This window comes from Bos taurus, chromosome 9 (genome assembly GCF_002263795.3).
Source record: "Bos taurus isolate L1 Dominette 01449 registration number 42190680 breed Hereford chromosome 9, ARS-UCD2.0, whole genome shotgun sequence".
NCBI classification, from domain to species: Eukaryota; Metazoa; Chordata; class Mammalia; order Artiodactyla; family Bovidae; genus Bos; species Bos taurus.
This window is the reverse complement of record NC_037336.1, coordinates 2,438,252-2,510,340: the sequence shown is the minus strand read 5'-3', so window position 1 is coordinate 2,510,340 and position 72,089 is coordinate 2,438,252. Positions and strand designations below refer to the sequence as shown.

Genomic DNA, 72,089 nt, shown 5'->3' with positions numbered 1-72,089 from the left:
TTGTCACCCCTATTATGCAACACACCTTTGGAAGTCCTAGCCACAGCAGTCACAGAAGAAAAAGAAATAAAAGGAATCCAGATTGGAAAAAGAAGCAGTAAAACTCTCACTGTTTGCAGATAACATGATCTTCTACAGAGAAAACCCTAAAGATGCCACCAAAAAATTTACTAGAGCTAATCAGTGAATATAATAATGTTCAGCATTTGAAATTAATACACAGAAATACACTGCATTCCTATACACTAACAATGAAAATAAGAGAGATTAAGGAAACAGTCTCATTCACCATTGCAATGAAAAAAATAAAATAAAATACTTAGGAATAAATCTATTTAAACAAAACACCTGTGTACAGAAAACTATTAAACACTGATAAAAGAAATCAAAAATGACACAAATAGATGGAGAAATATACCATGTTCATGGATTGAAAGAATCAATATAGTGAAAATTAATACACTATCCAAAGCAATTTATAGATTCACTCAATCCCTATCCAATTACCAGTGGTATCTTTCATAGAACTAGGACAAATTATTTCACAATTTTTTATGGAAATACAAAAGAACTTAAATAGCCAAGACAATCTTGAGAAAGAAGAATGGAACTGGAGAAGTTAACTGATTTTTTTTTTTTTTCCTTGTAGTTAGCTCTCTGTGGCTGTGCCACACTGAATTCTAACCCAGTGGGCCTACCAATCTTATTTCCCCACACAAGCTTCTCAAGGGCCAGGGTCACTGATCACTCATCTTTGAATCTATAGCGTCTCTTACACCACTGGATAAATAAACCTTCAATAACTATGTGCTGAAGCGATTAATTGTAAAAAGGAGAAAAATTCATTTCTTAATTAGTCAGCAGTCAATACAAAAGCTGTGTTCTGAAATTCAGTACATATGGAGATTTTTCTCAGAAATAATGGTTTTATGACTTTAGAATAATTCCGTAGTTACTGATTTATCCTTGAAACTCTTTTATTTGATCCTATGAACAAAGTATAGCATCTCATAAATTATCTAGGTCTGAGTTTTTTTTTTTGTTTTTACAATGAGAACTCTTCGTGTCTGTAAAGGTCTATAATATTTCAAGACCTATTCTGGCTCTAAATTAAGGGTATCAAAACCTCAGTAGAGACTTCTCTTGTGTTGTTGGAAGAGGGTGTTTGCTATGACCAGTACATTCTCTTGTCAAAACTCTATTAGCTGTTGCCCTGCTTCATTCCATATTACAAGGCCAAATTTGACTGTTACTCCAGGTGTTTCTTGTCTTCCTACTTTTGCATTCCAGTCCCCTATGATTAAAAATGTATCTTTGGGGGGCATTAGTTCTAAAAGGTCGTGTAGGTCTTCATAGAACCGTTCAACCTCAGCTTCTTCAGCATTACTGGTTGGGGCATAGGCTTGGATTACTGTGATATTGAATAGTTTGCCTTGGAAATGAACAGAGATCATTCTGTAGTTTTCGAGATTGCATCCAAGTACTGCATTTTGGACTCTTTTGTTGACCATGATGACTACTCCATTTCTTCTAAGGGATTCCTGCCCACAGTAGTAGATATAATGATCATCTGAGTCAAATTCACCCATTCCAGTCCACTTTAGATCGCTGATTCCTAAAATGTCGACGTTCACTCTTGCCATCTCCTGTTTGACCACTTCCAATTTGCCTTGATTCATGGACCTAACATTCCAGGTTCCTATGCAATATTGCTCTTTAGAGCATTGGACGTTGCTTTTGTCACCAGTCACATCCACAAATGGGTATTGTTATTGCTTTGGCTCCATCACTTCATTTTTTTCTGGAGTTATTTCTCCACTAATCTCCTGTAGTATATTGGGCACCAACGAACATGGGGAGTTCCTCTTTCAATATCCTATCATTTTGCCTTTTCATACTGTGCATGGGGTTCTCAAGGCAAAAATACTGAAATGGTTTTCCCTTCCCTTCTCCAGTGAGCCGCATTCTGGACATCACCAGATGATCAACACCAAAATCACACTATGTTCTTTGAAGCCAAAGATGGAGAAGCTCTCTACAGTCAGCAAAAACAAGACCGGGAGCTTACTGTGGCTCAGTTCATGAACTCCTTACTGCAAATTCATATAAAATTGAAGAAACTAGGGAAAACTACTAGACCATTCAGTTCAGTTCAGTTCAGTCACTCAGTCGTATTAGACTCTGTGCGACCCCATGAATTGCAGCATGCCATGCCTCCCTGTCCAGCACCAACTCCCGGAGTTCACTCAAACTCACGTCCATTGAGTCAGTGATGCCATCCAGCCATCTCATCCTCTGTCGTCCCCTTTTCTTCCTGCCCCCAATCCCTCCCAGCATCAGAGTCCTTTCCAATGAATCAACTTTTCGCATGAGGTGGCCGAAGTACTGGAGTTTCAGCTTTAGCATTATTCCTTCCAAAGAACACCCAGGGCTGATCTCCTTCAGAATGGACTGGTTGGATCTCCTTGCAGTCCAAGGAAATCTCAAGAGTCTTCTCCAACACCACAGTTCAAACGCACCAGTTCTTCAGCGCTCAGCTTTCTTCTCAGTCTAACTCTCACATCCATACATGACCACTGGAAAAACCATAGCCTTGACTAGATGGACCTTTGTTGGCAAAGTCATGTCTCTGCTTTTGAATATGCTATCTAGGTTGGTTAAAACTTTCCTTCCAAGGAGTAAGCATCTTTTAATTTAATGTCTGCAATCACCATATGCAATGATTTTGGAGCCCCAAAAATAAAGTCTGACACTGTTTCCATTATTTCCAGTTCTATTTCCCATGAAGTGATGGGATCAGATGCCATGATCTTCGTTTTCTGAATGTTGAGCTTTAAGCCAACTTTTTCACTCTCCTCTTTCAGGATAGTAGTTCTTAATAATTAAAGCATTGATCAGCCATGAAGTTAAAAGACACTTACTCCTTGGAAGGAAAGTTATGACCAACCTAGATTGCATATTCAAAAGCAGAAACATTACTTTGCAAACAAAGGTCCGTCTAGTCAAGGCTATGGTTTTTCCAGTGGTCATGTATGGATGTGAGAGTTGGACTATGAAGAAAGCTTAACACCAAAGAATTGATGCTTTTGAACTGTGGTATTGGAGAAGACTCTTGAGAGTCCCTTGGACTGCACAGAGATCCAACCAGTCCATTCTAAAGGACATCAGCCCTGGGTGTTCTTTTGAAGGAATGATGCTAAAGCTGAGACTCCAGTACTTTGGCTACCTCATGTGAAGAGTTGACTCTTTGGAAAAGACTGTGATGCTGGGATGGATTGGGGGCAGGAGGAGAAGGGGACGACAGAGGTTGAGATGGCTGGATGGCATTACTGAGTCGATGGTCGTGAGTTTGAGTGAACTCTGGAAGTTGGTGATGGACAGGGAGGCCTGGCGTGCTGCAATTCACGGCGTCACAAAGAGTTGGGCACGAATGAGTCCCTGAACCGAACTGAACTGCATAAAAACAATTATGTTATTTACCATTAGGCATGTTTTTATGTGAATTCAGCTACTTATTACTGAAAAATGAATTTAATATTTTTTCATTGATAATGCACCATAAATTATAGCATATAAAGAAATAATTGTTATATTTTTTGTGGCACTATGGAGACTTATCTTGAGGATAAAGTCTAATTGAAAATATGATCATTCTTAACATGCATTCTGAGGTATTTATGAAACAACTGTATATTCTGTTTGTGATCTAGCTTTAACTTGGCTCCTCTGAAATTTTTTTTTTCTGCACTATTTTTAATGCCTTGAGGGAGTAGAGTGGGATTTAAACTAATACTTCTCCATAATCATTGCACATTATTGTAGCATGTTAAAATAATAATAAAACTTAGCTCTGCTGTATTTTATGTGGAGGGAAAGAATAAGCCTAAAGTGTATTTTCTGCTATTTCCTATTTCCAGAGTGGAAAGCCTGTTTGTAAATTTTTTTTTCTTCATTTTAACAATGGAAGCAAAAGCTATAATTTATTTTAATTGTCACTATACATGATGTTTTGCTTAATGTTACATTTTACCACCTGGCCATATGGTTTGGTAGTGCTCCAAGAACTGTGGCTCTTAACTGGTGACATCTCAAGGAATGGCAGAGTATTGCTGACTTCATCTTATATGGACAATAATTTGCTGTGATCCAAGAATTGTAGCTTCAGGGGATTTTCAAAATTTTAATACATGTTTATTAATTAGTCTAGGTACTGGTATGCCTTTGAAAATTTCCTTTATTATTCAAGGGACTTAAATAATATTAAACATTTTAAATATGCTTTAAAATTTAGAATTTAAAAATACATTTAAAATATTAAAATATGCTTAAACATATTTGCATTTCTTAACAAAAGGAATCCTTCATTTTTATTATATATATATATATTCATATATATATGAATATATATATATTAATGACAACTATTTTGCTCAACCTGTTGATCTTGGCCTTGGTCCTCATGGATAATTTATTTTTCTTTATCCTTAGCATATCCTATTTACTCCATCATTGGTGTAACTGAGAAAACAAAACCTGTCAACAACTGATCTTTGGTTTTTCTCCTCCCTTTGAACTTATAGATAGAAGCTTACAGGTTCCATGCCCTGATTTGGTTGCCTCTGGAAACATGGAAAACCTCTCAGCTGAAAGCAATGCCCATCTTTAAGCTCCTTCTAAGTAGTTTGTTTCACATCTTTGCTTACTTTGCTTCAGTCTCCTAAATTGGGTGGTGTTTTTTATTGTTTTTTTTTTTTTTTTTCCTGGTAGTGCACATGCAAATGCATGCTCAGTCATGTCTGGCTCTTTGCAGTCCCACAGACTGTAGCCCACCAGACTACTCTGTCCATGGAGTTTTCCAGGCAGGAATACTGGAATGAGTTGTCATTTCCAACTTCAGGGTATCTTCTGGACCCAGGGATCAAATCTATGTCTTTGTCTCCTTCATGGGAAGGCAGATCCCTTAGCGCTGGCACCACCTGGAAAGTCTCTGGTGGGGCATCTACCTCAATTGTGGAAGATATACCACTTTTATTCTTACTTCTATTCTTTTTTAATGATAAGATCTTGAGATTCTACAAGGAAAAATGCATTCCCTTGACCAAGAAACGAAACTTATCAAGCCTCATCTCACACCTATTCAATCAGAAACTCCATAGTGAGGCCCAAAACCACTTCACAACCTTCTACAAAATTCTAATCTCAATGAAGTTTGAAAAGAATAGCCTTAAAGCTTCTGTGTCATCTAGGGTTTTTAAGTTCTTCAAATGACACTGGATTTGGTCTTGATTTTTTACCTTTTTGTATGTCCTGATTCAAACTTGCTTTCCTGCTTCTGTGTTGTACTCTCACCTGGGACACCAAAGTAGGGGAAGTCTGTATTTTTTGCTACCAAATATTATCCATAATGATCTTCTCTTAATTGTTCCATATGATTTAAATTAAGTGCTTTCCTAGGGCCTTCTATTAACTCTAATCAGATAGATTCATCTCAGTTTTTTCCAGGCCAAGCACAGAGAAACATCCCTTATTTATGAACTCTCCTTTAAATTCTTAGCCCCAGAAAACAAAAATAGTAAAAAAAAAAAAAAAAAAGTATATTTTCCAGTTAGTTTTACGCTGCTGCTGTTCCTGCTGCTAGGTCGCTTCAGTCATGTCTGACTTTGTGAGATGCTAATTGTGATTTCTCATTTTTTCCATGGGAAATAGTCATCTAACTTTCCCTAAACCATCCTGCCAAGCTTAACACTATTTGAGCACTTGTAATATTAATAATATACTAATATAGTTTTATTTGCATAATTGGGGACATTTATTTTCATCTAATTTTAATTTCACATTGACTGTTTTATAAAATTATTGAAACATAGTTGTGGCAGAATCATATCTCTCTTTTGCTAAAAATATAATTTTGCATTATAAAACAGACTAATACTATAAATGTATGCATCATTCCAATTTGAGCATGCATCATTTTATATTCAACACATACGTATTTTTAAATTCCTAGCAAGAAATTTCCACCCAAAGCAGCTGTGAAATAAAATTGAATATGACAAATTTGACAGACTTTTTTCACCATCACCTGCATTTGAGCAATAATCATTCGTGTTCTTAGTTCTTTTCCTTTTAATTTAAAAATGCAAGTTTTTCACAATAATTATTTTTTTTATAATTTTATTTTATTTTTTAACTTTACAATATTGTATTGGTTTTGTCATATATTGAAATGAATCCACCACAGGTATAAAATATAATAGTCAAGCAGTATTTTGACTTTAAATAATTTACTGAAAAAATGTTACTCAATGTATTTTTTTTTTTAATTAATTTATTTATTTTAATTAAAGACAAATTACAATATTGTGATGGTTTTTGTCATTCATTGATATGACTCAGCCATGGGTATACTTAATACTTAAAATATAGCTTAAAATGCTTTATCAAATACATTTTTAAAGATTATCAGTTCAGTTCAGTTCAGTTCAGATGCTCAGTCATGTCTGACTCTTTGTGACCCCATGAATTGCAGCATGCCAGGATTCCCTGTCCATCACCAACTCCTGGAGTTCACCCAAACCCACGTCCATCGAGTCAGTGATGCCATCCAGCCATCTCATCCTTGTTGTCCCCTTTTCCTCCTGCCCCCAATCTCTCCCAGCATCAGAGTGTTTTCCAATGAGTCAACTCTTCGCATGAGGTGGCCAAAGTACTGGAGTTTCAGCTTTAGCATCAGTCCTTCCAAAGAACACCCAGGATTGATCTCCTTTAGAATGGACTGGTTAGATCTCCTTGCAGTCCATGGGACTCACAAAAGTCTTCTCCAACACCACAGTTCAAAAGCAGCAATTCTTCGGCACTCAGCTTCCTTCACAGTCTAACTCTCACATCCATACATGACCACTAGAAAAACCATAGCCTTAACTAGACGGATCTTTGTTGGCAAAGTCATGTCTCTGCTTTTGAACATGCTATCTAGGTTGGTTAAATTTTCCTTCCAAGGACTAAGAGTCTTTTAATTTCATGGCTGAAATCACCATCTGCAGTGATTTTGAAGCCCCCCAAAATAAAGTCAGCCACTGTTTCCACTGTTTCCCCATCTTTTTCCCATAAAGGGATGAGACCAGATGCTATGATCTTAGTTTTCTGAATGTTGAGCTTTAAGTCAACTTTTTCACTCTCCTCTTTCACTTTCATCAAGAGGCTTTTTAAAGCTTATAATAATATATAAATATCCTCCAAATTGTAATACTATATAAAGTTCCAATTAAGTGGTATTTATTTAACATAAAATCTATTGTCAGTATAAGTATTTCTGAATGATTATGCTTTACTAAACAAAGGAAAATGTATGAAGTAGGAAAATCATAAAAAAGAGATGGGTAAGAGCTTACAGAAGAAAAAGAAATGTACTGTGAGACCCTCTGATCCAAATGCCCGTTTATTTATATGCTATTTTTTTTTTTTTGGTAGTTAATGACCATTTTTAACATTCAGTTCTTCTTCAGGGGCTTATTATTTTATTTTATTTTTTTCTAATTTTATTTTATTTTTAAACTTTACAGAATTGTATTAGTTTTGCCAAATATCAAAATGAATCCTCCACAGGTATACATGTGTTCCCCATCCTGAACCCTCCTCCCTCCTCTTATTATTTTTTAAAAGACACGTTTATGGTAAGTGATATATATGGAGAAGTTTGGATTTCAATAGAGAAAGAAAAAACATCTTAAAACAAACGTTATAGAAACATACAATTTCCAACAATCCAGACATTTTCCTCTTGTGAAATGCTTCTTAAGGTATTTCATAGAGGAGGTGAATTGTTGGTGAATTGAGGTGAATTGTTGCTTTGAGTCTTGAATTCAGTTCAATTCAGTTCAGTTCAGTAGCTCAGTCGTGTTCGACTCTTTGCGACCCCATGAATTGCAGCACGCCAGGCTTCCCTGTCCATCACCAACTCCTGGAGTTCACTCAGACTCACGTCCATCGAGTCAGTGATGCCATCCAGCCATCTCATCCTCTGTTGTCCCCTTCTTCTCCTGCCCCCAATCCCTCCCAGCATCAGAGTCTTTTCCAATGAGTCAACTCTTTGCATGAGGTGGCCAAAGTACTGAAGTTTCAGCTTTAACATCATTCCTTCCAAAAATCCCAGGGCTGATTTCCTTCAGAATGCACTGGTTGGATCTCCTTGCAGTTCAAGGGACTCTCAAGAGTATTCTCCAACACCACAGTTCAAAAGCAGCAATTCTTCGGCGCTCAGCCTTCTTCACAGTCCAACTCTCACATCCATACATGACCACAGGAAAAACCATAGCCTTGACTAGACGGACCTTTGTTGGCAAAGTCATGTCTCTGCTTTTGAATATGCTATCTAGGTTGGTTAAAACTTTCTTTCCATGTAAAATATCATGTATGAAATGAGTTGCCAGTCCAGGTTCGATGCACGATACTGGATGCTTGGGGCTAGTGCACTGGGACGACCCAGAGGGATGGTATGGGGAGGGAGGAGGGAGGAGGGTTCAGGATGGGGAACACATGTATACCTGTGGCGAATCCATTTTGATATTTGGCAAAACTAATACAATTATGTAAAGTTAAAAAAAAAAAAAAAAAACTTTCTTTCCAAGGAGTAAGCGTTTTTTAATTTCATGGCTGCAATCACCTTCTGCAGTGATTTTGGAGCCCAAAAACATAAAGTCAGGCACTGTTTCCAGTGTTTACCCATCTATTTCCCATGAAGTAATGGGACCGGATGCCATGATCTTTGTTTTCTGAATGTTGAGCTTTAAGCCAACTTTTTCACTTTCCACTTTTACTTTCATCAAGAAGCTTTTCAGTTCCTCTTCATTTTCTGCCATAAGGGTGGTGTCATCTGCATATCTGAGGTTATTGATATTTCTCCTGTCAATCTTGATTCCAGCTTATGTTTCTTCCAGTCCAGCATTTCTCATGATGTACTCTGCACATAAGTTAAATAAGCAGGGTGACAATATACAGCCTTGGCGTACTCCTTTTCCTATTTGGAACTGTTATTTATAATCATATACTCTTTTACAAGGAAAATGAATTTCGTATGCAAACTAAAACAGATTGGTAATGTTGGAAACAAAATTTTAATTATAATGTCTATTTTATTAAACAACAATGATACATTTTTAAATTGTCTTGAAAATTATTAGATAGACAATAATAAATAGCAAAAGGAGTACATCAAGTCTGTATATTGTCACCCTGCTTATTTACCATATATGCAGAGTACATCATGAGAAACACTGAAGTGGAAGAAGCACAAGCTGGAATCAAGATTCCTGGGAGAAATATCAATAACCTCATACATACAAATGACACCACCCTTAAGGCAGAAAGTGAAAAGGAACTAAAAAGCCTCTTGATGAAAGTGAAAGAGGAGAGTGAAAAGGTTGGTTTAAAGCTCAACATTCAGAAAACAAAGATCATGGCATCTGATCCCATCACTTCATGGGAAATAGATGGGGAAACAGTGGAAACAGTGAAAGACTTTATTTTTGGGGGGCTCCAAAATCATTGCATATTGTGATTGCAGCCATAAAATTAACAGACGCTTACTCCTTGGAAGGAAAGTTATGACCAACCTAGATAGCATATTCAAAAACAGAGACATGACTTTGCCAACAAAGGTCCATCTTGTCAAGGTTATGGTTTTTCCAGTGGTCATGTATGGATGTGAGAGTTGGACTGTGAAGAAAGCTGAGCACAGAAGAATTGATGCTTTTGAACTGTGGTGTTGGAGAAGATTCTTGAGAGTTCCTTGGAGATCCAACCAGTCCATTCTAAAGGAAATTAGTCCTGGGTGTTCATTGGAAGGACTGATGCTGAAACTGAAACTCCAATACTTTGGCCACCTCATGGGAAGAATTGACTCATTGGAAAAGACTCTGATGCTGGGAGGGATTGGGGACAGGAGGAAAAGGGGACGACAGAGGATGAGAAAACTGGATGGCATCACCGACTCAATGGACATGAGTTTGAGTGAACTCTGGGAGTTGGTTATGGACAGGGGGGCCTCACATGCTATGATTCATGGGGTTGCAAAGACTCAGACACGACTGAGTGACTGAGCTGAGCTGAGCTGAGACAATAATAGGATAAACAGAGAAATAGTAACAAAATGTGTGCAGTTCCCAGCTCAATGTCAAAAGTAATTTTTAGAGAAGTAAAAAGATTTAGGGACTTGATATATTTTACTAAATGTGTATGAAAGACATCATTGATTCTATTTTTATTCCTTGGGATAGTATGCTTTAAAGGAAGTTTAACAATTACTCTTACAAAAATTTCTCTTACAAAAATGGACTAAGAGCCTTTAAAATTATTATTTTTTAAAATTTTTAGTATAGTTGATTTACAATCATATGTTAGGTTCTGCTTTACAAAAAAAAAAAAAGGCAAGTCATTTATACATATACATATATCCACAGTTTTAAAAGATTCTTTTCCCACATAGGTCATTACAGACTGTTGAGTATAGTTCTCTGTGCTATACAGTAGTTAGTTAAATAATAAGGAACTACTGTACTGTATCGCACAGAGAACTGCACTCAGCACTCTTTAATGACCTATGTGGGAAAAGAGTCTTTCAAAAACTGTGGGTATATGTATATGTATAAATGACTTATTTATTTTCTTTTTTGTAAACCAGAACCTAACACATTGTAAATCAACTATAGTCAAAACATGGAAAATAAATGCAAAAATGTAAAATGGTTGCCTGGGGAGTCCTTACAAATAGCTGTGAAAAGAAGAAAAGTGAAAAGCAAAGGAGAAAAGGAAAGATATAAGCATCTGAATGCAGAGTTCCAAAGAATAGCAAGGAGAGATGAGAATGCCTCTTCAGCAATCAATGCAAAGAAATAGCAGAAAACAACAGAATGGGAAAGACTAGAGATCTCTTCAAGAAAATTAGAGATACCAAAGGAATATTTTATGGAAAGATGTTCTCGGTAAAGGACAGAAATGTTATGGACCTAACAGAAGCAGAAGATATTAAGAAGAGGTGGCAAGAATACACAGAAGAACTGTACAGAAAAGATTTCTATGACCAAGACAATCACGATGATGTGATCAGTCACCTAGAGCCAGACATCCTGGAATGTGAAGTCAAGTGGGCCTTAGAAAGCATCACTACGAACAAAGCTGATGGGGGGTGATGGAATTCCAGTTGAGCTATTTCAAATCCTGAAAGATGATGTTGTGAAAGTGTTGCACTCAATATGCCAGCAAATTTGGAAAACTCAGCAGTGGCCACAGGACTGGAAAAGGTCAGTTTTCATTCCAATCCCAAAGAAGGGGAATGCCAAAGAATGCTCAAACTACTGCACAATTGCACTCATCTCACATGCTAGTAAAGTAATGCTCAAAATTCTCTAAGCCAGGCTTCAGCAATATGTGAACTGTGAAATTCTAAATATTCAAGCTGGCTTTAGAAAAGGCAGAGGAACCAGAGATCAAATTGCCAACATCCACTGGATCATCAAAAAAGCAAGAGAGTTCCAGAAAAACATCTATTTCTGCTTTATTGACTATGCCAAAGCCTTTAACTGTGTGGATCACAGAAACTGGAAAATTCTGAAAGAGATGGGAACACCAGACCACCTTACCTGCCTCTTGAGAAAGCTATATTCAGGTCAGGAAGCAACAGTTAGAACTGGATATGGAACAACAGACTGGTTCCAAATAGGGAAAGGAGTACTTCAAGGCTGTATCTTGTCACCCTGCTTATTTTACTTATATGCAGAGTGCAGCCTGAGAAATGCTTGGATGGAAGAAGCACAAGATGGAATCAAGATTGCCAAGAGAAATATCAATAACCTCAGATATGCAGATGACACCACCCTTATGGCAGAAAGTGAAGAGGAACTAAAAAGCCTCTTGATGAAAACGAAAGAGGAGAGTGAAAAAATTTGGCTTTAAGCTCAACATTCAGAAAACTAAGATCATGGCATCTGGTCCCATTACTTCATGGGAAATAGATGGGGAAACAGTGGCTGATTTTATTTTGGGGCTCCAAAATCACTGCAGATGGTGATTGCAGCCATGAAATTAAAAGCTGCTTACTACTCCTTGGAAGGAAAGTTATGACCAACCTAGGTAGCATATTCAAAAACAGAGACATGACTTTGGCAACAAAGGTCCATCTAGTAAATGCTATGGCTTTTCCTGTGGTCATGTATGGATGTGAGAGTTGGACTGTGAAGCAAGTTGAGCGCCGATGAATTGTTGCTTTTGAACTGTGGTGTTGGAGAAGACTCTTGAGAGTCCCTTGGACTGCAAGGAGATCCAACCAGTCCATTCTAAAGTAGATCGGTCCTGGGTGTTCTTTAGACACAATGATGCTAAAGTTGAACCTCCAGTACTTTTACCACCTCTTGTGAAGAGTTGACTCATTGGCAAAGACTGATGCTGGGAGGGATTGGGGGCAGGAAGAGAAGGGGAGGGCAGAGGTTGAGATGTCTTGATGTCATCACCGACTCTATGCACATGATTTTGTGTAAACTCAGGGAGTTGGTTATGGTTAGGGAGGCCTGGTGTGCTGTGATTCATGGGGTAGCAAAGAGTCCGACACGACTGAGAGACTGAACTGATATATATGTATATATATACATATATGGAATATGGTACAAATGAACAAATTTTCAAACAGAAATAGGGTCACAGATGTAGAAAATAAACTTATAGTTACTAGGATAGAAAGGGGAAGAGGGATAAATTGGGAGATTGGGATTGATTTCACACATTGGTGTTCAGTCACTCAGTCCTGTCTGATTTGCAAGTCCATGGACTGTAGCATGCCAGGCTTGACTGGCTTGACTATCTCCTGGAGTTTGCTCAAAGTCTGGTCCATTGAGGTGATGATGCCATCCAACCATCTCATCCTCTATTGCCCCCTTCTCCTACTGCCCTCAATGTTTCCCAGCATCAGGGTCTTTTCCAATGAGCCTTATTTTTTGCATCAGGTAGACAAAGTACTGCAGCTTCAGCTTCAGAATCACTATTTCTAATGAATATTCAGGGTTGATTTCCTTTAGCATGGACTGGTTTGATCTCTTTGCTGTCCAAGGAACTTTCAAGAGTCTTCACCAGCACCACAGTTCAAAAATATTCATTCTTTGATGCTCAGCCTTCTTTATCGTCCAATTCTCATATTTGTGACTACTGAAAACACCATAGCTTTGACTAAATGGACCTTTGTCAGCAAATGATGCCTCTGTTTTTTAATAGCCTCTGGCTAGTTTTGTCATTGTTTTTCTTCCAAGGGTCAAATGTCTTTTAATTTCATGACTACAATCACCATCTGCAGTGATTTTGAAGCCTCCCAAAATAAATTCTGTCATTCTTTCCTATTTTTCCCCTTCTATTGGCCATGAAGTGTTGGGACTAGATGCCATAATCTTTATTTTTTGAATATTGAGGTTTTTTAAGTCAGATTTTTCACTCTTCTATTTCACCTTCATCAAGAGACTCTTTAGTTTCTCTTCACTTTCTGCCATTAGGGTGGTGTCATCTGCATATATGAGGTTATTAATATTTCTCCCAGCCATCTTGATTCTAGCTTGTGCTTCATCCAGCCCAGCATTTCACATGATGTACTCTGCATATAAGTCAAATAAACAGGGCGACAACATACAGTCTTGATGTACTCCTTTCCGAGTTTTGAACCAATCTGTTGTTCCATGTCCGTTCTAACTTGTTACTTCTTGACCTTCATACTGACTTGACATATACACACTACAATATATAAAATACAATTAATTTTAATAGTTTTAAAGCTACACATCCACCAAAATGTCCATTTATACTATTCTTACCCCTAAAGCAGTCACCCTTATCCATGGACCCCCCAGGCTCCTCTGTCCATGGGGATTCTCCAGGCAACAATCAGTTCAGTCACTCAGACATGTCTGACTCTTTGTGACCCCATGGACTGCAGCACAGCAGGCCTCCCTGTCCATCACCAACTCCCAGAGTTTACCCAAACTCATGTCCATTGAGTTGGTGATGCCATCTAACCATCTCACCCTCTGTTGTCCCCTTCTCCTCCTGCCTTCAATCTTTCCCAATGTCCGGGTCTTTTCAAATGAGTCAGCTCTTTGCATCAGGTGGCCAAAATATTGAAGTTCAGCTTCAACAGCTTCAACAATTCCAGGCAACAATATTGGAGTGGATTGCCATGACCTCTTCCAGGGGATCTTCACAACCCAGTGGTTGAAACTGGATAAATCTGAAAACATATTCCTTTATTTAATATGTGAATGAAAAGTCATATAACTATATTTTGAAATAAAAACAACTATTAACAACATAATTACTTTTTTTAATAAAAGCAGTTTATTTCATTTTAAAAAATATACCAAAGAATATTTATTTCTTATTTTGGCCATGCCCTGAAGCATACAGAACTTCCCCAATCAAGGATCAAACCCATACCCCTGCACTGAGAGTTCGGACTCAACCACTAGACCATGAGGGAAGTCCTTCACCTCTTTTTTTTTTTATAAATGTAATTTATTTATTTTAATTGGAGGCTAATTACTTTACAATATTGTGGTGGTTTTTGCCATACATCAGCATAAATCAGCCACACGTATACGTTTGTCCCCCGCATCCTGAACCCCCTCCTACTTCCCTTCCCACCCTATCCCTCTCAGAGCACCAGCTTTCAGTCCTCTGCTTCAGGCATTGAACTAGCACTCGTCGTCTGTTTTACATATTGTAATATACATGTTTCAATGTTATTCTCTCAAATCATCCCACCCTCGCTTTCTTCCACATAGTCCAAAAGTCTTATTTACATCTGTGTCTCTTTTGCTGTCTTGAATATAGGGTTGTCATCACCATCTTTCAGAATTCCATATATATGTATTAATATACTCTTTGGTGTTTCTCTTTCTGACTTACTTCACTCTGTATAGTAGGCTTCATTTTCATCGACCTCATTAGAAGTGACTCAAATGTGTTCTTTTTATAGATGAGTAATATTTCATTAAGTACATGTACCACACTTTTCTTATCAATTCATCTGCCAGTAGACATCTAGGATGCTTCCATGTCCTGGCTATTGTAAACAGTGCTGCCATGAATGTCAGGGTACACGTGTCTCTTTCAACTCTGTTTTTCTCGGTGTGTATGCCCAGCAGTGGGATTGCTGGGTCATATGACAGTTTGGTTTCCAGTTTGTTTTTTAAGGAATCACCACATTGTTCTCTATAGAGGCTGTACTAGTTTGCATTCCCACCAACAGTATAACAGGGTTCCATTTACTCCACACCCTTTCCAGCATTTGTTGTTTGTAGATATTTTGATGGCAACTATTCTCACCAGTGAAGGAAATGGCAACCTACTCCAAGTTCATGCTTGCGAAATCCCATAGACAGAGGAGCCTGGTGGGCTATGGACCATGGGGTTGCAAATAGTCAGACACAACCAAGTGACTAACACTTATTCTGAGCTGTGTGAGATGGTTCCACACTGTGATTTTGATTTGCATTTTTCAGATAATGAGTGATGGTGGCACCTTTTCATGTGTTTGCTAGCCATTTGTATGTTTTCCTGGAGAGATGTTGGTTTGGTTATTTGGCCCACTTTTTGATTGGGTCGTTTTTTGTTTTTGTTTTTTTTCCCCTGCTATTGAGCTGCATGAGCTGCTTGTATATTTCAGAAATCAATTCTTTGTCAGTTGCTTCCTTTGCTAGTATTTTCTTCCAATTTGAAGGCCGCCTTTTCTCCTTGCATATAGTTTACTTTGTTGTGCAAAAGCTTTTAAGTCTAACTAGGTTTCATTAGTTTTTTGTTTGTTTGTTTGTTTTTACTTCCATTATTCTTGGAGGTGGGTCATAGAGGAACTTGCTGTGATTTATGTCAGAGAGTGTTCTGCCTGTGTTTTCCTATAAGAGTTTTACAGTTTCTGGTCTTACATTTAGATTTTAATAACTTTTTAGTTTATTTTTGTGCATGCTGTTGGAAAATGTTCTAGTTTCATTCTTTTACAAGTGGTTGACCAGTTTTCCCTGCACCACTTGTTAAAGACATTATCTTTTCTCCATTGTATATTTTTGCCTACTTTGTCAAAAATAAGGTGTCCATAGATGTGTGGATTTATCTCTGGCCTCCTATTTTGCTCCATTAACCTATATTTCTGTCTTTATGGCACTACCATACTGTCTTGATGACTGTAGCTTTGTAGTATAGTCTGAAGTCAGGCAGGTTGATTCGTCCAGTTCTATTTTTGCTTCTTAAGATTGCTTTGACTATTCGAGGTTTTTTGTGTTTCATAAAATTGTGAAATTACTTGTTCTAATACTTTCAAATTACTTGTGAAAAATACCATTGGTAGCTTAATAGGGATTGTGTTGAATCTATAGATTGCTTTGAGTAATATAATCATTTTCACTATATTGATTCTTCCAATCCACGAACATGGTATATCTCTCCATCTATTTGGATCTTCTTTGATTTCTTTCATTAGTTTTTTTATAGTTTTCTGTGTATATATATATGGACATGAGTTTGAGTGAACTCCAGGAGTTGGTGATGAACAGGGAGGCCTGGCGTGCTGTGATTCATGGGGTCGCAAAGAGTCGGACAGGACTGAGAGGCTGAACTGAACTGACTGATGTATATATAGGTCTTTTTTTCCATTAGGTAAATTTATTCCTAAGTATTTTATTCTTTTCATTTCAATGGTGAATGGGATTGTTTCCTTAATTTGTCTTTATGTGTTCTCATTGTTAGTGTATAGGAGTGCAAGGGACTTCTGTGTATTAATTTTATATCCTGCAAATTTACTGTATTCATTGATTAGCTCTAGTAATTTTCTAGTTGTGCTTTTAGGATTTTCTATGTAGAGGATCATGTCATCTGCAAATAGTGAGAGTTTCACTTTTTCTTTTTCTATCTGGTTTCCTTTAATTTGCTTTTCCTCTCTGATTGCTGTGGCTAGGACTTGAAAAACTATGTTGACTAGTAGTGGTGAGAGTGGGCACCCTTGTTGTGTTCCTGATTTTAGAGGAAATGCTTTCAATTTTTCACCATTGAGGATAATATTTGCTGTGTGATTGTCAAATATGGCTTTTATTATGTTGAGTTATATTCCTTCTATGCCTTCTTTTTGGAGAGTTTTAATCATAAATGGCTTCATGTCAAAGTATGCCAAAGCCAATACAATATTGTAAAGTAATTAGCCTCCAATTAAAATAAATAAATTTATATTTAAAAATAATCATAAATGTGTGTTGAATTTTTTCAAGGGTTTATTTGCATATATTGAGATAATCATATGGTTTTTATCTTTCAATTTGCAAATATGGTGTATGACATTGATTAATTTGAAAACACTGAAGAATCCTTGCATCCCTGGGATAAAGCCCACTTGATCATGATGCATGATCCTTAAAAATTGTTCTAGAATTGTGTTTGCTAGAATTTTGTTGAGGACTTATTTAATCTATGCTCATAAATGTTATTGGCCTATAGTTTTCTGTTTTCATGGCATCTTTTTCTGGTTTTGGTATTAAGATGATGGTGGCCTCATAGAATGAGTTTGAGAGTTTACCTTCTCCTGCAATCTTCTGGAAGAGTTTGAGAAGGATAGGTGTTAGCTCTCTTCTAAATTTTTGGTAGAATTCACCTGTGAAGCCATTTGGTCCTGGGCTTTGGTTTGTAGGAAGATTTTTGTTTACAGTTTTGATTTCTGTGCTTGTGATGGGTCTGTTATTTTCTATTTCTTCTTGGTTCAGTTTTGGAAACTTACACTGTTTTAAGAATTTATCCATTTTTTCAAGTTGTCCATTGTTGGGTGCATATGCATATATGTTGGGTGCATATAATTGCTCATAGTAGTCTCATGATCTTTTGTATTTCTGTGTTGTCTGTTGTGATTTCTCCATTTTCATTTCTAATTTAATTGATTTGATTGTTTTCTCTTCTTTCTTGATTAGTCTGGCTAATGGTTTGCCTATTTTATTTATCTTCTCAAAGAACCAGCTTTTAGTTTTGTCGATTTTTGCCTTAGTCTCCTTCATTTCTTTTTCATTCATTTCTGCTCTGATCTTTATGATTCCTTTCCATTTAACTTTGGGGTTCTTCTTTTTTTCTTTTTCTAGTTGCTCTAGGTGCAAGGTTATGCTGTTTATTTGATGTTTGTCTTCTGTCTTGAAGTATACTTGTATTGCTATGAACTTCCCTCTTAGAACTGTTTTTACTGGATCCCATAGGTTTTAGGTTGTTGTGTTTTCATTTTCGTTTGTTTCCATGCATATTTTGATTTCCTTTTTTTTATTTCTTCTGTGATCTGCTGGCTATTCAAAAGCGGGTTGTTTAGCGTGCATATGTTCATATATTTAATAATTTTTTCCTTGTAATTGGCATCTAATTGTTCCATATATTGATCAGAAAAGATGCTTGAAATTATTTCAGTTTCTTTAAATTTACCAAGGCTAGATTTATGGCCCAGGATGTGATCTATCCTGGAAAATTTTACATGTGCATTTGAGGAAAAGGTGAAATCCATTGTTTTTTGGTGAAATGTCCTACAGATATCAATTAGGTCTAACTGGTCCACTGTATCATTTAAAGCTAGTGCTTCCTTGCTAATTTTCTGTTTGGTTGATCTATCCATAGGTATGAGTGGGGTGTTAAAGTCTCCCATTTTTATTATGTTACTGTTAATTTCACCCTTCATACCTGCTAGCATTTGCATTACATATTGAGGTGCACCTACGTTGGGTGCATATATATTTGTAATTGTTATATCTTCTTCTTGGATTGATCCTTTGATCATTATTTAGTATCCTTCTCTGTCTCTTATCATGGTATTTAATTTAAAGTCTATTTTATCTGATAGGAGCATTGCTACTCCATTTTTCATTTGGTCTCCATTTCCATGAAATATCTTTATCCAGCTCTTCACTTTCAGTCTGTATGTGTCCCTAGGTTAGAGGTGGATCTCTTGTAGACAGCATTGTATAGTGGTCCTGCTTTTGTATGCATTTGGTCAGGATTTTTCTTTTGCTTGAAGCATTTAACCTGTCTACATTTAAGGTAAGTATTGATAAGTATGATCACGTTATCATTTACTTTGTTGTTTGGAATTCATTTTTATAAACCTTTTCTATGTTTTCTGTCTAGAGAAGATCCTTTAGCATTTGTTGAAGAGTTGGTTTGTTGGTGCTTAATTCTCTCAGCTTTTGCTTGTCTGAAAAGCTTTTGATTTACCTTTCAAATCTGAATGAGATCCTTGCTGAATAGAGTAGTCATGGTTGTAGGTTTTTCTCTTTCATCACTTTAATTCCCTTCTGTCCTGAAGAGTTTCTATTGAAAGATCAGCTGTTATCCTTATGGGGATCTCATTGTGTGTTATTTATTGCTTTTCTCTTGTTGCTTTTAATATTTGCTTTTTGTTTTTGATCTTTGTTAATTTGATTAATAGGTGTCTTGGAGTGTTTCACCTTTGGTTTGTCCTGTTTCAGACCTTTTGGGCTTGAACATGGATCGCTATTTCCTTCCCCATTTTAGGGAAGTTTTCTGCCATTATCTCCTCAAATATTTTCCTATGCCCTTTCTTTTTGTCTTCTTTTGGGATACCAATTATTCCAATATTCAACATTGCCCCAGTGGTCTCTGAGGTTGTCCTCATTTCTTTTAATTCCTTTTACTTTTTCCTCTCTGCTTCATTTATTTCCACTATTCTATCTTCCACCTCACTTTTACTCTCTTCTACCTTAGTTATTCTACTGTTGGTTCCCTCCAGAGTGGTTTTAATCTCAGTTATTGTATTGTTCATTGTTGATTGACCCTTCGTTATTTCTTCTAGGTCCTTGTTAAACATTTCTTGCATCTTCTCAGTACTTGTCTCTAATCTGTTTATCTGTAACTTCATTTTGCTTTCAAGATTTGAATCATCTTTACTATCATTATTTTGAATTCTTTTTCTGGCAGACTCCCTACCTCCTCCTCTTTTGTTTGGCATGGTGGGCATTTATCATGTTCCTTCACCTGCTGAATATCACTGCCTTATCATTTTGTTTAAATTACTGTTTGGAGTGCCCTTTCTGAAAGTTGGAAGTTCATGGTTCTTCATAATTGTGGAGTGGGGTTGAACTAGTCATTTCTCACAGTTTTCTTGTTAGGAGAGCTTTCATCTGTGTTCTGGTGGGTGGAGCTGGAACTCTTCTCTCTGGAGTTCAGTAAAGTGTCCAATACTGAGTTTTGGAGTGTCTATGGTTTGGCATGTCTGTGGACAGCCTGTCGTTTATTGTTCAGTTTTGTTTCTGTTTGGCTTGAGAATTATCATGGTGTGTCTTTTCCTGGAACTTGTTTACTTTTGGTTGGAGCTTGGCTTCAGTGCAAGTATGGAGACATTTTCTGAGTTCTTGTCTATTAATGTTCCATGAAGTCAGGAGTTCTCTGATGTTCTAAAGTTTTGGAGTTAACCCTCCTGCCTCTGGCTTTTGGTCCTTTTCTTACAGTAGCCTCAAGACTTCTCCATCCATACATCACAGAAGATGAAACCCCTAGGTTAATGGTGAAACAATTCTCCACACCCTGGAACATCCAGAAAGATTCAGAGTTACATAGAGAAGAGAAGAGGGAAGTGGGAGATCGAGGTGACCAGAAGAAGAAAAGGGGTGTCAAAAGGGAAGAGAGTAATCTAGGCAGTAAACAAATCCCTAAGTGTTCTCCACAGTCCAGAACACCCAGAGAGATTCACAGCATTATGTAGAGAATAGAAGCAGGAGAAAGTCCATAGGGGTGTCTGGGGAAAGAAAAAAAAAAAAAGGAGTCTCAAAAGGGAAAAGAGCAATCAAGTCAGTAATCAAATCCCTAGGTGAAAATGGATACTAAAGATTAGGTTCTCAGAGGTGCAAAATTGATCAGATCAGATCAGTTGCTCAGTCGTGTCTGCCTCTTTGCAACCCCATGAATTGCAGCACGCCAGGCCTCCCTGTCCATCACCAACTCCTGGAGTTCACTCAGACTCACGTCCATCGAGTCAGTGATGCCATCTAACCATCTCATCCTCTGTCGTCCCCTTCTCCTCCTGCCCCCAATCCCTCCCAGCATCAGGGTCTTTTCCAATGAGTAAACTCTTCGCATGAGGTGGCCAAAGTACTGGAGTTTCAGCTTTAGCATCATTCCTTCCAGAGAAATCCCAGGCCTGATCTCCTTCAGAATGGACTGGTTGGATCTCCTTGCAGTCCAAGGGACTCTCAAGAGTCTTCTCCAACACCACAGTTCAAAAGCAGCAATTCTTTGGCGCTCAGCCTTCTTCACAGTCCAACTCTCACATCCATACATGACCACAGGAAAAAGCATAGCCTTGACTAGACAGACCTTTGTTGGCAAAGTAATGTCTCTGCTTTTCAATATGCTATCTAGGTTGGTCATAACTTTCCTGCCAAGGAGTAAGCGTCTTTTAATTTCATGGCTGCAGTCACCATCTGTAGTGATTTTGGAGCCCAGAAAAATAAAGTCTGACACTGTTTCCACTGTTTCCCCATCTATTTCCCATGAAGTGGTGGGACTGGATCTTTGTTTTCCGAATGTTGAGCTTTAAGCCAACTTTTTCACTCTCCACTTTTACTTTCATCAAAAGGCTTTTCAGTTCCTCTTCACTTTTTGCCATAAGGGTGATGTCATCTGCATATCTGAGGTTATTGATATTTCTCCTGGCAATCTTGATTCCATCTTGTGTTTCTTTCAGTCCAGCATTTCTCATGATGTACTCTGCATATAAGTTAAATAAACAGGGTGACAATATACAGCCTTGACATACTCCTTTTCCTATTTGGAACCAGTCTGTTGTTCCATGTCCAGTTCTAACTGTTGCTTCCTGACCTGCATACAGTTTTCTCAAGAGGCAGATCAGGTGGTCTGATATTCCATTGGTAACAAACATCAAAAAGAAAAGATTAAAAATGTAGAATAGACTCAAAAATTTTTAGACTTTTAAAAATACAATATAAAAATAGAAAATAAAGTCAATCACAAATTTTAAAAATATGTATGGAATTTGTTTTAAAAATAGTTTTTGTTTTTGAAATTTAATAAAAGTAAAGAAAGTGAATAGCTCAGTTGTGTCCAACTCTTTGTGACCCCATGAACTGTAGCCTACCAGGCTCCTCCTTACATGGAATTTTCCAGGCAAGTTTACTGGAGTGGGTTGCCATTTCCTTCTCCAGGTGATTTTCCCAACCCAGGGATCAAACCTGGCTCTCCCACCTTGTAGGCAGATCATTTACTATCTGAGCCACCAGGGAAGTCTAATAGTAGACTATAAAAAATAATAGTAAGCTAGAAAAATGATAGCTAAAGGAGTATAGAGAACTAAATTAAAAAAAAAAAACTTAAAAAGTGATAATAGTAAAAATATATACCTAGAAATTTCTCTGGAGCTGTTGTGGACAGTGTAGGGTCAGTTTAGAGCCAGATAATCCCTGTTCTGGCTTGTACTTGTTTTCAAGGTCTCTATAGGTGCCCCTCAAATGCACAGTCTCAGTATTAACTTCAGGGCTTTAATCTGTTACACTTCCAGAGCAGTTCCCCTATCTTTGTTTAGTTTGGCTTCCTCTGCTTGCAAGTCTCTTCAGTGTCTAATTTCCTCCTGACACAGGGAGGCAAAGGTGACCAATTAAATAACTTATTTGTTCAATTGTGTTTTGGGAAGGGAGGAACACTGCAGCAAACAAATACCACTGCATATGTGGGGAGTGCTCACAGTGGATGAACCACAGTGGGTTTGCCATCGTCCAAGGTGATGTGTACTTCCTAGATCCACACTGCTTAGGCTCCAGGGTGCTCTTCAAGGGCACTATCCCAAGTGGGCCCTATTTTTCAAGCACTTTCCAGGTCTAAACTGCTCAGATTCTCAGGTGCTCCACAGGGGCACAGATGAAAATGGGCTATGTGTTTTGTTCCTTTCCCCGATTTGAGCAGCTCAGACAACCAAGTGCTTGGTGAGTGTACTGTCCCAGGTGGGCCATGCATCTTATTCACCACCCTAGTCCTGGCAGCTCAGTTTCCCAGGTGCACCATGAGAGTACATTCCCAGATGTGCCGTGGGTCTCCTCTGGAGAGCTGATCTCTGGCTGTGACACTCCTAAATCTTTTGTCTCTCTTTTTGTCTTTTATACTTTATCCCATCTCCTTTTGAAGACATTGGGCTGCCTTTCTGGGTGCCTAGTGTCCTCCAACAGCTTTCAGAAGATATTTTGCAGAAGTTGTTCAACATTCAAATGATCTTTTGATGAATTTGTGGGGGAGAAAGTGGTCTTCCCATCCTATTCCTCCAACATCTTGGGACCACCTAGAAAAACAGTTTTTGAAAATATAAAATCTCCACAACTTGCAAGGCTATGGAAAATTTATATAACACCTATATCATTGGGCTGTTTAAAGATTTCTGTCAAGTGAATTTTGGTCACAAGTATGTTTCAGCGGGTATTTTGTATATAGTTTTAATGTTTCTGTGAGAAAAAAAAGGAGTAAAAATCTATATTAAAAAAAAAAATAAGTAGAAGTTACTTTCATGTTCAGTGGCTATTTCTTTGAGAGATCTAGTTGAAAGCTTTGTAGTATCTTCAGGAGAAGGAACGAGCACATCATTAGGCAGTCAGGGGCACTAGATTTTCTCACTTGCTCTGAAACCCTCATTCCTTCAGCTAATCACACTATGCAGTGTCTGCTTCCTGCCAAGCTCTGGGGATCCAGAGATCATTTGGGTACAGTTCTTTCTCCATGTTCAAATTCACATTGAGGCTATAGAGTGACAATTTTAAAAAGTTAATACCACACAAGTGTTATAAAAGAGATGTGAGTGAGACCCAAACATGGCACAGCCATGCTCCTGCATTGCAAAATGAAAAAAAAAAAAAAAAAAATTCTGAAGCTTAACCCCTTCATAAGGGATGCTAGGAGTTTACCAAGCAGAGACTTAGAGCTAATTCTATACTGCACATTTACAATGGTGAAAATTTTGTGTAGTTGGAGTGCCTGATATACCAGATGGAAAGTTGTCCAGTGGTTAAAAAAGAGACTGGAGCTTCAGTCTCAGATTGGGAAGGACAATTTATTTTAAAACAGACTTTAGATTTTGTCCCAAGAGTGGTAGTAGCTAAACTGTTCTAATTTAGAGCTGAGTGATATGGTTGTGTTTGACTTTTAAAAATATTACTCTGGCTGTTGTGAAGTAGAAATTAACATGATCAGAGATATATATTAGATATAAAATAAATGCCATAACTGATAACAATGTATGGTGGTGGTAACTGACTGGAAAGAAATATCTAAGGAAAAAGAAGTGTAATTTAATAGACTAATAGACTGAAATATAAAATGCAACTAAATTTAATTTAAAAACTATTTTTTTTCTAATTGCTAAACAAAGAACCAACTTTGTGTATAGAATGCCAGTGGATAGACAGATGGACAGTGGAAAGACTGTAGAGTGGCCACTGAAAAGACTCAGAACCTAATCCCTGGAACAGTGAGAGCTACTTTATGTGGTAACAAAGACTCTTCATAAGTTGTTAAAGTAAAGGTCTTAAGAGGAGGTGGCTATCCTTGAATATCTAATAATCACAACTACCTTTATAAAAGGAAGTGAGAAAGAGTGATTTGAAGACAGAAGAAGGCAGGGTAAGGACAAAAGCACCACCAACACTGTTGACTTTAAAGATGAAGGAAGGGTCCAAGGAGATGGGCTTTCCCCTGGAGCCTCCCAAGGGAGCCTGTGCTGTCAGATTCTTGTCTTTATTAAAAGAGTGACTGCATGCTCTCTTTACATTTTCACATAAAGAAGAATGAATATTTGACCTCACATTCTAAGGTCACTTTTATTAATGGTTTTACTCTTTACTTGGAGTTAAGAGTTAAGCAGTTAAGAGAATATGCTATATTTCACTCCCAAAGTAAAATCATCAGGAATATTGAACCTTTAACAAATCTAAGAAGCCCCATATTTCTCCTTGCTGGGTTTTGACAGAATGTAGTAACAAACTAGTTTGAAGCCTAGTTTTTGACAACTAAAATGAATGTATCAAATTAAGTTGACTATATAATATTTCTTGGATACTTGTCTAGGTAAATAATGAAGCAAAAACTCAGAATAAATTCTGCTTTAAAAAACATCATTAATTATGTCTTCTCTGTAAGGGAAAGGCATAATGCAACTTTCTGTTGGCCAGACAATACAATCCCTTGTCAGTTTCTACCCATTTCTGAAACTAGTTAAAAAAAAAAAAAAAAAAGCAACAAGGCAAACAAAGAGAAACCTCCTATAAAGTGTTTTGAATAAATTATTTTCAACACACACACACATAGTAGATTACCAAATAAGTCCCAGTAAATTATGCCAAGCCATAAATTATTTCACAATCTATACAAATGTAGAATCAATATATGACATAAGCTCTATTTTAGTGATGGCTCTATTCATGTTTGTGTCTACAGATATATACATGTCTTACACATGTATATGTCTTAAAATTATTCCTGCTCAAAAAATAAAATAAAATAAAGTCAAGCAGTCAAGGATTCCATAAAGCCAATGAAATTCCCAAAGTACACTGTAAGAGACCTGGTAATAATATAAACTGGAAAAAAAGTTAGTGATAACTTTAATAAAATGTATGAAATTCATAGGTGCTCATATTTAGACTTACATAATTCAACTTTTTGAGGTATGTTTTGTACCTTAACTTTATTTTCCTCATTTAATATAAAGAATCAAATTTGAATGATCTTTATTTATCCCATGAATCTTCAATGTATGGTGAACCATTTTATACAAATATAATAATGGATTTCCTTACATGATCTGTAACATATCTAACATTTAAAGAAAAAAGACCTATAAACAATAAATACTTTATGTCCCTTTATTGTCAATAGAATGGTGTGTGTATATGAACACTATACTAATTTAAGGAAAGTTTCAAGTTTATTTCAAGTGGGAATATTTTGTCTATTTTGTTCATAAATACCTAGAATACTGGTCTAGAATATCAATCATATGATACAGATTCACTAAATATATGTATAATTAAAAAGGAAAAAAATATAGAATTTTATTTTGCTTCTCTTGTATTTTTCCTTATTAATATTATGATGATGTAATTTAATAACATTTTTTGCTACTCGAGCATCAGGATAATTGGTTCTATGCAGAATTCATTTTTTGAGCTCGAATGTTATCAATGTTATTAATAAGAACATTCCATGCCCTTGCTTCTCAGGGAAAAAAGCAAATTTTATATTTCTACACATCCACTCAAAAGTAAAAGCTCATGTTTTGATGAATTATTTTTATATTGCTGACCTCTGTGATAGGAAATTTTCGCCACTGACCTTACCAAATATAAAATATTTTTAAAATAAATGGGCTGGTGCACTGGGACAACCCAGAGGGATGGTATGGGGAGGGAGGAGGGAGGAGAGTTCAGGATGGGGAACACATGTATACCTGTGGCGGATTCATTTCGATATTTGGCAAAACCAATACAATATTGTAAAGTTTAAAAATAAAATTAAATTAAAAAATAAATAAATAAAAATACACCACAATACTAGAAAAAAAATAAAATAAATGTTGAATAAAAATCATGGAATTTGAATAACCATAGAGAAATGGAAATAAAAATAAATATATTTATATAATTTTACATAAGATTTTAAATTGACACATTTTATTAATGGCAAAACAAAACCATAAAATATCTTAGTTTAATGAAATCAACTGAAAAAGTTGAGATACTTTTCCTTAATTAATGAAGACTATTTCATAACAATTTATTTACAGTACTCATTTCATTTAGTGTAAAGAAATCAGAAAGATGTTAGAGAGAGTAATTACTTTCAAATTAAATGGAAATAAAAATCAATTGAAAATTTACATAAATACATATTATCTTGGGGACTTCTGGGATGGCTCAGCAGTTGAAGAATACACCTGCAATGCAAGAGAAACAGGAGATGCAGGTTCAGTCCCTGGGTTGGGAAGATTCCCTGGAGAAGAAAACAGCAACAACTACAGTATTCTTGCTGAAAACTCCCAGGGGCAGAGGCACCTGATAGGCTACAGTCAAATGGGTTGTAAAGACTTGGACATGACTGGGTGACTAAGCACAAACACATACTATTTTTGAGAGGCTTATTTAAAATCTCATTAAAGAAAAGTAGACTTTTTAAAACACTTAAACTCCCAATAACGTATCTTTAATATATTTTGAAAATATATTAGGTATCTGCAATAATAGTGATAAACATAAAAGACAAAATGTATCAAGAAGTTGCTAAATGTCAAGCCTTGCAATATCCATTTAATAATCATTACTTCCTAAGATTTTTAAAGTAAAGTACTGAGAGGGTAACAGGTAGGAAGGCTAGGGGTCTCCAAACAGAGGAAATAGCTGCAAGTGTCAGACATACTTTATCTTTCTTTTAACGGCCAAGAGGAAACAAACTACAAGTGTCAGGTTTTTCTCCCCTTCTCTATACAAAGTTCAAAGGAGATTTACTTTAAAATTCTGTGTTGCCATGCCAACACCTGGTTCCACCTGAACTTAACTTTTCTCAAACTTTGAGCTAACCAATAGTTTTTTTTTTTTTTTTTAATGGAAATGTTTTTATTAAGCTATGTTAATGAACTATGTATTTACCTTAGGCTCTGTCTTTCTTCAAGTCCTTCAGCCTAAGACTCAACCAACTTGACCAACCAGTATGTTTTACTCAACAAAGCAATATCTTTTACTCATGCAAATGTTCTCTTAAGCTATGTTAATGAGATTATGTATTTACTTGGAAACCTGCCTTTCTTCAAGATTCATGTCTATCTTTTTATAGCCTGGGATGACTCTTTTTGTGCCAATGTTATCTTAAAATATGCATATTGTGGGTGAGGGGCCTGTTGTCACTTTCTGAGTTTTGAGACATTTCCTTTCTCTAATTTGCAGCCTACTAGTAGGTATATAACTTCCTACTAAAGACTAGCAGGGGGGCCCTCTATCTACCCTCTTCTGATGTCTATGTCAGAAGCTTTCTCTAGCTCTTTTATACTTTAATAAAACCATTACTAACCAAAAGCTCTGAATGATCAAGCCTCATCACTGGCCCTGTATTGAATTCCTCTCCTCCTGAGGTCAAGAATCCCAGTGTCTTTTATGGCTCAGCAACAAATTTTCAGTAATAACCACTTTTCCTAAAATAGGGAGTGCTTTCTTGAACATTTTAACAAATATAAAAAGAGTATAGAAATAACATTATATAAATATGATACAATGTGATACTGTTGGAGGAGTGTGTAATTTCCTTAGTTCTGTCTCACCACAGCAAAGATTTGAAATGGCAGACCAGTATTACAGCTCAGTTTTATTTGGAAAGCAAAGGGAGAACACCCTCACGATGTGAGGACAGGCCAATCCAAAAAGGAGAACCCTCGATCTGTCTTGACTTCCTCCTTTTACACATTTGTCTCTTCCTTACAGAGCTTGTCCTATGCAAATTGGGGTAGCCAAGAAGGAGGTATGCTTATTTCATCTGAAGGTCTCACGCCAGTCAATGGGTTTTCTTTTGTTCCATTTTTGCAGGCTTTTCCCTTTCTTTGTCTTTTAGCCACTGGACTCTTTTTTCCTGTTCTAACTATCTAACATTCCCCCCTCAAGATTTGGAAGAAGTAATTCTTTAGAAATAGGGGCATCAGGGTCTCTCTTGCTATTTCCTTCTGAGCTGGGATGGTGAGGGCCATTGGGCATCCCCCTCTTGCTAGTCTCAAGCCTCAGAGTCCTTATAGTGGTGTCATCTATCTAAGGTATCACTCATCTAAGGGTGAGTGATATTTTCTGTGGTCAGGTGTAGTTTTACATATTCTTGTTGAACTGGCACTGCATGTTGTTGACCTGCACAGAGAAAAAATGGATTAGACACTTGAAAATACATGGAGCAATCATAAACAGCATCAATATGATGATAACAGGGATTAGTAGGTGCATTAAAAGCCTCTTGATGAAAGTGAAAGAGGAGAGTGAAAAAGTTGGCTTAAAGCTCAACATTCAGAAAATGAAGATCATGGCATCTGGTCCCATCATTTCATGGGAAATAGATGGGTAAACAGTGGAAACAGTCTCAGACTTTATTTTTTGTGGCTCCCATTTCACTGCAGATGGTGACTGCAGCCATGAAATTAAAAGATGCTTACTCCTTGGAAGGAAAGTTATGAACAACCTAGATAGCATATTCAAAAGCAGAGACATTACTTTGCTAACAAAAGTCCGTCTAGTCAAGGCTATAGTTTATCCAGTGGACATGTATGGATATGACAGTTGGACTGTGAAGAAAGCTGAGCACCGAAGAATTGATGCTTTTGAAGTGTGGTGTTGGAGAAGACTCTTGAGAGTCCCTTGGACTGCAAGGAGATCCAACCAGTCCATTCTGAAGGAGATCAGCCCTGGAATTTCTTTGGAAGGAATGATGCTAAAGCTGAAACTCCAATAATTTGGCCACCTAATGCGAAGAGTTGACTCATTGGCAAAGACTCAGATGCTGGGAAGGACTGGGGGCAGGAAGAGAAGGGGATAACGGGATGAAATGGCTGGATGGCCTCACTGACTCAATGGATGTGAGTTTGAGTGAACTCCTGGAGTTGGTAATGGACAGGGAAGCCTGGCGTGCTGCAATTCATGAGGTTGCAAAGAGTCGGACATGACAGATCTACTGAACTGAACTGAACTGAAGCAGATAAATCTTGGCATGATTTCATGGAGTAGATTTTTCATTTGTTTGTATTTTTTGCCACCTCCTGACCTTCTCAGTCTGGGTTGGAAAACCTTCAGTTCATCTTATGAATGTATCTATCATGACTAGTAGGTACTTAAGCTTTTGAGAAACTGACATCTGCGTGAAGTCCATCTGCCAGTCCTCTCCTTTGCAGGTCCCACACTGTTGGATGGGCTGGGCCACCTGGAGTATTTGAGCTCCTTTGGGGTTGTTTAATTGGAAAGTGGGTCAAAAGGAGACCACTTGCCTTATAGTTGTTTGGAGGCCTATTCCTCTGAAGGACCTTTCTAGTAATCTTTGGTGGAACTTCTCCCCTAAGTAAGTGGTGGCTTGTAAGGAGTTAATCAACTTCCACTGGAGGTATCCAAGGAGAAAAAAACAGTCCCTCCTTTTGGAAGCAGCCAATATAATCTTGAAAGCCCTCACTCTTAGTTGTAAGAGTCTCACATTCATTATATGAAGGAGTTTCTGGCAAATTAGTCTTTGGAACTAAGGTGGCCACTCCCATTAGGTCATTGCTCTATAATGCTACTCTCTTAGCTGCCTGATCAGCTGCTTGGTTTCCTTGCACCACTTCCATGCTCCCTTATTGATATCTTTACAATGAGAGACTGAAAACTCAGAGGGAAGATGGAACACCTCCAAGAGTCTAAGGATCTGATCACAATATTTGATTGGGAAACCTTGGTTGGTCAAGTGACCTCGTTCTTTCCAAATAGCAGCATGTACATGTAGTACCAGAAAGGCACATGTGCAGTCAGTGTAAATGCCTACTCTTTTTTATTTTCCAAACTCTAAAGCTCAAGTCAGTGCTATTAGCTCAGTTAATTGGGCTAAAATACCTGGTGGCAAAGGTTTAGCCCCTCAGTTGAGATCAGTTCAGTCGCTCAGCCTTGTCCAACTCTTGGGAAGCCATGGATTGCAGCACACCAGGCCTCCCTGTCCATTACCAACTCCCGGAGTTTACTTAAACTCCCGTCCATTGAGTCAGTGATGCCATCCAACCATCTTATCCTTTGTGGTCCCCTTCTCCTCCTGCCTTCAATCTTTCCCAGCATCAGGGTCTTTTCAAATGAGTCAGTTTTTCGCATCAGATGGCCAAAGTATTGGAGTTTCAGTTTCAACATCAGTCTTTCAAATGAACACCCAGGACTGATGTCCTTTAGAATGGAATGGTTGGATCTCCTTGCAGTCCAAAGGACTCTCAAGAGTCTTCTCCAACACCACAGTTCAAAAGCATCAATTCTTCAACACTCAGCTTTCTTTACAGTCCAACTCTCACATCCATGCATGCCTACTGGAAAAACAACAGCTTTGACAAGAGAGGACTTTGTTGGCAAAGCAATGTCTCTGCTTTTTAATATGCTGATTAGGTTGGTCATAACTTTTCTTCCAAGAAACAAGCGTCTTTTAATTTCTTGGCTGCAGTCACCATCTACAGTGATTTTGGAGCCCCCAAAAATAAAGTCTGTCACTGTTTCTACTGTTTCTCCATCTACTTGCCATGAAGCAATGGGACCAGATGCTATGATCTTAGTTTTCTGAATGTTGAATTTTAAGCCAACTTTTTTTACTCTCCTCTTTCACTTTCATGAAGAGGCTCTTTAGTTCTTCTTAGCTTTCTGCCCTAAGGGTGGTGTCATCTGCATATCTGAGGTTATTGATATTTCTCCTGGCAATAATGATTCCAGGTTGGGCTTCATCCAATCCAGAATTTCTGACAATGTACTCTGCATATAAGTTAAATAAGCAGGGTGACAATATACAGCCTTTACATACTCTTTTTCCTATTTGGAATCAGTCTGTTGTCCCATGACCAGTTCTAACTGTTGCTTCCTGACCTGCATAGAGATTTCTCAGGGGCAGGTCATGCGGTCTGGTATTCCCACCTCTTTAAGCATTTTCCACAGTTCGTTGTGATCCACACAGTCTTGTGGATCCACACACTATGCTTTGGCATAGTCCACAAAGCAGAGATAGATGTTTTTCTGACGCTCTTGCTTTTTTGATGATCCAGTGGATGCTCACAATTTGATCTCTGGTTCCTCTACCGTTTCAAAAACCACCTTGAACACCTGGAAGTTCATGGTTCACGTACTGTTGAAGCCCAGATTGGAGAATTTTGAATATTACTTTACTAGCATGTGAGATGAGTGCAATTGTGCAGTAGTTTGAACATTCTCTCTCTCTCCCATGTGTATATGTTCTTTCTCTCTCTCCCTCTCTACTCACCCCACCACCTGCATGCATGCCAGCACGCTCCTCCACTCTCTTCTCTTCTTCAAGAACGGATTCTTCCACTATCTTCTAAATAAAATGGAGCTGTAACACTTATTTGTCTAAGAGCTATGACATGGGTTTGTTCAAGACCCAAGAGCTGTGGCATACCAAGGGCTTTAATGTCCATTGCTCCAAATCATTGTTGTGACGAGACAAGAACCAAGAAGCATACATTCGCCTGACATCTATGGTGCTGTGACTCAGGTTTAACCCGGCTGAAACAACCTTCGCTTGGAAGAGGCCAAGCACAGCAGGAGCCCAACTCAGTGAAATTCCCATGGTTGAAGCAGAACACGAAGATAACCCAGACCTAGGGAGGTGACGAAAGGCCCTTTGTGCTGGAAACCAGGACAGTGACAAATGAACTCAGCAGAAAGTTCATGAGGCTAAGCCTCAGATTCCAGAAGATCTCTGGTTAAGGTGTTGCCTAACCTGAACATACAGAGAAGTCAATGAAACCCACTCCAGTACACTTGCCTAGAGAATCCCATGGATGGAGGAACCTGATAGGCTGCAGTCCATGAGTCGGACACTACTGAGCAACTTCACTTTCACTTTTCACTTTCATGCATTGGAGAAAGAAATGGCAACCCACTCCAGTGTTCTTACCTGGGGAGTCTCAGGGATGGCAAGCCTGGTGGGCTTCCGTCTATGGGGTCGCACAGAGTCAGACATGACTGAGGCAACTTAGCAGTAGCAGTTGAACATTCATTGGCATTGCCTTTCTTTGGGATTGGAATGAAAACTGACCTTTTCCAGTCCTGTAGCCACTGTAGAGTTTACCAAATTTGCTGGCATATTGAGTGCAGCACTTTCACAGCATCATCTTTTAGAATTTGAAATAGCTCAACTGGAATTCCATCACTTTCACTAGCTTTGTTCGTAGTGATGCTTTCTAAGGCCCACTTGACTTCACATTCCAGGATGTCTGGCTCTAGGTGAGGGATCACACCATCATGATTATCTAGTTCATGAAGATCTTTTTTGTATAGTTCTTCTATGTGTTCTTGCCACCTGTTCTTAATATCTTCTGCTTCTGTTAGGTCTTTACCACTTCTTTCCTTTTTGAGCCCATTTAATAATTTAATTGACATGCATGATAGGAAGACCAAGGACACATATTTTAAAGTCTCTTTAAGCTAATTAAGATTAGATAAATTTATGTTTTGCAACAAATTTATAAATTACTTATATCAAATTAACTGTTTTGCTAAAATAAATTTGTTTTTAAGTAATATTTTCACAGTCTGAGTTGTTCTATTTTTCTAATAGATTTAATGGTAATGATAAAGAAATAAAAATTAATATAAGCCATTACTTCCCATATTCCAAGTGGTATAGGTATTCCACTTGGGAAAATATGATGGTGTTTAAGTTTAGAAATGAAGTAAGATATATAATGGTTGGGTCAGATATACCTGGAGAGCAAGCTATTAAATGGGTTGTATTATTAAACATAGAAATGTGGAATAACATGTTGAAAAAAATGAAGGATTAAGAAAAATGAGTGTATAAGAGATAGTCCAAAAGATGGATAATCATGATTTGAGACTGCGGAGGTTGAAAATGTCATGAAGGAAATAGGGCTAAATTGTGTTATGGTTTTGGTTTGTGGTTATGCTTCACTGAAGGTGGAGAGTAGGGGCTCTGGGTTGATGGTTTTACAGTGCTAAGTGAATGGTGGAAAAATAAAGTCATTTTAATGATGCCAAAACTGTAATGAATTCTTTATATATAAGTACAGAGAAAAGTTTTTAAAAACATATCCCACTAATAGTTATATTCTTGAAGTGAAGCGAAGTCTCTCAGTCGTGCCAAACTCTTTGCAACCTCATGGACAGTAGCCTGCACCAACTCCCTCCGTCCATGGGATTTTCTAGGCAAGAGTACTGGAGTAGGTTGCTGTTTCCTTCTCCAAGGAATCTTCCAGACCCAGGGATCAAACCCAGGTCTCACTCATTGTAGACAAACGCTTTACTGTCTGAGCCACCAGGGAAGCCCAGTTTAATAAATAAGAAAATAAATTAAATAAATTGCCCAGTGACAGGAGCAGAAAAGAGAGGTTGGACTTCAATCAAAGCCCATTAAACACTGTAAAGTGGTATTGTGGGGAATTGTTAATGATGTAATAAAATGAATAGGAAAATGTGTGAAAATGACATTGATTCTATCGGGTTTCTACCACTGCAATGGAGAGATGTACTTTTTTTTTTTTTTTTTAATACCATAACTACCATGTAGATTCCTCAGGGGGAGAACAACACAGTACTCTGTAATTATTGAGTATTTAAAAAGGAATTTTATACATGGGTATGATTTAACAGGGTGGGAGAGGATAATTGATTCTTAAGTACTATTCACTCATGTCAGATGACTGCAACAGGACTCCTCTCCATTATGCCAAATTCTTTGAGTAATTAGCAATTTACATCAAAACATACATACAATATTACTAACCAGGAGCAAAATGTTCCTTTGTGAAAGGACGTTAAATTGTTAAATGCTGAGTGAAGAGTTGAGAAGTGCCACAGTTTCAGAATTTTCTGTCAAGGTATATCATTTTTATATTTTATTCTGAAAGGACTCAAAATTAAGAGATCTTGTTAAAGTCATATTTATATTATATATAACTTATATCTGTACAAATATAATATAATACATATGATGGTGATTGCAGCCATGAAATTAAAAGATGCTTACTCCTTGGAAGGAAAGTTATGACCAAGCTAGATAGCATATTCAAAAGCAGAGACGTTACTTTGTCAACAAAAGTCCTTCTAGTCAAGGCTATGGTTTTTCCAGTGGTCATGTATGGATGTGAGAGTTGGACTGTGAAGAAGGCTGAGCGCCAAAGAATTGATGCTTTTGAACTGTGGTGTTGGAGAAGACTCTTGAGAGTCCCTTGGACTGCAAGGAGATCAAATCAGTCAATCCTAAAGAAGACCAGTCCTGAGTGTTCATTGGAAGGACTGATGCTGAAGCTGAAACTCCAATACTTTGGCCACCTCATGCAAAGAGTTGACTCATTGGAAAAGACCCTGATGCTAGGAGGGATTAGGAATGTGAGTAGAAGCGGGCAACAGAGGATGAGATGGCTGGATGGCATCACGGACTCGATGCACATGAGTTTGGGTGAACTCTGGGAGTTGGTGATGGACAGAGAGGCCTGGCTTGCTGCATTTCATGGGGTTGCAAAGAATCAGAGAATCAGACACGACTGAGTGACTGAACTGAACTGAACTTATAATACATACATGTATTATATACATATATGTACATATAATACATAATGCATATACATGTAATATATAATATATTATATAATATATTCTGTAATATATATTATATATTAGTTATATTTTATATTATATATTACACCATATTATATATTTATACTATATTAATTTTATATTAAATGTTAATTATATTATTATAATATATAATGCACCTTATAATTATATTATATCATTTACTAATTATATTTTATAATATTAATAATTATATTTATTATTTTATTATAATTATATTATATATTATAATTAATATTGTATCAGTTCACTTCAGTCACTCAGTCGTGTCCGACTCTTTGCGACCCCATGAATCACAGCATGCCAGGCCTCCCTGTCCATCACCAACTCCCGGAGTTCACTCAGACTCATGTCCGTTGAGTCAGTGATGCCATCCAGCCATCTCATCCTCTGTCGTCCCCTTCTCCTCGTTCCCCCAGTCCCTCCCAGCATCAGAGTCTTTTCCAATGAGTCAACTCTTTGCTTTAGGTGGCCAAAGTACTGGAGTTTCAGCTTTAGCATCATTCCTTCCAAAGAAATCCCAGGGCTGATCTCCTTCAGAATGGACTGGTTGGATCTCCTTGCAGTCCAAGGGACTCTCAAGAGTCTTCTCCAACACCACAGTTCAAAAGCATCAGTTCTTCAAAGCTCAGCCTTCTTCACAGTCCAACTCTCACATCCATACATGACTACTGGAAGGACCATAGCCTTGACTAAATGGACTTTTTTGTTGGCAAAGTAATGTCTCTGCTTTTGAATATGCTATCTAGGTTGGTCATAACTTTTCTAGTATAATAATATATAAATATATTTATATATAAATAATTGTGTTAATATAAATGAATTAATGCATGATATGTGTATATATGTATTATATTATATATGTATATATATTATATATATATAATTCCATATATTTGTTTAATTCCAATATATAGTTCCATTGTATATAATTCCAGTATAGTATAGTTTCACTAGGCCTCAATAGTGAGTTAAGTGAACTTTTCATTTTCCCAAAAAGGTTCATCAAATACAGGTTCATCAAACCTGTATTTGATGAACAGGTTTTTAATTTTGATAGAGTCCAATATATCATTCTTTATTTTATGGTTATTAATTTTTACATATCAGGAAATTTTTGCCTATTGCATGATGATTGCAAACATTTTAATTGGCAGGAAAGGTGGACGTTTGAATAGTAATATTGGTGTCATCTTCAGTTCAATTCCATCACTCAGTCATGTCTGACTCAGGCCCTATGTACCAGAGTATGCCATGTCACCAACTCCCTGAGTTTCCTCAAACTCATGTCTATTGAGTTGATGATGCCATCCAACCATCTAATCCTCTTTCGTCCCCTTCTCCTCCTGCCTTCAATCTTTCCCAGCATCAGAGTCTTTCAAATGAGTCAGTTCTTCACCTCAGGTGGCCAAAGTATTGAGCTTCAGCTTCAATGTCAGTCCTTTCAATGAATATTCAGGACTAATTTCCTTTAGGATGGAGTGGTTAGATATCCTTGCAGTCCAGGGGACTCTCAAGAATCTTCTCCAACACCACAGTTCAAACACACAAAAAGTGAAAAGAGAGTTGGCAGTTAATTAAATAGACAACTTAAATTTCAGTATAGCAATTAAAGCCAGTAAGTAACCATTAATAAGGTGGGATAGGATAAATTAGGATATTGGGATTGATATATACACACTATTATATATAAAATAGATAACTAATAAGGACCTACTGTATAGCACAGGGAACTCTTCTCGATACTCTGTAATGACCTAAATAGGAAAATAACCTAAAAATGAGTGGATTCATGTATATGTATAACTGGCTCACTTTGCCGTACACCTGAATGTAACACAATATTGTAAAGCAACTATACTCCAATTAAAACAAAAAAAAAATGTTCAGAAATGTTAAAGGAGAGAAGGCAAAACTGTATTTTGTGACATCCAAGATTTGTGGGACAAAATTAGACTTGTGGATTTAAGTTGTGTACAATTTGGATTTCCTGAAAGTATAAAAAATGCCTAAAAGACAAATCTAAATACTTCAAAAGAGACTTTAGAAAAGAAAAAGGCTTATGGAGATCTATATTAACTGTTCTTGGATTCTACATTAATGAAGAAATCATTGAAAGTAATTTAAAAAGGTACTGTGAAGAATTCTTCCAAAATTATTTTTATCTTGAATTTTAAGATGATTGCTTAAAATTGAACACTATTTAACAAGAAAATGATTAATAATATGTGATTAGATAGCTATCAGTCATTTCATTCTATCACATACTCAAAATTACTTTTATATTTCATACTTAGAAATTTCCTCTTTTTATATTTATTTATAGCAACAAAATAAAAAGAAACTATCTGAAAAAATGTTTATAAACTTGTAATCCAAGTCAAAAACTTGACCACTGGAGAGGAATGTTCTAGGTAGCTGATGGCATACTAGGCAGAATAGAAAAACTGTCTTTGTTAACACCTGGCTGTTCTAGAAAATATTAGTATAAACAGAAAAATAAAAACATGATCATTTTAAGAATGAAAGAGCTATTAGAGAATGTGGACCTAGTTCACATTTATTTAAATATTATGACCAGTTATGTTCAATTAGGTCATTTTCTCAGTGTCTTAGGTGTGGGAGCCTCCTAGACCCGACCCCTCCTAGACCTGACTCAAGCCAAACACCCTGAACCTCTTCCAGGGATTTAACTCTCATCTCCAATCACATTATATCAATGAATCACATGATACCGGTTCTATCTATCTATCTATCTATCTATCTATGTGGAAGATATATAAGAACCCATAACTGGTTTAATCTGTGTAGAAAATATTTATGTACAACATAAGTCTTCATTCCCTGATTCAACAAAACATACAAATAAGTATGAAAAGAAGAAAAAGATGGAACAAAGAAGTACCTGATAATCCTGAGGGAGGGGAAGTGAAGTGAAGCGAAGTCGCTCAGTCGTCTCTGACTCTTTGCAACCCCATGGACTGTAGCCTATCAGGCTCCTCCATGCATGAGATTTTCCAGGTAAGAGTGCTGGAGTGGATTGCCATTTCCTTCGGAGAAGTGATCAAATCAATAATATTAAATTCTAAAATTCCAACATATATCAGAGACTTGTTTTCATAACTAATTAAATTTTAAAATAACTGACTTGTTTCTTCTTTGCAACTGATTTGCTTCCAAGCTATCACTGGATTCACGGATCCCAACAGGGTAACACTTTTCTAAGCATTGTTATAACCATTTTTGTCCTTCCTGTTTTTGGTTACAGCATTGTGTCTGAGTTTTTATTTCACCTTTATTACTTCTGATTTCCATTGCAAAGGTAGCTATCAACCTGCAATAAAATCATGATGGTTAACCATAAGATGATACAGCTCTCCTGTCAAAGAACTGCAACCTACAGACAAAGCATTCAGTAATTGTTAAAGTGAAAGTGAAAGTTTCTCACTTGTATCTGACTTTTTGCGACCCCATGACTGCAGCATACCAGGCTTCCCTGTCCTTCACCATCTCCCAGAGCTTGCTCAAATTCATGTCCATTGAGTCAGTAATGCCATCCAGCCATCTCATCCTCTGCCATCCCCTTCTCTTGCCTGGAGTGGGTAGCCATTCCCTTCTTCAGGGTATTATCTCAACCCAGGGATTGAACCCAGGCCTCCTGCATTGCAGGCTGATTCTTTACCATGTGAGCCACCAGGGAAGCCCCAGGGAGGTATTGAAAATACTTAAATAATAGGAAAATACTTAAATAATAGGAAAATATTACATTATTCTTTGTTACTTTTACTGTGCAAAAGCCTAGCTTACTTTCATACTGTTACAGATGCTCATTTCCCTAGGGGTCTCTATGCTGGAAATGAGTTCTCTACTTTTAAACTTTCAGTCACGCAGATTTAAATATATCCTGAGGCTGCAAGCTCCCATGACTACCTCTTTCAATCAAAGCAGTGATATTTACTCTTGCTACTCCCTGCCACCGTCAAGCTCAGTGAGCATGAGAGCTGTCCATATCCAACCTGAAAATCACCTGTAGTACCAAGGTAGACCTCCTTATTCCATGCAAGAATGCTAGTGATAAACCGATTAACATCAGTTACACTGTTAACTTTTGGATTTTTCCTTTAGCATCTCTCTTATGAGGATAAAAATATTTATTATTCACACTGCTATTTGCAAAACATCACTTTGATGCCGCCCAGACCATCTAGCCACTTAATTATTCACAGAGAAAAGAGAATACGGGAATCATATATTAAAAGAATTATTCTACATACACAATTTAAAGGTTACCTTAAAATTCTCAGACTGTTTTCATCATATATTTCAGAAAATATATTTCTGAATATATTAATTTGTTAGATGTTTTTTTTTTAATTTTCTTTGATATGAAATCAATTTTACTTGATATTAATATAGACACTACTTTTTTTTTTTTTTTGGTTACTGTTTGTGTATCTTTTCCAATCCTTTTACTTCCAACATGACCATTTTATTTCATTTTCAGTAAGGTTCTAGTAGATAGTTCATGATTTTTCATACTCTGGCCATCTCTGTGCTTTATTTTATTTTATTTTTTTTTATTTGTTGGTTATTCAGCACCGTGTTGTTCAGCCTCCATATGTTGGAATTTTTAATAGTTTTTCTCCTGTAATTGAGATCTAATCTTACTGCATTGTGGTCAGAAAAGATGCTTGGAATGATTTCTATTTTTTTGAATTTACCAAGGCTAGCTTTATGGCCCAGGATGTGATCTATCCTGGAGAAGATTCCATGTGTGCTTGAGAAAAAGGTGAAATTCATTGTTTTGGGATGAAATGTCCTATAGCTATCAATTAGGTCTAACTGGTCTATTGTATCATTTAAAGTTTGTGTTTCCCTGTTAATTTTCTGTTTAGTTGATCTATCCATAGGTGTGAGTGGGGTATTAAAGTCTCCCACTATTATTGTATTATTGTTAATTTCTAATGGGGAAGGAAATAATCACCCAAGTCCAAGAAACCCAGAGAGTCCCAAACAGGATAAACCCAAGGAGAAACACCCCAAGACACATATTAATCAAATTAACAAAGATCAAACACAAAGAACAAATATTAAAAGCAGCAAGGGAAAAACAACAAATAACACACAAGGGAATTCCCATAAGGATAACAGCTGATCTTTCAATAGAAACTCTTCAAGCCAGGAGGGAATGGCAAGACATACTTAAAATGATGAAAGAAAATAACCTACAGCCCAGATTATTGTACCCAGCAAGGGTCTCATTTAAGTATGAAGGAGAAATCAAAAGCTTTTCAGACAAGCAAAAGCTGAGAGAATTCTGCACCACCAAACCAGCTCTCCAACAAATACTAAAGGATATTCTCTAGACAGGAAACACAAAAATGGTGTATAAACTCGAACCCAAAACAATAAAGTAAATGGCAACGGGATCATACTTATCAGTAATTACCTTAAACGTAAATGGGTTGAATGCCCCAACCAAAAGACAAAGACTGGCTGAATGGATACAAAAACAAGACCCCTACATATGTTGTCTACAAGAGACCCACCTCAAAACAGGGGACACATACAGACTGAAAGTGAAGGGCTGGAAAAAGATTTTCCATGCAAATAGGGACCAAAAGAAAGCAGGAGTCACAATACTCATATCAGATAAATTAGACTTTAAAACAAAGGCTGTGAAAAGAGACAAAGAAGGTCACTACATAATGATCAAAGGATCAATCCAAGAAGAAGATATAACAATTATAAATTTATATGCACCCAACATGGGAGCACCGCAGTATGTAAGACAAATAATTTGTTAGATGTTTTTAATTGATTTTTAGCTACATTTAGAAATACTGGACAGGGAGTCAGGGGACATGAGTTCTAATTCTGTTCTGCCATCAACTTGTTACTTTAGTTGGAGCCATTAGCCTCTAAGGGTCAGTTTTCTCATTATAAAATGGAATAGGTTGGATGGATTAGTGGTTTTCAATCTGCATTTTTGAGAATCAAAGTGAGAGACTGTTATCCTCAGGGCCTGGTGTGGAGAGAGAGGCTATGACAGCTAAGCAGGCAGAGCTCTGGGCTCCATCCCCAGCTAAGTCAGGGCCCATCTGCTTTCCAGGGCTTAATTTATCTACACACCCTAGGGAAATGTGTTTTGTAAGAGTTTCTTATTTACAATTAACAAACAAAAATTTTTAAAACAACTGAGCCAAATAATCTAGTGTTTAGATGGTTTCAAACAATAATGTATGTAAAATTCTATGGGCTCTCTAATGTGCTAGAAAACTGAGAGGAGGAACTATGCATCACCTTTCTGTAGTGTGTTCTAGAAAACCCTGGTGTTGCAGACAAGCGACTTTTAGTTAATGGTGTGCTAACATTATTAGTGCCATTTGACTTTCAGACCAAAAAGTAATTGTCCCAAAAAACTAAATTATCTATAGCAAAATTGCATTCATATTCTGGCATCTTTATGTTTGTGATAGTCCCTCAGAAGTTTGCTTCTTCTTCTTCTTCTTTTTTTTTTTTTTGGTATTCTTAAGTATTCTGTATGTCAAGGGGATACAGTTTTCAGTAATAGACTGTTTCTCCAGCTGTCAAATTGAGTCAATCTGGAAAACAGTATAGAAGATATAAGAATATGTTTGAACAGTACACATCAATATCAGATAAACTATTTTTCCATCATAACCATGTTATCAGTAAGGAGTAAAATTCTGGTACTATTTGCCTAGAAGCAGGTGACAGAAGATGAGATGGTTGGATGGCATCACCGACTCAATGGACATGAGTTTGAACAAACTCCAGGACATAGTGAAGGACACGGAAGTGTGGCATGTTCCAGTCCATGGGGTTGCAAAAAGTTGGACACAACTTAGTGACTGAACAACAGCAACTAATAGCCGAAGACTTTTTATTCCAGTTTCTCTAAAACTTTCTTTAAAAACAAACAAACAAAAAGCACTGTTGAAGATAAGGGAACACTTTGGAAAGTAATACTAATGTTTTATGAAAGTAGGACATGCATTAAAAGAACTATATTTTTATAAACTGATTGCTAATAGAGATATATAACCAAAATAACAGAGTAGATGAAGAGCTGAGATTATCTTGAAGAATATATTAATAATATGAATTTTATTATTAGATTAACAGGAAAATAGAAAATAAAAGAAAATAAAACTAGTGGAAATTTGCATTTCATGTCATTTTTTCATTTAGAATAGACATTGAAATGCTAATTTGCTCTTTTATCATTAACCAAAAATATCTTTAAATGAAAACAATTACTAAGTTTCTTAGCAACTTATGTTTAGAAAGTTTTAAAAGGTCAGCATAGTTTGATTTATATCCTATTAATAATATATGCATCTAAAGTGTGGATTTTCACATTCTTCACATAGTTATATTACATTTTCCCAAGTTTAAAAAATTGTGTTTTTCTAAAACAGTTCTTTCTGAAAATACCACTTAATTTAACATATATTTTCATTGCTTTATGTCAAAATATGTTTAATCAAATTTAGTATTTATAGTTTTTCTTATAAATTGTTTTAAAATATTCCATTAACTTTCTGTCAGAAATAATACACATTATTTCACTTTAGATTTAAATACCAAGATAAATCATTTTCTCCAGCTAATATTTACATAGTTTTGCTTGTTTGTTTTTAAGGATAAAGATTACTATATTTACACATAACCTTGAGTATTATTTTATTCAATATTTGGCAGTCTTTATGTTTAATTCAATAAGTCCTTAAAGATTAAGCAAGTACTTCAAATAGTATTAAAAAGAAATAGATAAGTCAACAGGCAGAACACTTTATTCTTATAAGAATTGAGTATTCTTATAAGATTTGAATTAGTTATGGATTTTCATTTTTTTATATTATTAATGAAAACATAAATCTTAATCCTTCTTCCTATAAGTAATGAATTTGAAAAAGACAATATATTATTCTTCACAGTGTGTATCTAAATTTCCAGGAATTGAAAAGTAACTTTCAAAAGTAAAATGAATTTTGTGGCTATGATTGAATCAAATATTGTTACCTCAATATGTAAACACTTCATAATAGAACTGGTCCATTTTTTGGGGTGGGGGGGGATTTTCAAATCTCATTTATAGAATTAGTTTTAGTTGATTGTAATGGAAGGGTTATTGAATTCTAAAATATTTCATTCTTGTTAGAAAAGGGAGATCACTGAATAACTAGAAATTATAAACAAAATATTTTCTGGACAATGTATTACCAATTAATATCATACATATTTTACACTTTAACTTCTGCTATTTCAGCGAAACAGAGTATTCCAGAGAGTGATAATTGGTGAACAAAACAGAATTTGTATTTTACAAGTCAGGGAAACACAAAGTAAAATAAGTGAGATACTTAAAAATATAATAAGTACTAAGCATAAGATTGCACTCATCTCACCCACTAGTAAAGTAATGCTCAAAATTCTCCAAGCCAGGCTTCAGCAATACATGAGCCGTGAACTTACAGACATTCAAGTTGGTTTTAGAAAAGGGAGAGGAAGCAGAGATCAAATTGCCAACATCCACTAGATCATGGAAAAAGCAAGAGAGTTCCAGAAAAACACCTATTTCTGCTTTATTGACCATGCCTAAGCCTTTGACTTTGTGGATCACAATAAACTGTGGAAAATTCTTAAAGAGATGGGAATAGCAGATCACCTGACCTGCCTCTTGAGAAACCTATATGCAGGTCAGGAAGCAACAGTTAGAACTGAACATGGAAAAACAGACTGGTTCCAAATAGGAAAAGGAGTACGTCAAGGCTGTATATTATCACCCTGCTTATTTAACTTCTATGCAGAGTACATCATGAGAAACACTGGGCTGGAAGAAGCACAAGCTGGAATCAAAGTTGCTGGGAGAAATATCAATATCATACTCAGGTGACACCACCCTTATTGCAGAAAGTGAAGAGGAACTAAAAAGCCTCTTGATGAAAGTGAAAGTGGAGAGTGAAAAAGTTGGCTTAAAGCTCAACATTCAGAAAACAAAGATCATGGCATTTGGGCCCATCACTTCATGGGAAATAGATGGGAAAATAGTGGAAACAGTGTCAGACTTTGTTTTTTTGGGCTCCCAAATCACTGCAGATGATGATTGCAGCCATGAAATTAAGATGCTTACTCCTTGGAAGGAAAGTTATAACCAACCTAGATAGCATATTAAAAAGCAGAGATATTACTTTGCCAACAAAGGTCAGTCTAGTCAAAGCTATAGTTTTTCCAGTAGTCATGTATGGATGTGAGAGTTGGACTGTGAAGAAAGCTGAGTGCTGAAGAATTGATGCTTTTAACGTGTGGTGTTGGAAAAGACTCTTGAGAGTCCCTTGGACAGCAAGGAAATCCATCCAGTCCATCCTAAAGGAGATCAGTCCTGGATGTTCTTTGGAAGGACTGATGCTAAAGCTGAAACTCCAATACTTTGGCCACCTCATGCAAAGTGTTGACTTATTGGAAAAGATCCTGATGGTGGGAGGGATTGGGGGCAAGAGGAGAAGGGGACAACAGGATGAGGTGGCTGTATGGCATCACTGACTCGATGGACATGAGTCTGGGTGAACTCCGGGAGTTGGTGATGGACAAGGAGGCCTGGAGTGCTGCGATTCATGGGGTCGCAAAGAGTCAGACACGACTGAGCGACTGAACTGAACTGAAGCATAAGACAAAATATATGTATAACTAGTATACATTAAAAAAAGTGTCATAAAATTTAAAATAGTAATTGTGAGGAAGGAAAATATAGTGGAGAACAGGTAAAAGACCTCAGGTAGAATGTGACTTTTATTTTACTTTAACAGTGGAATAAAAACTAAAATTTTAGGGGAACCAATACAATATTGTAAAGTAAAAAAAAAAAAAAATAAATAAAATAAAATAAAAAATGAAGAAGTCAAAAAAAAAAAAAAAAAGTAGGAGAAAGGTTAGTTTAAGTAACCAAAGATATTTCAGGTTGGGAGAGAAGCAGGAATCTGACCACTGGAGTAGTTTAGACTACCTGGACAGAATTGAAGAAGGATATATTTCACTGGGTATGGACATTTAGGTTGGCAGTTAATTTCTCTCACTCCATTAACATATTCTTCTGCTGAGTTCTTGCTTCCACTGTTGGGAAGTAAGCTGTCAGTCCTGCTGTCTCTGAAAGTAAAGATCTTTGTCCTTTGGCTGCTTTTAATATTTACTCTTTGATTATCAGCAGTCTCACCCTGCATAATGTTTTCTTTGTACTTAACCCTTAAAAGGTCTAGATTTCTAAATCTGAGCGGTTTCTACATCTGTGACTACTTACTTTTCTTATCATTTGACAACTATCAATCAGTTATTATTGTTTCAGTCACTAAGTCGACTCTGAATCTTTGTGACCCAGTGAACTGCAGCACACCAGGCATCACTGTCCTTCTCTGTCTTCTGGAGTTTGCACAAATTCATGCCCATTGAGTCAATGATGCCATCCAACCATCTTGTCCTCTGTTGTCCCCTGTTCAGAGTTGATTTCCTTTAGGATTGGCTGGTTTGATCTACTTACAGTCCATGGGACTCTCAAGAGTCTTCTCCAAGATCCCAAGTTAGAAAGTATCAATTCTGCAGCATTCAGCCTTCTTCCTAGTCCAAATATCGTACTTGTACATGATTACTGGAAAAAATATAGATTTGACTATACAGATCATTGTCAGCAAAGTGATCTCTCTGCTTTTTAATACTCTGTTTAGGTTTGTCATAGCTTTCCTTCCAAGGAGCAAGTGTCTTTTAATTTCAGGGCCGCAGTCAACATCCACAGTTATTTTAGAGCCAAGAAAATAAAATCTGTCATGGTTTCCATTTTTTTTTTTTTAACCATCTATTTGCCATGAGGTGATGGGACTGGATGCTAGGATCTTAGTTTTTAGAATGTTGAGTTTTAAGCCAGCTTTTCCACTGTCCTCTTTCATATTCATCAAGAGGCTTTTTAGTTTTTCTTTACTTTCTGTTAGAGTGTTATCATCTACATATCTGAAGTGGTTGACATTTTTTCCCTGCAATTTTGATACCTACTCAAGCATTATCCAGCCCTACATTTTGCTTGATGTGCTCTACATAGAAATCAAATAAGCAGGGTGACAGTATACAGCCTTGATATAATCCTTTCCCAATTTTGAACCAGTGTGTTGTTCCATGTCCTGTTCTAACTGCTGTTTCTTGACCTGCATACAGATTTCTTAGGAGGCAGGTAGGATTGTCTAGTATTCTCATTTCTTTAAGAATTTTCCACAGTTTGTTGTGATCCACACAGTCAAAGGCTTTAGCACAGTCAATGAAACAGAAATAGATTTTTTTTCCCCCTGGAATTCCCTTGCTTTTTCTATAATCCAGTGGATGTTGCCAACTTGATCTCTGATTCCTCTGCCTTTTCTAAACCCAATTTGTACATCTGGAAGTTCTCGGTTCATGTACTGTTGAAGTCATCTTGAAGGATTTTGAGCATTATCTTCTTAGCATGTGAAATGAGCACAATTATATGCTGGTTTGAACATTCTTTGCCTTTCTTTGTGATTGGACTGAAATTTGACCTTTTCCAGTTTTGTGGCTGCTGGTGAGTTTTCCAAATTTCATGGCATATTGAGTACAGCACTTTCACACCATCATCTTTTAGGATTGGAAATAGCTCAACTAGAATTCCAGCACTTCCACTAGCTTTGTTCATAGTAACGCTTCCTAAGGCCCACTTGACTTCATATTCCAAGACATCTGGCTCTAGGTGAGTGATCACACCATTGTGGTTATATGGGTCATTAAGATCTTTATGTATAGCTCTTATGTGTATTCTTGCCACCTTTTCTTAATCTCTTCTGCTTCTGTTAGGTCCATATGGTTTCTGTCCTTTATTTTGCTCATCTTTGCATGAAATATTCCTTTTGTATTTCCAATTTTCTTGAAGAGATCTCTAGTCTTTCCCATTCCATTGTTTTCCTCTATTTATGTTCATTGTTCGCTTAAGAAGGCTTCTTTTATATCCTTGCTATTCTCTGAACTTTGCATTCATTTGGGTATGTTTTTCCCTTTCTCCTTGGCCTTTCACTTCTTTTCTCAACTATTTGTAAGGCCTGCTCAGACAACCATTCTGCCTTTCTTTTTCTTTGGGATGGTTTTTGTCACCACCCCCTGTTTGATATTATGAGAGAGGAAACTGGTAGGCCACAGTCCATGGGGTTGAAAAGAGTCAGAGATGACTGAATAAGTAACACTTTCTCAATTAGTAATTTTTCAAATATTGCTCTTATTTGTTTCTCTTTCCTCACTCTTAACTATTCAGTTAAAGTTATACTAGTTCTTTTGCTTCCCATATTTGACAGCTTATTTTTTCTGACTTCTCTATTGTCTTTTTTATACTTTAATCTGGATATTTACTACTAATCCTTTGCTAAGATTTTATTTAAAGAATGGAATAAATTATTAAATTTAAATTATCATTATTGTCAAATCACAGAAGTTCTTTGAGTTTTTATAGCATGTTTATAGTGTTTATATTAATCTTGGTCATTTCAAAATACCCACTAACACAATATCTAAATAGTCTATTTCTACCATGTGTTTTTATCTCGAATTTTGGTCATCAGCATTTATTTAATTTTTATTGAATAGCAGATATTTTGTTATTAAACATTGAAAATTTTCTTCTAATTTTAACTTCTCCCAAAGAGCATTTTATTTCTTTAGCATGGCAACAGAATACATGTAGATGACCTCAAATAAAATGTTGAGTAGAATTTTAGCATGATCTGGCCTGAGAATGTTGCTGGTTTATTTTGCTTCTAGACTGTGACCCTTTGGGGTTTCAATTAAAGTCAGAAGTGTGCAGCAGGAACAGTCCCACTTAAAGGCCCAAATCTCCACACTCTTCCTTTCCTGGGAGATATGAATACTTAATCTTTGCTGTTCACTTTAGAGGCTTTCTGCTTACATTGGGTAGTTTCACCCTAGGGAACAAATGTCTTCAATTGATTGCTCTTCAACACTTGGGCACATTTCTTCCTCCCTCTCTTCGTGGACTTCTCTCCTTGACAAAAGTGAATATCCATATACACATGCACATTTCCGTTCCAGGGAGCTATAAAAAGCTCCAGCTACTTCTGTTTACCAGAATTTAAGAATGAAAACACCCTGGCATTAAAAGCAGGGTCAAGCCTGATCTTAACTTAGTTTGCTTACCTTGTCTCCAGAATTTAGGAAATGCAACCTGCCTTGGTTTATCTTTTCAGAATTCAATCATTTATCTATGTATTTTATTCAGTTTCTCTAGTTGTTTCCTGTAAAATGAGATTTGGCAGAAATTTTTTGATTGCTTGCTTCTTTGGTAAGTAGCTCTTATTAATATAAGGACATTCCCGAAAAAGTTCCATTTGATAAAATCATTTTTATAAACCTGTGTTGAATTACATAATACGTTTTTCTGAACCTGAAATAATTAAACAATTTTCCACTTCTTTAATAGTTTCTTGTGTTGAAGCATGTTTATATTTCTGTGAGTAAAACACAAACACAAAGCAAATTACCAGCTAATAACAGAACAAATATTGAAGACATTGTTAGAGTCAATTATGCATTTCTTTTTATTTTACTTTTTTTGTTGCTGCTGTTCACTAGGAATTGGCTGAGTTTGCATTTCTTCTTATATGCCTGTCATATTTTGATATATATGTTTTCTTAGTCTCAAAATATAAGTTGGATAGTGTTCTGCTTTTTTTCTGTTTTCTGCACCACTATGACATAAGAGAATTAAAGAATTGGAAGCAATTTTATTTCAGTCTGTGTTTGATTATATTCTTTGTAGCCAAAGATGGAGAAGCTCTATACAGTCAGCAAAAACAAGACCAGGAGCTGACTGTGGCTCAGATCATGAACTGCTTATTGCCAAATTCAGACTTAAATTGAAGAAAGTAGGGAAAACCACTAGACAGTTCAGGTATGACCTAAATCAAATCCCTTATGATTATACAGTGGAAGTGAGAAATAGATTTAAGGGCCTAGATCTGATAGATAGAGTGCCTGGTGAACTATGGAATGAGGTTCGTGACATTGTACAGGAAACAGGGATCAAGACCATCCCCGTGGAAAAGAAATGCAAAAAAGCAAAAATGGCTGTCTGGGGAGCCCTTACAAATAGCTGTGAAAAGAAGAGAATTGAAAAGCAAAGGAGAAAAGAAAGATATAAGCATCTGAATGCAGAGTTCCAAAGAATAGCAAAAAGAGATAAGAAAGCCTTCTTCAGCGATCAATGCAAAGAAATAGAGGAAAACAATAGAATGGGAAAGACTAGCCATCTCTTCAAGAGAATTAGAAATATCAAGGGACCATTTCATGCAAAGATGGGCTCGATAAAGGACAGAAATAGTATGGACCTAACATAAGCAGAAGATATTAAGAAGAGATGGCAAAAATACACAGAAGAACTGTACAAAAAAGATCTTCATGACCCAGATAATCATGATGATGTGATCACTCACCTAGAGCCAGACATCCTGGAATGTGAAGTCAAATGGGCCTTAGGTGGATTCATTTTGATGTTTGGCAAAACTAATACAATTATGTAAAGTTTAAAAATAAAATAAAATTAAAAAAAAAAAAAAGAAAGAATCACTATGAAAAAAGCTAGCGGAGGTGACGGAATTCCAGTTGAGCTATTTCAATTCCTGAAAGATGATGCTGTGAAAGTGCTGCACTCAATATGCCAGCAAATTTGAAAAACTCAGCAGTGGCCACAGGACTGGAAAAGGTCAGTTTTCATTCCAATCCCAAAGAAAGGCAATGCCAAAGTATGCTCAAACTACCACACAATTGCACTCATCTCACACGCTATTAAAGTAGTTCTCAAAATTCTCCAAGCCAGGCTTCAGCAATATATGAACCGTGAACTTCCTGATGTTCAAGCTGGTTTTAGAAAAGGCAGAGGACCCAGAGATCAAACTGCCAACATCCGCTGGATCATGGAAAAAGCAAGAGAGTTCCAGAAAAAAATCGATTTCTGCTTTATTGACTATGCCAAAGCCTTTGACTGTGTGGATCACAATAAACTGGGGAATATTCTGAAAGAGATGGCAACACCAGACCACCTGATCTGCCTTTTATGCAGGTCAGGAAGCAACAGTTAGAACTGGACATGGAACAACAGACTGGTTCCAAATAGGAAAAGGAGTACGTCAAGGCTGTATATTGTCACCCTGCTTATTTAACTTATATGCAGAGTACATCATGAGAAACGCTGGGCTGGAAGAAACACAAGCTGGAATCAAGATTGCTGGGAGAAATATCAATAACCTCAGATATGCAGATGACATCACCCTTATGGCAGAAAGTGAAGAGGAACTCAAAAGCCTCTTGATGAAAGTGAAAGTGGAGAGTGAAAAAGTTGTCTTAAGGAGGGAGGAGGGTTCAGGATGGGGAACACATGTATGCCTGTGGCGGATTCATTTTGATATTTGGCAAAACTAATACAATTATGTAAAGTTTAAAAAACAAAACAAACAAAACAAAAAAACCCTCAGCATTCAGAAAACTAAGATCATGGCATCTGGTCCCATCACTTCATGGGAAATAGATGGGGAAACAGTGGAAACAGTGTCAGACTTTATTTTTTGGAGCTCCAAAATCAATGCAGATGGTGACTGCAGGCATGAAATTAAAGGATGCTTACTCCTTGGAAGGAAAGTTATGACCAACTTTGCCAACAAAGGTCCGTCTAGTCAAGGCTATGGTTTTTCCTTTGGTCATGTATGGATGTGACAGTTGGACTGTGAAGAAGGCTGAGCACCGAAAAATTGATGCTTTTGAACTGTGGTGTTGGAGAAGACTCTTGAGAGTCCTTTGGACTGCAAGGAGATCCAACCAGTCCATTCTGAAGGAGATTAGCCCTGGGATTTCTCTGGAAGGAATGATGCTAAAGCTGAAACTCCAGTACTTTGGCCACCTAATGCAAAGAGTTGACTCATTGGAAAAGACTCTGATGCTGGGAGGGATTGGGGGCAATTGCAGAAGGGAACGACAGAGGATGAGATGGCTGGATGGCATCACTGACTTGATGGACGTGAGTCTGAGTGAACTCCGGGAGTTGGTGATGGACAGAGAGGCCTGGCGTGCTGCGATTCATGGGGTCGCAAAGAGTCGGACACGACTGAGCGACTGAACTGAAATGAAGCATACCTTCAATCTTCTTCATTTGGTTCATTTTAAAATGTTTACTTATCTACAGAGATTTTCTACTACTTCCTGATCAACATTCCTAATTTATATTATCTGAAATTTGCCCACATCCTCTAAGTTTGTGTTTTGTAATTGACAGATTGCTGGATTTTCTGTATTCTTTGTTTTCCTAGTCTGATAATCATTATCTTTTGGCAGGTTCATACAAAGTAATAATGCAAAAATAGTGAAAAGTCACCAAAATATTTTTAAAGAATGAGATAAAATAATGAAGCTTAATGAAATGAAATAATTTAAAAAAATGTTTATACAAAGAAATGTTGTAGAAATGGATAATTTTGTTCCAGTTGTAGTAGTTGTTGTAAGTTACCCCTTGACCTTGTCAGATCTAGTCTGACATGGCTGGAGAGAATGGTCGTTATTGCTTATTGGTAATTATTTGTAACTAGATCATGTATGTTATAGTCATTATTCCATGCAGTGTTCAAAATAAGCTTATGAGGTATATAGTACAGGCACTTTAGGTATGAAGGCACCTGAAGCTTAGATAACTTAAATAGTTTGCTTTGGTAAATCATGTAGATTAGCAAATTTAGTAGTCAGAATGATAGAACGGCCCAAGATTTCCATGTCCTATTGCACATGGCCTGTAAAACCTAACTCTGCTGTGAATATAATGGCATAATACTCCCATTTATGTTACTTTATATTGAAAAACACATTGTGCAGATGTAACTAAGGTCTCTAATCAGTTGACTTTGATTTATAAAATATAAGATTATTCTGGATAGGCTCTGCTTAATTAGCTGGATCTTTAGGGGAGACAAGATACAACAGCAGGTACTCCCCTAATGGCCTTGAAGGATTGAACCACCCTACTGTGCAGATTGAACCACCCTACTGTGCTTTAAGGAGATGATGCTATGTGCAAAGGATATGATAGTCTTTGGATGTGAGAGCTGTCCTTGTCTAGCAAATGACCAGACTCAAGCCCTAGGGCCAAATTGCAATGAATTTTGCTGACAACCAATGTTTGGAAAAGGACCTCAAGCCTCAGATGAGATCATAATCCCAGTCAATACCTTGTTTTTAGCCCAGTGAGACCTTAAGTAAAGGACTCAACCAACCTATATCTGGACATCAACTTGCAAAAAATGTGAAATACCAAATTTTCATTTAAAGCTGCTAAATGTAAAGCATTTTGCTACACAGCAATAGAAGTTCGATACCTGAGACATATCTAGGTATTTAATAAATCACAAAGCTGGTGTTCACATGTCTTCTCTCACACTTCAAAATTTAAAATTACTCTAACCTTCAGTCAGTTCAGTTCAGATGCTCAGTCGTGTCCAACTCTTTGTGACCCCATGAATCGCAGCACGCCAGGCCTCCCTGTCCATCACCAACTACTGGAGTTCACCCAGACTCACGTCAATGAAGTCAGTGATGTCATCCAGCCATCTCATCCTCTGTCGTCCCCTTCTCCTCCTGCCCCCATTCCCTTCCAGCATCAGACTCTTCTTCAATGAGTCAACTCTTTGCATTAGGTGGCCAAAGTACTGGAGTTTCAGCTTTAGCATCATTCCTTCCAGAGAAATCCCAGGGCTGATTTCCTTCAGAATGGACTGGTTGGATCTCCTTGCAGTCCAAGGGACTCTCAAGAGTCTTCTCCAACACCACAGTTCAAAAGCATCAGTTCTTCAGCGCTCAGCCTTCTTCACAGTCCAACTCTCACATCCATACATGACTACTGGAAAAATTATAGCCTTGACTAGATGGACATTTATTGGCAAAGTAATATCTCTGCTTTTCAATATGCTATCTAGGTTGGTCATAACTTTTCTTCCAAGGAGTAAGCGTCTTTTAATTTCATGGCTGCAGTCACCATCTGCAGTGATTTTGGAGCCCCAAAAAATAAAGTCTCACACTATTTCCACTGTTTCCCTATCTATTTCCCATGAAGTGATGGGACCAGATGCCATGATCTTCGTTTTCTGAATGTTGAGCTTTAAGCCAACTTTTTCACTCTCCTCTTTCACCTTCATCAAGAGGCTTTTTATTTCCTCTTCACTTTCTGCCATAAGGGTGATGTCATCTGCATATCTGAGGTTATTGATATTTCTCCCGACAATCTTGATTCCAGCTTGTGCTTCTTCCAGCCCAGCATTTCTCATGATGTACTTTGCATAGATGTTAAATAAGCAGGGTGACAATATACAGCCTTGATGTACTCCTTTTCCTATTTGGAACCAGTCTGTTGTTCCTTTTCCTATTTGGAACCATTCTAACCTTACCTGTGGGTTTCCTGGTGGCTCACAGGGTAAAGCATATGCCTGCAATGCAGGAGACTTGGGTTCGATCCCTGGGTCAGGAAGATCTGCTGGAGAAGGAAATGGCAACCCACTCTAGTACTCTTGTCTGGAAAACTATATGGGTGGAGGAGCCTGGGAGGTTACAGTTCATGGGATCACAAAGAGTTGCACATAACTGAGCAACTTCACTTCTTCTTACCTTTGCACATTTGTCACTGATCACTGAGATTTAAAATATCTAGCTTGTGATATGAAAAACTAAGTTACTGCTACATAGTTCCATGCAGAAAATTATATAGGGTGTGTTATATAGTAGATCTATATAGAGATTTCTACATAAAGGTATCTATATATAGATAGGTAGTTATTATACCTATCAAACCAGATCAATTTGCCTTTTGTATCACTGGCTGTGTAATTCACTGACCTGGATTTGTGTTATCTTTTATTATCTTCTATCTTTCCTATGTCTGACTTACTATGTATTTTCAAACTATGAAAATGGTTTTATCTGAATTTGACCTGAAGAAGGATGTCTACTTTGCATTAAAAGGTAAAAGTGATATTGTGCTAAATTCACAAGTTATGCAAAACTTTCTTCTCTAGTAACTACTTTTTAAAATACATTTTACTCTTAAGCAAAAGTAACTCGAGATATTATTATTTAATTATTGAATGTCAAGGCAATATGATTTTTAAAAAGCTTGTCAGTTTTGACTATTATTTTAAGTTACTGGGTTTAATTAACTACAATATTGATTCAGAAAGTGCTGTACACTAAGAATTTTGAAGTTCAGAATAATGCTTCTGAATCAAGTAAGCAACAGGTGCATAGAAACACTCAAATGTGCTTAATTCTAGTTAATATTTATTTTTACTTTCTTTAACATTTATATTTTTCCATGTTTACTATTAGAAAATGTCTATTTCCTTTATCCTTTATATTTCTATTTAATACAGATATCATCTTATGTGGAAGTCACTGCTTTGATATCTGATAATAGTAATAATTAGAGCACTAAATGGGTGATAATATACTATTCTGTATTACTGAAAGTTGTTGAGTCGTATCTGACTCTTTGTGACCCCATGTACCCCACCAGGCTCCTCTGTCCATGGAATTCTCCAGGCCAGAATACTGGAGTGTGTAACCTGTTTGTTTCTCCAGAGAATCTTCCCAACCCAGAGACCGAACCCATGTCTCCCACACTGCAGGTGGATTCTTTACCGTCTGGGTCACCACAGAAGCTCAAGAATACTGTAGTGGGTAGCCTAACCCTTCTCCACTGGATCTTCCCAATACAGGAATTGAATTGGAGTCTCCTGAATTGCAGGGGGATTCTTTACCAGCAAGATGACCAGGGAAGCCCAGTTTCTGAATAAAATCATCAAAAATACCAATGAATGTTTGCTTCTAAGAAATATATGGCTTTAATGGGAAAGACTGAGAGACTTCACTTTCACTTTTCACTTTCATGCATTGGAGGAGGAAATGGCAACCCACTCCAGTGTTCTTGCCTAGAGAATCCCAGGGACGGCGGGGCCTGGTGGGCTGCCGTCTATGGGGTCGCACAGAGTCGGACACGACTGAAGCGACTTAGCAGCAGCAGCAATGAGAAAGAAGATTGACTGGTTTTTTGACTCATTCATCTAATTTGTGTCAAATTATTACTGAGAAGTCAAAATAAAAACTAGCAGTAAACTCATGCATTTGTATTTATGGAAACAATTGACACCTCTTAGAAAGTGAATAATCAAATCATAACTAAAGGGCACCTCACTTGGTTCATGGGTGACATGTATACATCACATATCCTGCTCTGCCCTTGTGTCTATCACTAGGTTGGGTTGTGGTTCCCCAGTTTCTAAGTGGTTGCTTGTCTTGCCTACTGAATTGCCTCCATCTCAAATAGCATTTACAAAATATAATTATTATCTTCAATTTTCATGTACGTGCTCTTTGTAATGCTTACAAAAAAATAAATAAATAAAAGGGGGGGGGAACACAATCAATGAAAACTTTCCAAATATTACAAAACTCATTGAGAAAGTTAACAGAGTGAGAAGCAGACTGCATGAAAAAAATTGTTGCTAAAATCCAGGAAAATTTCAGTACTGTTAGTGAGAGCTCTGAGTGGAGAATGAACCCTTGTTCAGGAGCAAGGCCTGGCATCAGCAGAGTGACCACTCTCATTTCTCTGCTTTTCACAAGAAGCTGAAAACTAAAGTAGTTTTCAGTGGAAACTACTCAGACAAGGACAACGGTAACCTAAATGCACCTACATAGAGCATGAATGTATGTGTTTTTCTGGTTAATAAACTTATTTGATTGTAATGTTTGGAAACAAACTTCCTGTCTACCTCTATAGAGCAAAGATATAGAATCCTTTTGAAGTCTGTTTTGAATATTAACTTCATATTATGTTATTTTTCCTATCATATTTATTATTTTCCATTGTTCAATCAACAGGTATTAAACATTCACTGAGTGTTAGGCCTTCTCAAGATGCAAGAACATACTAAACCAGAACTTGGTTTCCAATCTCAGGGAGCTCTAACTCCTCTTATGTGTTCACAGAACCAGATAGACTCAATCCCATTCCCAATTGGAGAAGTTGGGCTGTCATTATCTGACACAGCTCTGCCCAATAGAAATGACTGAAAATCCATGTGTGTGAAACACATTTTCTAAAATTTTTAAATGTGAAGTTCACATTTTAAAAAACAGTTCAAAGAAACAGGTGAAATTAATTTTATTAATATAATTCTGTTTTAGCTCTTTATATCCAAATTATTAGCATTGCATCATATAGTAAAATTATTAATGAAGTAATTTTATTTTTTTAACTAAATATTCAAAATCCAATGTGTATTTTATACTTATATCCCACCTCAATTGAGACTAGGCACATTTCAATGACACATGGCCAGTGGTTACTATACTGAAAGTAGACAAAAATAACACCTAACACTGATTTTAGCATTTTTCCTAATTGTAAATGCAAAATCTCTAAATTTGAGAGCCCATATTCTAACATCTTGACAAAAGCCCTAATCTTGAGAATTAGCTTTAATGTATAGTTTATTCCCACCATAATTTGAGGTCATTTTTTGTTTGTTTGTGTATTTGCCTAATTGGGAAAAAGCAATTTTAATTTTAGTATTTTGAGTATTGTTATAGGCCAATTTTATTCTTTAGAAAAATAATATGTAAGATTTCACAGTTTCAACCAAGCAATAATACCACATTTATATAAGTTTACTATTTGCAATACCACAGTCTATCAAAAGGATTATTTTGTTGTAGTTATTTTTAAATTCATGAGCTAGTAGTCAAGTACAATATTTAGTTATCTAGCTTTATCCAATCACTAGCATTCATATTTGGTGAAGGAAATGGCAACTCACTCCAATACTCTTGCCAGGAAAATCCCATGGATGGAAGAGCCTGGTAGGCTACAGTCCATTGGGTCGCAGAGTCAGACATGACTGAGTGATTTCACTTTCACTTTTCACTTTCATGCATTGGAGAAGGAAATGGCAACCCACTCCAGTTTTCTTGCCTGGAGAATCCCAGGGACAGAGAAGCCTGGTGGGCTGCCATCTATGGGGTCACAGAGTTGGACACAGCTGCAGCATTTATATTCATAACAAAGTATTTTATATTAACATTTAATAAGACTGTTAGTTCTCATTGTGAGCTTAATACAGAAATACTAATTTTTATTTAATTAGATACCAGAGAATACTGTTCATGTAGTTTTTAAACTATGATAAAGAGAAATTGGCAAGTATTGACATTCTATAAAAATTGAAAAACTCGTAAATTCATAAGAGGTCAAAATAACCAGGAACAATAAGGAATACCTAATGGTTGTATAGTTTTTACATTCCCTTAGAACTATAAGTGTGTATGCCTTTCTGGTTGGAAAGGAAGTTTTTGTGAACAAGACTCCAATGACTGCAAAATGAATCCCTGTGAGAACAACTGCACCTGCATTGACCTTGACAATGGCTATCAGTGAGTAATATATTTACTGTTTCTTCACAAAATTACTTGGAGCACTTAATGTCTTTGGAATACGTGCAGACGTTATTTCACTTTACATCAATTAATTAAAATAATGGTACCAAGATGAAGAACAATTTCCTGACAAGAAAGTATCACATTCACTTAAAATTTACAAATCAGTCAGTTCAGTCACTCAGTCAGGTCCGACTCTTTGTGACCCCACAGACTATAGCAGGTCAAGCCTACCTGTCCATCACCAACTCTCAGTGCTTGCTCAAATTCATGTTCATCAAGTTGGTGATGCCATCCAATATCTCATACTCAGTCATCCCCTTCTCCTCCTGACTTCAATCTTTCCCAGTATCAGTGTCTTTTGCAATGAGTCAGTTATTCACATCAGGTGGCCATAGTATTGGAATTTTAGCTTCAGCATCAATCCTTCCAATGAATATTCAGACTGATTTCCTTCAGGACTGACTGGTGTGATCTTGCAGTCCAAAGGACTCTCAAGAGTCTTCTCCAGCACAGTTCAAAAGCATTCATTCTTTGGCCCTCAGCTTTCCTATTCCATGTCTGGGTCTGACTGGTGATTCTTGACTGATGTACAGATTTCTCAGGAGGCAGGTAAGGTGGTCTGGTATTCAAAGTTCAAATGTCAAGTCAAAAAAGGAATAAACAAATTTTGACTTGGAAATGCAATGTCCAAATGTGACACATCTTAAAATATTTATACTTCTTCAAAACACACCTTTGTCATTTCAGCATTGTTTGGGGTCATTCTATGCAAAATGAGTGCCACAGTATGTGTCCTTAGTAGATCTGCTTAATTAACTTCAATTTATTTCCTATAAATCAATTGTAAGTTTAGATTATTTTAGTTAAATTATTGTTAAATTTATAACATTTACTATCCACATTTTCCATGTGCAGTGCTTAATCGCTTAGTCATGTCAGACTTTTTGTGACCCCATGGGCTGTAGCCCACCAGCTTTCTCTGTCCATGGGGATTCTCCAGGCAAGAATACTGGAGTGGGTTGCCATGCCCTCCTCCAGGGGATATTCCCAACCCAGGGATTGAACCCAGGTCTCCAGCTTCGCTTTTATCTTTTGAATTATTTTGGGTACACTAGGTTCCTCTAGATGCAAAATCAGGTGTATTGTAACTAGAATGCTTTTCTTGTTGTCACAGAAGCAGAATTAATTGAATGTAAATATACTTGCAAGATTATATTTCCAGAGATAAAAATGATTTCAAGATGTCCTCTAAGATAACTCATAAACTGTCTATCTTATGATCATCTCATGTACATAAAAGTTTTTACAAATGTTCCTAAAGTTTAATAACTGAAATGGGATGTAAGATTTAAACTGGTCAATTGTAGTCACTTTATTTCATTATAAGACAATTCTGAAATAGCTTCACATTGATATACATTTCAACGACCATAAGAAAAATGATGGATAACTTTTGTAATAGAAAACTTCTCAATGTCAATAGTTGACATTGGATTAAAATACATGAAATGTAAAACACCAGAGTTATTTTTATGATATTGTCAATTATTTTAATTGATATATCATCACAAATTAAGATTTCTGCCTATCCATCTAGGTAGTGGGAGAAAGAATCGACTTTTGTTAGGCTATGGAACAATAAACTTTTCATAGTAATCACTTTATTTTATTTTTAAAATAGCTCTATTAATTAGAAGCTAAAGTATATAATATGAATTTCCTAGGATATTTTTTCAGTCTCTAAGATATGCTTTTAAACATTCAACTCTCTCTTTAGTTCCTAATGGTAATTTGTTTATGCATTTGTTTATGTGTGCACTTACACAGTCAGTTGCCTCCAGAAGAATACCTGTAGGAACATAGACACCTGAGGTTGAAAAAGTTGGGTCTGTAAATCTTCTCTGTAATGGTAAACACACAGGATGTGCATCCATGTGGAATCTCAGTAAAAGGGTACTAGAGGTACCTAGAAGGCCTTAGAAGTTCGAGCATGTGACACATAATTTTAGTATATCTTAAGAAACTGTGGCTTTGGCCTGGATAGGATGTTGTCAGGAGTGGGAAGTATTATGTGATTGAATTCATAATAAAGTGGAGAGTGAAAAAGTTGGCTTAAAGCTCAACATTCAGAAAACGAAGATCATGGCATCCGTTCCCATCATTTCAATTGACAATATCACAGAACATCAAAATGAAACAAGGTTACTCTGTGACCCTGATGAATTATAACAAGAATAAGCCTACTTTATAAACATGTCTAAATACAGACAAAAACATCAACAAGTAAAAATAAGTATTACTTGTGTTTATTTTAAAATAAAGCATATTTTAAAGAAGCCATATTGACTTAGTTATTTTTTTTTAAAGATATTTAGTATCCTGGAATGTGAAGTCAAGTGGGGCTTAGAAAGCATCACTAAGAACAAAGCTAGTGGAGGTGATGGAATTCCAGTTGAGCTCTTTCAAATCCTGAAAGATGATGCTGTGAAAGTGCTGCACTCAATATGCCAGCAAATTTGGAAAACTCAGCAGTGGCCACAGGACTGGAAAAGGTCAGTTTTCATTCCAATCCCAAAGAAAGGCAATGCCAAAGAATGCTCAAACTAACTCTCACTATTTGCAGATGACATGATCCTCTACATAGAAAACCCTAAAGACTCCACCAGAAAATTACTAGAACTAATCAGTGATTATAGTAAAGTTGCAGGATATAAAATCAACACACAGAAATCCCTTGCATTCCTATACACTAATAATGAGAAAACAGAAGGAAATTAAGGAAACAATTCCATTCACCATTGCAACGGAAAGAATAAAATACTTAGGAATATATCTACCTAAAGAAACTAAAGACCTATATGTAGAAAACTATAAAACACTGGTGAAAGAAATCAAAGAAGACACTAATAGATGGAGAAATATACCATGTTCATGGATTGGAAGAATCAATATAGTGAAAATGAGTATACTACCCAAAGCAATTTATAGATTCAATGCAATCCCTATCAAGCTACCAACGGTATTCTTCACAGAGCTAGAACAAATAAGTTCACAATTTGCATGGAAATACAAAAAACCTTGAATAGCCAAAGCGATCTTGAGAAAGAAGAATGGAACTGGAGGAATCAACCTACCTGACTTCAGGCTCTACTACAAAGCCACAGGTATCAAGACAGTATGGTACTGGCACAAAGACAGAAATATTGATCAATGGAACAAAACAGAAAGCCTAGAGATAAATCCATGCACATATGGACACCTTATCTTTGACAAAGGAGGCAAGAATATACAATGGGGCCATCTTAGTCGAGGGTCTGAAGAGTAGCTGCCGCCCCGAGTCCTGGTAACATGCATTTAACCGTGGCCTTCTTGGAGACAGCGCCTTAATCCAAAGAAGTGACTTCAAACGGTGAAAACTTCAGGTTTGCCTTCCTGTTGGTGATATGTCTGACAGTGGATCACAGCTTGGTTCAATGGGTAGTTTGACCATGAAATCACAACTTCAGATCACTGTCATTTCAGCAAAACTTAAAGAAAATAAAAAGAATTGGTTTGGGCCAAGTCCTTATGTGGAAGTCACAGTAGATGGACAGTCAAAGAAGACAGAAAAATGCAACAATACGAACAGTCCCAAATGGAAGCAGCCTCTTACAGTTATTGTCACCCCTATGAGTAAATTACATTTTCGTGTGTGGAGTCACCAGACACTGAAATCTGATGTTTTGTTGGGAACTGCTGGATTGGATATCTATGAAACATTAAAGTCAAACAATATGAAACTTGAGGAAGTAGTTGTGACTTTACAGCTTGTAGGTGACAAAGAACCAGCAGAAACAATAGGAGATTTGTCAGTCTGTCTTGATGGGCTGCAATTAGAGTCTGAAGTTGTTGCCCATGGTGAAACTGCATGTTCAGAAAGTGCTTCACAGAATGATGATGGCTCCAGGCCCAAGGATGAAACGAGAGCAAACGCAAGTGGATCAGATGACCCTGAGGATGCAGGGTCTGGTGAAAACAGGAGGATCAATGGGAATAATTCTCCATCACTCTCAAATGGCGGTTTTAAACCTTCTAGGCCTCCAAGACCTTCACAACCACCTCCACCTACCCCACATAGACCAGCATCTGTCAATGGCTCACCATCTACCACTTCTGAAAGTGATGGCTCTAGTACAGGCTCTCTGCCACCAACAAATACAAATTCAAGTACATCTGAAGGAGCAACATCTGGATTAATAATTCCTCTTACTATATCTGGAGGTGCAGGCCCTAGACCATTAAATCCTGTACCTCAAGCTCCCCTCCCACCTTGTTGGGAGCAGAGAGTGGACCAGCATGGGCGAGTTTACTATGTAGATCATATTGAAAAAAGAACAATGTGGGATAGACCAGAACCTCTACCTCCTGGCTGGGAGTGGCGGGTTGACAACATGGGACGTATTTATTATGTTGACCATTCACAAGAACAACAACGTGGCAGAGGCCAACCCTGGAATCAGTCCAGAACTATGAACAATGGCAGCTCCAGCGTAGTCAACTTCATGGAGCTATGCAGCAGTTTAACCAGAGGTTCATTTATGGGAATCAAGATTTGTTTGCTACATCACAAAATAAAGAATTTGATCCCCTGGGTCCCCTGCCGCCTGGATGGGAGAAGAGAACGGACAGCAATGGTAGAGTATATTTTGTCAACCACAACACTCGTATTACACAATGGGAAGACCCCAGAAATCAAGGTCAATTAAATGAAAAGCCCTTACCTGAAGGCTGGGAAATGAGATTCACGGTAGACGGAATTCCATATTTTGTGGACCACAATAGAAGAACAACCACCTATATAGATCCCCGCACGGGAAAATCTGCCTTAGAAAATGGACCCCAGATAGCCTATGTACGGGACTTCAAGGCAAAGGTTCAATATTTCCGTTTCTGGTGTCAGCAACTGGCCATGCCACAGCACATAAAGATTACAGTGACAAGAAAAACGTTGTTTGAGGATTCCTTTCAGCAGATAATGAGCTTCAGTCCTCAAGATCTGTGAAGACGTTTGTGGGTGATTTTTCCAGGAGAAGAAGGTTTAGATTATGGAGGTGTAGCAAGAGAATGGTTCTTTCTTTTGTCACATGAGGTGTTGAACCCAATGTATTGCCTGTTTGAATATGCAGGGAAGGATAACTACTGCTTGCAGATAAACCCCGCTTCTTACATCAATCCAGATCACCTGAAATATTTTCGTTTTATTTGCAGGTTTATTGCTATGGCTCTGTTCCATGGGAAATTCATAGACACAGGTTTTTCTTTGCCATTCTATAAGCGTATCTTGAATAAACCAGTTGGACTGAAGGATTTAGAATCGATTGATCCAGAATTTTACAATTCTCTCATCTGGGTTAAAGAAAACAATATTGAGGAGTGTGATTTGGAAATGTATTTCTCCATTGATAAAGAAATCTCAGGTGAAATCAAGAGTCATGATTTGAAACCCAATGGTGGCAATATTCTTGTAACAGAAGAAAATAAAGAAGAATATATCAGAATAGTAGCTGAATGGAGATTCTCTCGTGGTGTTGAAGAACAGACGCAAGCTTTCTTTGAGGGCTTTAATGAAATTCTTCCCCAGCAGTATCTACAGTACTTTGATGCAAAGGAATTAGAGGTTCTTTTATGTGGGATACAAGAGATTGATTTGAATGATAGGCAAAGACATGCCATCTACCATCACTATACCAGGACAAGTAAACAAATCATGTGGTTTTGGCAGTTTGTTAAAGAAATCGATAATGAGAAGAGAATGCGACTTTTGCAGTTTGTTACTGGGACCTGCCGACTGTCAGTTGGAGGATTTGCTGACTTCATGGGGAGCAATGGGCCACAGAAGTTCTGCATTGAAAAAGTCGGGAAAGAAAATTGGTTGCCTAGACGTCATACCTGTTTTAACCGCGTGGACCTGCCACCCTACAAGAGCTATGAGCAACTGAAGGAAAAGCTGTTATTTGTTATTGAAGAAACAGAAGGCTTTGGACAAGAGTGAATTCTGAGAGCCTGCACCACCAAAGGACAAGAATTTATTTGCAACGTTTGTCCTTTTCCTTCTTTGCCTATTGCACACTTGTAAAATTGGACTGTGACTGTTTAGAGAGTTACCTTCAGTGTAAGTAAATTAATGTTATCATTGAGATTTATCTCCCAGTGATTCTGGGTTTCTTCTCAGTGTTTTCAGAAATCAGATCTGCAAATGACTTAGTCATAAACCTTACTTACCATGAGATTAACACAGCAATGAAATCTGCCTTGTCTTATTCCACTAGATTGTTTCCTTAACAAAAAATTTGTGTCTCAGAAGTCTCACTTAGGTTTTTTTTCTTTTAGAGATTCTGAAAATATGCAGGGAATTTCCATGGTAACTAAAATATGTAAGATCTACCAATTAAGCCTCGTGGAAAGAGGTATTTGTTTAAAACAGCCCAGCTTCTGGGGTTGTGAGCAAACTTCTGGCTTGTGCTCTCCCTCTTCTTTCAGCCTGGCCTGACTGTTGTTTTTCCTTTCTGGAGCATGAAATCCATGCATCATTTGATGTTATCCCTAGAAAAGAGATGCTAGACTCTTGTATCTCTCCACAAAGTAGTTTTGTGGAGAAGTTGGTCCCAGTCTGCAAATGACTTCATTTAGAAAGTTGATTGTTTTAATTGCCTCGCAAATACTAAACTTCACAAACAATACTGACACTATGCTGCCTTCACTGTAGAGAGAAAAAAAAAAAGCCAATTTTTGAAATTAATTTGGGTGAATTTATCGAAGGCCATTGACAGTTTTTGTATGTTCCTGTATATCAATTCCATCTTTAAATTTTATCATAATCCAACAATTCCAGTTACATTTAACTCCTGCTAAGGAGTTCAAATTAAAGTGCTTTCTTATCCAAGTAGAGGTCAATGAAAATATATATAAAATCATTTTCATTTTCATTAGGGAGGAAGAGCTGTGGTACTGGTTAAAAAAGTGAGTAAATGCATTTACAGCAATACATTTCTAGTAACCACAGAAATGTATTGTCTGTGTGAATTAAAACTTGACAGATTGACAATTTATCTGACAAATGTTATAATAGTTACTTCCATTCTGTCTTGTCCTGATTTGAATTTTCTGTTCACTTCTAACAATTTTAACAGGTTTTTCCCATGACTATTTAACATTAGATTGCTCTATTAGTAACTGATTCATGCACTTTGACCTTCTCTGTGGTAATTTTTTTTAACTTAGCCTGCTTAGACTTAGCAAGATGACTGCTGTCAGAGGACAGAGGGAGAAAGCCTAAGCCAACTGAGTGCCTATCATAACTGAACTCATAACCTAATATCTCATGAAATAGGGACTTTGGCAGGTTTCAGTAGCATAGCATGAAAAAGTAGCATTGAGCCAAAAATAAGCAAATAGCAAACCCCTGTTCTATTTGGAAAGGAAATGGTGGGTTTTGTCCCTAACTACTCTTATCTTGAAACAACGACAAAAAACATTTTTTAACTTGTATATCTGTATTCTAAAACACTGCCATCATAAAGCAGACATGTGAGTGAAAGGGTTGCCTCATCCAGAAGTCATTAGTGTGAAGGGAGAGATTGGGCTCCCCCCCAGTCCTATCTTTATTTTGATTTTATTCTACATAGTCTAGGAAATGTACTATGGTCTCTAAAAGCCCTAGTTTTCAAAGTGACTCTGCCTTTTTGTTGGTAGGCGGCAAAAAACACTATTGCTTTGTCTTACAGAGCGAATGTCTGCCAACTACCCATTCATTATATGTCTGAACTTTGGTAATATATGGCTGTGGAGATTAAACCTTCTATAAAGACTTCCTATTGAGGTGAATGCTCATATTGAAATGTAGTTACCTACAATATTTACTAGAGATTTATGAGATTAAATTAAGAGATAATGTAAGAAAGTAGACTTTTTTGTTCTACATGCTTGATGATTCATTTAGGGACCTAGAAATATTGTGCAAAAATGTATAAATAGCATCCAAAAGGCTTTCTGCCCTATATTTTTAAAACACAGAATAGTTATATATGAAGTAGTCCTGGCCCTAGTTCTATAGGGCTCGGCTACTAATATTTTTATGGAAGAAATGTTTAGTTCTGGAAAAGGTAAATGCTTGTATATATTTTTGCAGCCTGGGATCTCCCTTACTCCATTTCTTCCTTTAATTTAAATGGCCACATGTATATGTCTTTCCCTGCTGTGTTAGGAAAATGGGGGCTGGATATCCCAAGAATCAGAGGTTATATAAAAATACTGCAGATAGACAGCAGACATAAATATCTACCAAATGCTATCTTAAATTTTGGTCCAAACTGATCATTTGGAAATAGACTTATTGTAAGTGTTTAATTAGAGCAATTTCTTAAATCTGAACTAAATTGCTTTTGAGTCCTTTTTCTTTGTAAGCATTGTAAATGCTAATAAATCCTGTTAATTTTTGTACTGCATGTTATGTTGAAATAAAAACAAAGTAAAATGAAAAAAAAAAAGAATATACAATGGATTAAAGACAATCTCTTTAACAAGTGGTGCTGGGAAAACTGGTCAACCACTTGTAAAAGAATGAAACTAGATTATTTCTAGTAATTTTCTGCTGGAATCTTTAGGGTTTTCTATGTAGAGGATCATGTCATCAATGACTATAGTAAAGTTGCAGGATATAAAATCAACACACAGAAATCCCTTGCATTCCTATACACTAATAATGAGAAAACAGAAAGAGAAATTAAGGAAAAATTCCATTCACCATTGCAACGGAAAGAATAAAATACTTAGGAATATATCTACCTAAAGAAACTAAAGACCTATATATAGAAAACTATAAAACACTGGTGAAAGAAATCAAAGAGGACACTAATAGATGGAGAAATATACCATGTTCATGGATTGGAAGAATCAATATAGTGAAAATGAGTATACTACCCAAAGCAATTTATAGATTCAATGCAATCCCTATCAAGCTACCAACAATATTCTACACAGAGCTAGAACAAATAATTTCACAATTTGCATGGAAATACAAAAAACCTCGAATAGCCAAAGCCATCTTGAGAAAGAAGAATGGAACTGGAGGAAACAACCTACCTGACTTCAGGCTCTACTACAAAGCCACAGTTATCAAGACAGTATGGTACTGGCACAAAGACAGAAATATTGATCAATGGAATAAAATAGAAAACCCAGAGATAAATCCACGCACATATGGACACCTTATCTTTGACAAAGGAGGCAAGAATATACAATGGATTAAAGACAATCTCTTTAACAAGTGGTGCTGGGAAATCTGGTCAACCACTTGTAAAAGAATGAAACTAGAACACTTTCTAACACCATACACAAAAATAAACTCAAAATGGATTAAAGATCTAAACGTAAGACCAGAAACTATAAAACTCCTAGAGGAGAACATAGGCAAAACACTCTCCGACATACATCACAGCAGGATCCTCTATGACCCACCTCCCAGAATATTGGAAATAAAAGCAAAAATAAACAAATGGGACCTAATTAACCTTAAAAGCTTCTGCACATCAAAGGAAACTATTAGCAAGGTGAAAAGACAGCCTTCAGAATGGGAGAAAATAATAGCAAAATGAAGCAACCAACAAACAACTAATCTCAAAAATATACAAGCAACTCCTACAGCTCAACTCCAGAAAAATAAACGACCCAATCAAAAAATGGGCCAAAGAACTAAATAGACATTTCTCCAAAGAAGACATACAGATGGCTAACAAACACATGAAAAGATGCTCAACATCACTCATTATCAGAGAAATGCAAATCAAACCCACTATGAGGTACCATTTCACACCAGTCAGAATGGCTGCGATCCAAAATTCTACAAATAATAAATGCTGGAGAGGGTGTGGAGAAAAGGGAACCCTCTTACACTGTTGGTGGGAATGAAAACTAGTACAGCCACTATGGAGAACAGTGTGGGGATTCCTTAAAAAACTGGAAATAGAACTGCCTTATGATCCAGCAACTCCACTGCTGGGCATACACACTGAGGAAACCAGAAGGGAGAGAGACACGTGTACCCCAATGTTCATCGCAGCATGGTTTATAATAGCCAGGGCATGGAAGCAACCTAGATGCCCATCAGCAGATGAATGGATAAGAAAGCAGTGGTACATATACACAATGGAGTATTACTCAGCCATTAAAAATAATACATTTGAATCAGTTCTAATGAGGTGAATGAAACTGGAACCTATTATACAGAGTGAAGTAAGCCAGAAAGAAAAACACCAATACAGTATACTAACGCATATATATAGAATTTAGAAAGATGGTAACAATAACCCGGTGTACGAGATGGCAAAAGAGACACTGATGTATAGATCAGTCTTGTGGACTCTGTGGGAGAGGGAGAGGGTGGAGAGATTTGGGAGAATGGCATTGAAACATGTGTAATATCATGTATGAGACGAGTCGCCAGTCCAGGTTCAATGTACAATGCTGGATGCTTGGGGCTGGTGCACTGGAACGGTCCAGAGGGAGGGTATGGGGAGGGAGGAGGGAGAAGGGTTCAGGATGGGGAGCATGGGTATACCTGTGGCGGATTCATTTTGATGTTGGGCGAAACTAATACAATATTGTAAAGTTTAAAAATAAAATAAAATAAACACAAGTAATAAATTTCACATGTGCACACAGACACACACTTCAGTCTTCCCTTCATCATTTATTTTAAAATACAGTATAATTTAATTAAGCCATATTGACTTTGTCCTTTTTTTAAGATATTTAAAATAATTAGCCTCTAATTAAAATAAATAAATTTAAAATACATATATACTTTATTTTAATATTTATGAAACAGTCTTTCTAGAAACTCTGACACCACTACTTGTGAATGCTTAATGACTTAAATCTAAAAATATGCCAGAAAACATTGCCTCAAATTAACACAAACACTCTTAGTCATTTTACCATGCTTCAGATTTTGAAAGATTACTGATTGTATTTCCAAAATAGTAGGGCTGCACCTTCTTCTCAGTTTAAAAATAGAAACCCAGTTGAAGTGAGCTTTCTGATTGTGTCTAGTCTTTGTGATTGTAAACATGCATGTAGCATCATGTAATAAGTGGTCTTTTGTGACTAGTTTATCACATTTAGCATAGTGTTTTTAAGGTTTATGTTGCAGTATTTCATTTCTTTTTTATAGCCAATAGTATTACATCATATAATTATAATACATTTATGTATCTTGTTCTTCATCTTATAGACATTTAGATTGCCTACTTTTTAAACTATTATGCCCAAATATGTGTATGCACATACATTTCCAATTCTTTGAGTATTTAGCTAGCAGTAGAATTCTCGGATTGTCTGATAACTTTATGTTTTACTTTTAGAGGGCAGTTACAAAGTATTTTCAAAGAGAATTCACAATCCCACCAAAGATATGTGAGTGTATCAATTTCTTCATATGCTTGTTGTATTACTAATGTTTTTTTTTTTTTTTCATTTCTAATTTTAATAATTTAAATTTCTTTATTTTTCTCCTGGTCAATCTAATTCAGTGTCTGTCTTTTGAGAGAAGAAAATTGGAGTTTCATTATTTTTACCAGTTTCTTCTTGTTTTCTATTCCATTAATCTCGTTATTTCCTTCTTCTGGTTCTAGGCTTCTTTTTATTTTTATAGTTTCTTAAGTTGGATGGTAACATTACTGATTTAAAAATCTCTATTCTTTTGAAATGCCAGTATATACAAATATATACATTTTACTCTAAACACTGTTTTAGCTGCAATTTATGTGTTGTTTTTTTGCTGTTGTTATTGTTTGTGTTTATTTTTAAGTATCTCAGAATATTCTCTAATTTCCAATGTGATTTCTTCTTTGGCTCACTGATTATTTACAAGTATGACAATTAATTTTCACATATTTGTGAATTCCTCACATTTCCTTTTGATATTAATTTCCATTTTTATTTATTGTGGTCAGAAAACACAATTTGTATGAATTTAATCCTTTTGAATTTACTGAAGCTTATTTTATGACCTAACATATGGTCTATAATGGAGAATGTTCTATACGTACTTGAGAAGAATGTATATTGTACTGTTGTTGAATAAAATGTCACATAGTTTCTCTTTTAGTCCTGGTGGATATAAGTTGGCCCAGTGTTCTATCCTTTTTGTCTCCTGTCAAGTCGTCCTATCCATTACCAAAATAGGATATTGAACTTTACAATTATTATTGTTGAATTCTTTATTTATTCTTTCAATCTCTTATTTTGCTTTGTAAGATTCAGGCTCCACTTTCAGGTGTGTATATGATATTAATTGTTAGATCTTACAGATAAATATGGAAGAGGTGATGGCAAACCACTCTTGCCTGGAAAATCCCATGGACGGGGGAGCCTGGTAGGATGCAGTTCATGGGGTCGCTGAGAGTCAGACATGATTGAGCGACTTCACTTTCACTTTTCACTTTCATGCATTGGAGAAAGAAATGGCAACCGACTCCAGTGTTCTTGCCTGGAGAATCCCAGGGACGGAGGACCCTGGTGGGCTGCCCTCTATGGGGTCACACAGAATCGGACAAGACTGAAGTAACTTAGCAGCAGCAGCACAAATAGATATACATATTTTTAATTACAAATATTGTCTTTTATCTTGAGTACATTTTTTTTGTCTTAATTTTTTTTTTTTTTTTTTGCCTGATACTGTTATAGCTGACTTAGCCCTGATGATTATTGATTGCATAGTATACATTTTTCTATCCTTTTATTTTCAATGTATTTGTGTGTTTGAATGTTAAATTTCTCTCTTCTAGTTAGCATACAATTAGAGTATTTTTTAAAGATATTCTGCCACCCTCTACCTTTTTGTTAGATTATTTATCAATTTACATTTACAGTGATTACTGATATAATCATTAAAATGCCTAGTTGTTGATGTGACCCGTGATGGAAATAAAGTCTGATGCTATAAAGAAAAATATTGCATAGGAACCAGGAATGCTAGATCCATGAATCAAGGTAAATTGTAAGTGGCCAAACAGATGGAGTCAGTGAACTAAATTAGATCAGAATGGGTGAATTTAACTCAATTAACCATTAAATCTATTACTGTGGGAAAGAACTCCTTAGAAGAAATGGAGTGGCCATCATAGTCCACAAACAGTCTGAAATTCAGTACTTGGGTGAAATATCAAAAATGACAGAATGATCTCTGTTCGATTCCATGGCAAACCATTCAATATCACAGTAATCCAACTCTATGCCCCATCCACTAATGGCAAAGAAGCTGAAGTTCACTGATTCTATGAAGACCTACAAGAACTTCTAGAGCTAACATCAAGAAAAGATATCCTTTTCATTATTCGGGACTGGAATGCAAAAGTAGGAAGTCAGAAGAGACCTGGTGTAACAGGCAAACTTGGCTTTGGAGTACAAAATGAAGCAGGACAAAGGCTAACAGAGTTTTGTTATGAGAACACACTGGTCATAGCAAATACCCTCTTTCAACAGCACAAGATACAAGTTTAAGCATGGACATCACCAGATGGTCAAAAATGAAATCAGATTGATTATATTTTTTGCAGCTAAAGATGGAGAAGCTCTATACAGTCAGCAAAACAAAACTGGGATTTACTGTGGCTCAGATCATGAATTCATTACTGCAAAACAGTCTTAAATAGAAAAAAATATGGGATCCATGGATTGCAGCACACAAGGCTTCCCTGTCCATCACCAGCTACAGGAGTTTGCTTAAACTTATGTCCATCGAGACAGTGAAGCCACCCAACCATCTCATCTTCTGTCCCACCTTCTCCTTCTTTCTTGAAACTTTCACAGCATCAGAGTCTTTTCCAAAAAGTCAGTTCTTTGCATCAGGTGGCCAAAGTATTGGAGCTTCAGCTTCAGCATCAATCCTTCCAATGAATATTCAGAGTTGATTTCCTTTATGATTGACTGGTTTGATTTTCCAGGCAGAGTACTGGAGTGGGGTGCCATTGCCTTCTCCAAGTAGTTATCTAGTGATTTAAAATACGTTTAAAATTTTCCTTGAATCAGCAACTCTTCCAGCCTTTACTGAGAGACTGTGTGTGTGTGTGGCGAGGCATGAGTTCAACATGCCTCAGACGATTTACAGTTCTGTTA

The 72,089-nt window shown here is 36.7% G+C and overlaps 1 protein-coding gene across 1 annotated transcript; it reads left to right on the top strand.

The window, feature by feature from the left end:
* Nucleotides 1–61,237: 61,237 nt before the first annotated feature.
* LOC100299705 (E3 ubiquitin-protein ligase Itchy homolog) lies at nt 61,238–64,371 on the top strand. Its single transcript, XM_059890035.1, is given in 2 exon segments — nt 61,238–62,390; nt 62,393–64,371. Coding segments are annotated over 2 exon segments (2,586 nt in total). The 5' UTR covers nt 61,238–61,378; the 3' UTR covers nt 63,967–64,371.
* The last annotated feature ends 7,718 nt before the right edge of the window (nt 64,372–72,089 follow it).